The sequence below is a fragment of the Protopterus annectens genome, chromosome 10.part0, assembly GCF_019279795.1.
Source record: "Protopterus annectens isolate FY-2018-M chromosome 10.part0, PAN1.0, whole genome shotgun sequence".
In the NCBI taxonomy this organism is placed as follows: Eukaryota; Metazoa; Chordata; order Ceratodontiformes; family Protopteridae; genus Protopterus; species Protopterus annectens.
This window is the reverse complement of record NC_056744.1, coordinates 268,595,874-268,667,962: the sequence shown is the minus strand read 5'-3', so window position 1 is coordinate 268,667,962 and position 72,089 is coordinate 268,595,874.

Sequence of the window (72,089 nt, the reverse complement as noted above, 5' to 3'; positions counted from 1 at the left end):
ACTACATGCAGCCCTGCTTACTGTAGCTTTGTTTGCATGCATGTTTGCTTGCTGTTACCCTGGAACACTGATTCCACCTGCAATGCAGATTTACGGAGCTTCTGTGGATTCCTAGTGACATCTGCATAGCTTACTATATATACGTCCATGTCTCACTTGACAGAATGTCACTGTTTGTCCTGTTCAGATGTACGTTGCCTGTGACACATTGCATATGACTTACCTGGCATTTGACCACGTGAGCAGTCATATATGCCAGTGCTAACTAATCACAGGCACTACACCCTTACATACTCACCTTCTGTACCTTGTTCCCCATTGGCCCTATTTGCTGTTAATCACAAGGGCAATCACAATACTATGGTAGCATGTGCAAAGGTCACTTGTCAGTCACCTCTATGGTACAGTTGTAGAATATGTGAGTCATGTGGCAATGTCACAGCTGCCACATGTACACAGTCAACCCTCTCCCCTACACATGGACGTACAACACGTGTGAGATGCAACCACATAGCCAAACTGGGGACTAAGCACTCTGAACCCAGTACTGGCATAACCTGTCAGGTGGCATGAAATACTACAGTGACTACAATACCAGTCTGATGTAGACCTACACTGACAGCAATCCAAACACATGAACACACTGGGGCATTCTTGCAGCCTCAGAATAGCATCCTGCCTGAGCAGCAGACACCTCTGCAGCTGGCACACAGGCATACGTTAAGCCAGAACACAGCACGTGCAACACATAGCACACAAATCCTGTGTGCCAAACAGTCACAGCCTGTGCGGCTAGACAACACACCTGCTACAGTTGTGTTAGGTACCTTTATTGTCTGGTACAGTGAGGTCCCGCTCACCAGGCTGGACAAGGTGAAGGGCACAGTGAAATGCCCGTGGGGCACTATGGTCCACCACATAACACAAGCATACAGGTCAGTCAGAGGCATGGACACATATGACTCAGTCATTGTCCATGCCACTGTGGCTGACCTGTGATGTACCTCCCTGGACTACATAATAGGGAACATAGAAGGGCTCTCTGAGCATGTGGCACAGGCTGGTATGACCCTGACCTTGGCTGGCATCATACCCTCACCAAGAATGCTGAAGTATTACTGAATGCTGATGAATTACTGTAGCTGCAACACCCTAGCTGAAAGGTTCCTAGCATGTAGTCACTGCATTGCTATGGAACAACTTGTTACCACTCCCACAACAGGTGAAAACATACAGCACCTGTTCATCAACAACATGTAGACTATATGCCCCAGACCAGATGTGTATCCCTCACTGCTAGGATGATACCATATACAACTCATACTGTATATACACATACCACATGCAGCACCCGCTCAGAAAATCACAGTCATAATGTTATTCAGTGCAAATACCATGTATTCACATGTGGCAGGCATCAGACATGGGAACTATTGAAGGTCACAGGTATATATGTGTATTTGGCACACACATACATCATATGTGTGCATTGCCATTACTGGTTTAATCGATGTCGTGCATTATTGTGAACAATAACCCACACACATGGGCATTCTGTGTGACAAAAACACACGTGGCATTTGTGGAATTCAAAGCCATAACTAACTGTGCTATGACAGTAGTGAGAGACGCAGTAGCAGAGCGTGCTATTTGCATTACTGGGAGATTTGCCCTCTTCTGCTGTACTTGTAGGGTGCTGACATCATCTCTGTGTAGAGATTGGAATATGCAGCAGCTGGTGTGTTGTACTGGTTGCCAAAAGGATCAGTTCTCTCACGCATGTAATTGCACACATCCTACTTCCAGCCCCCCCCCCCACACACACAGCCATTTGCAGGATACAAACCCCTACCTAACTATGTTATGACACTAGTATGAGACGCAGTAGCCGAGCATGCTATTTGCATTACTGGGAGTTTCTCTTCTCCGGCTGTACTTATAGGGTGCTGACATCATCAGTGTTTAGAAAGGGGAATGTGCATCATGTAGTGTGCTCTCCTACTTGCCAAAAGGGACATTTCTCTCACACAGAATTGCACACACACACTAACCCCCCTCACCCAAACACTGAGCATTTGCAGGATTCAAACCCCTACCTAACTAGGTTATTACACTCAAGACGGCTGCATTAGCAAAGCACGCTTTTCACATTACTGGGAGGTTTCCCTTCTCCTGCTGTCCTTATAGGGTGCTGACATCATCAGTGTTTAGAAAGGGGAATGTGCATCCTGTAGTGTGTTCTCCTAGTTGCCAAAAGGGACATTTTTCTCACACAGAATTGCACACACACTAATCCCCCTTGTCCACACACACACACACAAGAAGCATTTGCAGGATTTAAACCCCTACCTAACTATGTTATTACACTCTAGATGGATGCATTAGTGGAGCACGCTATTCGCATTACTGGGAGGTTTCCCTTCTCCTGCTGTACTTATAGGGTGCTGACATCATCAGTGTTTAGAAAGGGGAATGTGCATCCTGTAGTGTGTTCTCCTAGTTGTCAAAAGGGACATTTCTCTCACACAGAATTGCACACACACTAACTGCGCTCACCCACACACACTGAGCATTTGCAGGATTCAAACCCCTACCTAACTATATTATGACATTTGAGGGAGATACATTAGCAGACTGCACTATCCGAATTACTGGGCATCTGTTCTGCACCTGCAGTATTTATAGGGTACTGACATCATTATTTATACAGAGGTATGTACATCTATTACTACCTGTCAGGTGGGGGATGGCATATATATGCATTTGCAGCCACCTACTTCAGGGTCAGATATGCACATCAGCACCGGCAGGTTATGTTTTATGCCATGCTTTGTGACCACAGGACCAGTAACACACAACACAACCAGTTCAGACCACCCCTCTCACATCCAGGACACACACTTTGCTTCCCTGGGAACAGTGCCAAGATATGAAGGTGTTCACATACACCATTCCAGTTGTTAACGTCAGGTACAGGTATATTGTGTGTGGGAACTACTCAGGCCTCTACAACATTACCCTACATCCACTACAATCTGTGAGTCCATGTGCTATGGCAGGACCACTCACCACAGCCACAAGGGGGAATGCATATTGCACCTGACCATCTGCAACATGGGTACTCACTGTTCCACACCAGAGGTAGACCACCATTGTTGATATCTGACCATACCCACCTTTCCCTGGAGATCAATATCCCATCCCCACCCCCATTCAAGGTTGTCACTGCAAACAAAGTGTATTTATCAAAAGCAGACTTTGCAATTGTGAAGACTGGGGTGGAAGACGTCAAAGGACCCATGCTGGGGGAGTATACAGGCCACTCTACATAATCCTTGACAATTGCATTCTATGAGCATGTGGAAGGTTTGCATTGATCATGCTATCCCAAATATACCCATGACTCCTCCACAACAGGACACCTGTCAGGTGTACACCAGCCATATATGAGATGTCCAACAGATGGAGTGAGCTAATACATTGCAGAGCAGTAGCCCACAGAGGGAGGACATCTCTGAACAGTACTGGCATGACACTTCAATCCCTCATAATCATCACGACAAAGTGTTGACAGTGAAATTGTCCAGACACTGCAGATAAGGCTCCCCTCAGTCTGTAATTGACGCCCACTTACTGTTAGAGGTCCTCACCAACCCTCTTTCAGCACACACCAGCCACATGGATGTGGCATAGCAAATTCAACCCCTGGGATCTCCACTGTGTCCCTGCTTAAAGGAGGCACAGCACACTAACCTCAAACGGTGCCTTATGTGACCTACTTTACAGTGGCACAGTAGCCAACTGTACTGGGGAGGCAGATGCCAAGCACACTCTGGCTAAGCTTTCATTCCCTAGGGCAAACAGCCTAGTATTGACCTCTACACCCATATGTTTAATTGTCAGATGCACAATATTTGTTGCTGATAGACTGTTTGCAGGTCTTTATTGCCATAGCATTCCCTGTTTCTATGAACAACTTGTGTATCTGTGGAAGATGTTTGAATATGAGAGGGATCCACTATATCACTTATGTCTCTGTAGTCATTTAACTGTGTGCACTGGGCAGATTGCTGTAATGTGGTTGGTTCCTGGAATAACACATACAAATACCAGATATGTGTGGCCAACTGCTAAACTGAGATATGGTCTAAGTGTGTGACCATGCCCAGTTCAGGCTTTCCATGGCATGTTGTCTGACATATGTCTCATTTATCAAAGTGTGCGAGCTTGCCCAGTGTGAGCTTTCCATATGTTGAACTCTGCAGTCCACCACATTTGTGGATGAGTGTGAACTTCAACAATATCTCACGTTTATGGTTGTGTGTTGGGTGTCATGTTGTGTACTTACTGGCCAACTGCTTTGTGCCTGAACACAACAGGGATTATACTGTGCCTGCAGGGTTTGCATGGGATACTTTGCATACAGTTGTCAACATCCTTTCATACTGACCTAACACTGTAGTACCATATAGTGTACTGGTTCAGTACTTTCACTGTGGTGGACAGTATCCTGGGCTTTAGTCCTATCACTGCTTTAAATTTTCATAGTGAGCACAACAGACTGGTTAGGGGCCAGTTGTGCACATATGACCATGTTGCATTATGTTCAGATATGGACTACTTAAACCAGGCTTGTCGAACATTGGTAGTGTATTCCACAACATAGGTGGACATTGGCAAACACTAGCGATGTGCCCTAGGCCATTTCTAATGCTAGTCAGAGAGTGTGTTTGTCTTTCAACACACATTGTAACTGGAGTTTGCCATGACATATGTCATGGTTAATATACTGTGTCTCCGTCTACCCATGACATAACAGTGATACCCAGGGTAAACCTACCATCTCCCATCCACTCATCAAGATTCGTCTTGAGGAGAGTCGATGAGTGACTCTCAGGCTAACCTGTACTGGGAGTTTACTCAAGAGTGGGGGTGGCTTCTGTGTTATGGATGATTCAGTACAGCTTGTCCTATGTATGTCAGTGCTGGGGTTCAGGTCTCTCATGTGCATAGCTCACTGCCATTCAGATTGTACAAGGTGCAACATGTTCATTGATTCCAGCTTGGACATGGCTTTATACATCAGTCACAGCTTGCCTCTGGGCGGGCAGTATGGCAGTGTGTGGAGCTGCAGTTTGTTTAATCAGGCAACACATGGCATCTGTTAAAGCTCTTTGATACTCCTGGTGAGGTACTTTTGGGATCTTTCCAGTTAATGGAGGTGTCTGCTGAGGTACATCCCACAGGGGCCATTGTAGTCAATTGTGACTCTGATGAAGGATGACTGCAGAGCCACAATGACCTCCCCTGATCTAGATTTGACTATCTTCATGATTAGGTGGGTATATGGTATGTTTCCGTAACCACTACAGCCACATGCTTGTCCAATGCAAGATATCTATCAACTTGTGTCCCCAGGTCTCTTATTACATCTTAAGTACTTAATGGGTTAACACCTATGTGGTAATTGGTGGGCACTTGCTGTATATCCACAGGGGTTGACTATACACTTTTCTGCAATTAGCTTGCTGACATGGCTATGGCACCAGTTGTCTGTTTCTATGTGGCCCTTTTGTGGGATGCTTGTGTCAGGTGGAGGGTCAGATATGGTGGCCAGTTTGTAGTCCTCTGCAGACTTGTTCAGACACAGTCCTTCCATGTTGGTCTGTACCTATGGGACATATATACCAAACAAGGGAGGTCCCAGGACCGAGCCTTGTGGGATGCCAGTTGTATCTGGTTTGTAGTCTGACATGGCTGCAGCATTTCTGACCATGTCAGTTCTGTCCTTGGTCTGGTTTGCAACCCCTCTACTGACATAGGGGTTTATATTTAAGCTGGTGAGCTTATCTATAATGAACACGTGGGGTATTGTAAGGAATCCTTTTGCAAGGTCCAGTTAGGCTGTGTGGACCACATTCCCCTCATCAATGACCTTAATGACTGTTTCAAATGAGTGAAACATGTTTAAAGGGCAGGATCTGCACTTAAGAAAGCCACACTGGGTAGGGTCCAGTGTCAGTAGGTCCCCAATATCTTTATGTCTGAGGTACATGCTGATCCTTTCCATAGCTTTGCAGACCAAACTTGTCAGGATTCTGGGGTGGTAGTTTGCAGTATCCATTCAGGCAACACCTTTGTGGAGAAGGACCACTTTTGTTGTACACTGCTCTTTGGGTACATATCCTGTGGTAAGGCTGACATTGAGCAGTAGTGTTATTTGGCATTCCATTCTTCTTGGAGTCCATGTTGGACTCAGCCCAGGACACCATCTCGTACCATTGATGCTGTGTGTTTTGCTTTGTAGATGCTGGCTGTTACCTCAGCATCTGCAATGTCAGGGGGCCAAAACTCTGCTGGGATAGATATTTGGCATTTTTTTTTTGGGGGGGGGTTGCACTGCACTTGTCAAGTTGGATGTTGGCAATATGTGTGTGTGTTTGGTATGTTGTTTGTAATATTTGAGTGATTCAGAGCATATCTGTGAATTCCCAACAAGGTTCCAACCATCAGTTAAGAAAGCCTTGTGATTATCCTTAGTGTCCTGTACAATTTGTATCTTCATAGGTTCATAGGTTCATACTAGGCTATCTGCCCTAGGGCATTTATAAGCCTAGCCAGAGTGTGTGTGGCTTTCGCCACCCCTTGCTATGTGAATATTATGGCCAGTTAGGTTTACTTTACTGTGCCTCTGTCTGGACGTGACACAGTGAAGACCCCCAGTGTACATCTACGATCACCCATCCACTTGGCAAGATTCCTGTTGAAGAGAGTTAGTGAGGGGCTCTGCCTAACATGTAGTGGGATTCCGTTCCAGGGTGTAGGGAGCCTCTGGGTTATGTATCTGTCCCTCCAGCACATCCTATTTCATTATGTGTTGAGGTTGACATCACTCACAACTCCGATGGATTTGGGTTTTCTGGGGTGGAGCATGTCCATTAATCCTGTGTTGGACATGGCCTTGTACAACAGGCATACAACGTCTCTGCGTAGGCAGTATGTGACTGCATACAGCTGGGGTGTCTACAGCCAGGCAGCATATGACATATATTTGAGACCCTTTATCCTCTTGGTGAGGTACCTTTGAGGTCTTTCTAACTGCTGCAGGTGTCGGGTAAGGTACATCCCAAATGAGGCATTGTACTAAATGATGGGCCTGATAAGAGAACAGTATAGGGGCACAATGACCTCTGTTGATGTAGATGTGAATCCTTTCATGATAAGGTGGCCAATATAGACGGTCTTCCTAGCCACGTTGGCAATGTGAGTGTCACATGACAGGTTACTGTCCACTTGTGTCCCTAGGTCCCTGATTACTCCTTCCATACATAATGGATTACCACCTATGTGGTAATTTGTGAGTACCTTGTTTGGTATTTGGTGAGACATTCATACTGTCCAGTGTCTTCAGGAAGGCTGAGTGGAGTTCCTGTGTGTGAGAGTGTGGTCTGTAGCATGCTACAGACTGTACAGCAGTTTTGCCTACGTTTAGTTGCACATGGGTGGTCTCCAATGCTTCGTGCATTGTCAGTTACCTGGACATGTGGGTATCTGTGCTGAATATGGATACACCCCCTCCTTTTATGTTTTGGTCCAGGTTTTGGGGCCATAACGCATGATATGAGTTATAACCTGGAAGTGCTGGTGTGCTGTCAGGAGCCTTGCTGCAGGTTTCTGTCACTGCACGGACATCGATGTTCTCCATACTAGGGAGGGCCTCGGGAGCATGCATGTTGAGGTTTACACGTCTGGCATTGGGCAGCATTACCCTTATGTTTCTTTCCACTTATGTTTTCTAGGGAGGTGGGTTAGTCTTTTCAGCCTTGCCTACAAAAGGATCTATGGAGGTGGCAAGAGCCTTATCCAATATCCAGACACCCAGGGGTAACAGGTGCAAGCCATCCCTGGCACAGCAGCGTGGCTTGTCAAGCATGACATCCCAAGCAGACAGACATTGGATCCCCTTGGAATGACACCAGTAATTGTGCCACTTGTTAAAGCTGATCATTCTGTGTTTGTACTGTGGCATCATTCTTGGTGAGGGTAGGATGCTGCACAAGGTCAGTGTCATACCGGCCTGGACTACATAATCAGAGAGCTCATCTATGTCTCTTTTCATGTAGTCCAGGGAGGTACATCTCAGGTCATTCACGCCAGCATGGACAATGACTGCATCATATTTCTACTTGCTTTGGGGTGACCTGCGTACTTGTGTTATGTGGCATATTGTAGCAGTCTACAGGCAGCTTACTGTACCCTTTCCCTTGTTCAGTCTGGTGAGCAGGACAGCAGTGTGTCTTACTATGGAGTCACCTATTACAACTGTATCAGGCATATTGTTTCTCCTTCTGGCCTGTGAATGTTTGGCGCACCAGCTTTGTGTACTATGTGTTGCATGTGCTATGTTTGGAGGTAGTGGTTGCTTGGGTTTCTGCTTTGGAGGCCTCTGTTGATGTGGTGTGTTTGTAATTAGAGCCTCTGGGAATGTTTTTCTGTGTTTATGTCTTTGGTTTGCAGTTGAGATAGGTCTATGTGAGACTGGGTTTGTTGTGTGTGTGGTTACCTTCGCCTCCTGACTAGTTTTGACAGTACTGAGTTGAGAGAGCTCAGCCTCCAGTTTGGATAAATGGTTGCATCTCTCACATATATTTGTATTTCTTGGGGGCAGGTGAGGGTTGTCTGTGTACATGGGGCAGGTGTAACATTGCCTCAAGATTCACAGATTCAACTTGTTGTAGCTGGCCTTAGTGGATTGTATGAGTGGACATATTTTATTGCCATACTACTGATCAGAGATTACTTCCCTTTTTAGGTTTGCTCTATCATGTAGTAGCTTCCTCATTCTCTTGCATGGTTTGGTAATGGCTGGGGTCCACCATGCCAGATGCCTGCGTGTATGGCATTGCGTCTTGGTTTTATTTGGGATTGCATAATCCATGCATTCCTGGCAGTGTTCATGGAATGCCTGTATAACAGGTTCTGAGGTGTGGCCCATATTTTGCACCTGCACAGGGCCTTTAATAGATTCCACATCATTTTGGAGGAGTGCAACATTTGCTTTACACATGTTTTTCACTGTGGTTTTCTGGCCAGGGACTGTGGTCAGGATGTGCATATCCAGTGTGATTACTCTATGGTCTGATCTTACCAGTGAGGGATACACTTCTCATCTTGCCATCCAGTACCCATGTTGCTGATTATCACATCCAGTATGCTTACCCCTCTTGTGGGAGTGGTACATTGTTCCTGAGCATTTTGGTTTATGGATTCTAGGAACCTTTGTCCTAGGGTGTTGGAGCTAGAATAATGCTCCCAGTCTATGTTTGGGTATTTTCAGTCACCCAATATATACCACATTATATTGGGTATTTTCAGTCACCCAATATAATGTGGTTTGGAGGGCTTGATATATTCATGTATTCCAACATAGGCCAAGTGCAGTTCCTGGTGTTAGGACAGTAGTCTGTAGCAGGCTATAAACTGGGAGGCACTTTTAGCCACTGTTACTTGACCATGGCTAGTCCATGCTGCTTCTTGTTGTGGTACCAACATGGGGGTGTGGTTATCCTTGACATTTAGTCACCCTCCTTTTGTAGCTTGTTCCATGTTTTGAGGCTGTACAGCACAGTATGAGGTGTAACCTGGTAGTGTTAGGGTGCTGTTGTGAGCCTTGACCCAGTTTTCTGTTACAGGACAGATATCAACATTCTCCATACTGGGGGAGTTTAGTCTGCATGCATCTTGCTGTTTAGACTTCTGGCATTGGGTAGCATTACATCTAGGTTCTTATCCCTTGTGATACCTATGGAGGTGGGCTTGTGTTTTGAGCCTTACCTATTCAAGGCATGCTGTGGATAACAACAGCCTTTGCCAGTATCCATAAGGCCAGGACTGATAGGTGCACGCCAGCCCTAGCAGGTGGAGCATCATGTCATGCTCAGCATGTCATCCCAGACTGGCACACATTGGATCCCCTTTGACTAACAGCAATACTTCAGCCAATTATTGCAACTGATCATCTCATCTTCATATTGTGGCATCATGCTTGGTGAGGGTAGGATGTTAGTCAGGGTCATCAAGTTTGCATATACTACATGGTGTTACATTGCTTAACACATGGCAATCATGCCTCATGTGGTGCTGCAGGGCTGCCTCTGTCGGATGCACATACTGCACTCCCTGTACATGTTTGAGAGCAGGTTATGTAATTTTAGGCATCCCTGTTATTATATGAGTGAGTCAGAGCGGGGTATCATTCCCAGGGTTCCTACTGAGCCAGTGTATGTACTATGCGTTGCCTCTTTGCCAAGGCCAGGGCATACTGGGCACGCCTCCTTCTGCCTACTGGGGCAGGCTCAGGTTGTTCCTCCTCCGAGTCACGCTCTGCCTGTGATGGCCTTGGCAATGGTGGGGGGCTGTGTGGCCCGGCCCTATGCTGGTCCTGCTGCAGCTGTTTTCGCAGGATCATATTATGTAGCATGACACATACCATGACAATTTGGGTACATGTAGTTAGTGAGTACTGCAAGGCTCCAGCAGATGTGTCCATACACTGGAACCATGATTTGAGCAGCCCAAACACACGCTCTATTACATTTCATGTTTGTGCATGTGCCTCATTATGGCGTTCCTGTTCAGGTGTGTGTGCATTTCTGATGGGTGTCATCAGCCACGGCTCCAGTGCATATCCAGCATCCCCTACTAAGTGACCATGCGGGATGTCCCCATTGGCAAATGTCTGGTACAGCTGCGTCAAATGCCAGATATGGGAATCATGGTAGCTTCCAGGGCAGCCAGCACACACATTCATTATTATGCCCTGGGCATCACACACGACCTGGCAGTTGATGGAGGGGAAGCCCTTGCAGTTAATGTAGGCCCTATCCCGCTCACCGGCTGGTGCTTTGATGCGTATGTGCGTGCAGTCTATTGCACCCACTACCTCAGGGTATTCCGCTATTTGCTGGAAGAGACGCATATTGCTGGCCAATTCCTCATGGGCATTGGGGAAATATACATGATCACCGACATGTGCTGACATGGCATCCAGGAACTGGTGCAATACCCTGGAGGCTGATGCCTGAGATATCCCCATCATATCACCAGTTGGTCTCTGGAAGGTACCTGTTGCTAGTATTCTTAGGCCAATACATACCTTGGTTTCCACTGGGATGGGTCCCTCTCTGTTGGTTCTGTGTGTGAGGCATGGCCTGCACAGCTCAACAATTTGCTGCAGGAGGTCTCTGTCCACTCTATAGTGCTCTACTATCTCCAGCTCATGTAACCCGTGGTAGGTGACCCCGGGCCTGTACACGCTTCTCCGTCTTCTCACTGTTGGTTGTCTGGCAGCATTTGCATTGTCACCACCCACAGCAAGTCGCCTATGTCTCCTTATGACAGCTATGGCAGCCCCTAGCATTTCTGCTCTGAGTGAAGCTTTTTCAGTTTTCACTTCTAATAGCTTACTCCTGTCTTGCAGTGTCTCTTGAGAGAAACATCCTTCACAGCTGTTTGCAGAGTTTGAAGTGCTGGGCTGGGCTTCTATTCTGCCTGTGTAATTGCCTGCTTCTAATTGTTTTCACCTGCTAGCTCCAGCAGTATTCCCTGCTAGCTTCCTACTAATTCTGTTGCTTCCTTTTTCCTTTCTGTTTCCTCAGGGGGGAGCAATGCGCATACCAGCGGAAACACGCTCACAGTGGCTTACACTCACGCACACATGCTTACACGGTTTAAAATTTACTTATTCGGGTTAAAACACGCGCACACCAGTGCAAACAGTCTTACAAGTCTGCCAACAGGCTCCCACATTCTTAGTCTGCCTTACACGCGCGCACACTGCCCTACTCGCACCTCATGGCGCACACACGTGCGCATGCACACCCAGCAAGAAACTTTGGTGTTGGCAACAGTGTACACCTTCCATTTCTTGACTTTCCCATGCTTATCTTGTGGCACTCCTCTTTCCATAATATGTGTCTGACATCTGTCACGTAACACTAATCTCCAATGAACTGCATTTCTTTCTGCCATTCCCCCCTGTGATGTCACCTATCTCCTACTCTGTTCCTCCCCCTTATGTAACTCTTACACTACTCGGAATGTGCTCATTTGCTATGTGATAGTGGGAATCAGTATCCTAATACTCATTTAAATCAGATTTCCAACTAATGCTTAGTTACATGTCTTAGACTCAGCTTCCCCCCTTAGCAACCACTAAACGGTGGCCATGTTGTTTTTGGTCTGCTGGTCCCTGCATTGTAAATCCATGTATTGCATATAACCCACATTTGTGGCTTTATAACCTTCATTTTTATGTTTTATATAGCGCAGCCCATTTGCGTGGGGCTGCTCTGCATTTAAACATTTATTTTTCATATTTGCATCGGGGTACCTTGCCAATGGCATGCTGCCTGACACATATGCACCCTTTATTTGGAGCTGACATGGCTCCTTTGTGTTATTTGCAGAAACGTACTCATTTGTCAACTGAGTACATTTCTGCAGCTAACACGACTCTTACATGGGCTGGTTTTAGTTTCGTGGATCGCTAATCTAACTCATTTGCATGCCTTTTGGCTGCAAGTGAGGTGATTAGCATATCCACACCCAGTCCATGTAAGAGAGGTTTTAGCTGGTCTCTTACATGGAATTTTGGGCTGTTCCTGGATCGCGAGGGCTGCATGGAGTCTTACACTACTCTTAGACTCCGTGCAAGCCTTCGTGAATCCTGCCCATAGTAAAGGTGCTGGCATTTACATTCAACAAAAAGTTCACCCCTTTATCACCTCAGGTCACTTCTGATGAAATTTCCCCTATGATTCCTTTGCCTGATATCACAAAAGAAGTCGTCACTGCACTCTCTAAAGCTAGAGACACAGCATCTATGAACCCTGATGGAATCCCAGGGTGCCTTGTAAATAGCTCAACCATGGTCTAGCACACCAATTCAGTTCTCTATTTAAGCACAGTGTCCAGGCAGGCTTTGCTCCAGTAGAGTGAAGGAAAGCAACAATTATCCCTTTGCACAGGGCTGGGTCATCAACAGACCCAGGAAACTGCTGACCCATACGTCTGACTAGACTGATATGCAAGGAGAATCATGAAGCTGAAAACCCCTTTTTTTAAACTTATTTTCCCCTGAAAGGCTAATGGTACAGTGGTTAAGGTGTATGCCTTTTAAGCACAAGGTGATGGGTTTGATTTTCACCACTGGCAAGAGCTTAACAGATTGAAAAGGTATATTTTCATTGCCCTGAGGAGTGAGACCAGATAGCGAAGTGGTTAAGATGTTCGCCTCACATGCACAAGGTACAAGGTTTGATCCTGACCTCCGGCCAATGCATTATCTCCAGCCATTGCATTATCTACTTGTGCTTCTGTGCGGGTCTTTCCCCTAAATCATGCTGAATGTTTCCATCTGAAATTCACCCATTAATGGAACCCATTTAAAAGGTGAGAATGAACAAGATAATACTCAGCACTCAATTACCCCAAGACAAGTAGAAGAAGAAACAGATTTAGACGAAGAAAAATGGCAGCACCTCAAAACAGCATGTGGGATGACTACAGAACAAACATGTGGCCAAGCAAGTGATAGAAATAAGGTACTTAAAAAGAGGTGAATGAGGAAGGAAAGGATGAGTGCAGGACTAAGTGGGACATGGAAAAGACAAACTTGGCCTCAAAGGAATACTGGATGGCTAAGAATGGAGTTCTACTTGCTTCTAGAAAATGACCTCAGTACTTGGCAAAAATAAACAATGAGGCTGCAAGACAAAGACAGAAAGACAAAGTTAGACATGCTTCTGATCACCAGGCCCACCAGGAAACAAGGGACATAGAAAAGCATGGCAACTTTACTGCCTTATGATGAGAAGGAGCATTGGTCAGGCTAGACTCATTTGTGCTATCTGACCGATGGCAAAGTCTCCCACCATACCATTGCTAGTTCCAGGATCCCCACTGAGTACAATGAGAAACACTCAGTATATCTGAAGGTACAGGGAGGGCATTCAGCCCAACAAAGGACTGATGGCAGATTTAGCAGGATCGGAATCATAAACAGACTATACAACAGAAGGCAGATATTTCTGTCTAAAACTAACCAGGAGAGTGCTCAATGGAAAACAATCCCACATTAGTATCAACAGTCAAATCAGGAAACTAGTCAAGTCTGCAAAAGCTAAATAGGAGACTAAAATAGCTTTCTATGCAAAGGATAACTGTAAAGTATTTTAGTTAGGTCAGAAATCTTAAGGGAAACACTCAAAAATGTGCTGAGCTGGCTGAAGAATACAGTGCTAATATTCACCTAAAAGACATAGGGCAGGATTCACAAAGCCTCCGTGTAAGAGTTACAAGGCTTACACAGAGGCTGCAGTTAAACGGTGTGACGTCAGCATGCCATGCATATTCATGAGGACATGCTGACTCACACCCAAGGCTAACAAGGTCCATGTAAGAAAGTTGGGGGCGTGTCCGTAGGGCGAGCCCTGCAAATGGACACTCCCCCAGAAGAGTAACAGTACCGAAAGTAAACCCCCACGACAGATAGGCCGCGTAAATGTCAATAAACACAACACAGACTTTAAACATAAAATGGAAAAATGAACATGTTATATTTTTTTTTATAAGTTGTAAAGATGTTTGCCCCTAAGTGTGCTCATGTGCGCGGGCGTGCCTGTCGCTTAGCCACAGTTAGCAGTCAGTGGAAAAGCATATAAGATCTAAATATGCAAAGTAAGCCAAGAAGCAATAGCGTAGCAGTAGAGATGTTGGCTGAAGAGGAGTCAGTCATGGTTCGAGCCCCCACAACATAAATTTTTATTTTTAGTGAAATAAGCATGAAACAGGTCCCTGACATATATGTACATGTATAAAATTATTTTTATGTAAAATGTAATGAAATGGGCCATGTATTATGAAGAAATGTGTGATAATAAAAAAAAAAAACAAATGTCAGAAGTGCCTATAACTGAGCTACACTCTAACAAGCTGAGTATATCTGCTCGTAGGTGAGCAGTGGTTTAACAGGTGTAAAATGAGTGCCCATAGGTGAGCAGTGGTTTAACAGGTGTAAAATGAGTGCCCTTAGGTGAGCAGTGGTTTAACAGGTGTAAAATGAGTGCCCGTGGTTGAGCAGAGTTCTAACACGCTGAAACTGTGTGCCCGCAGCTGAGCTGAGCGTAATATGCATGCTGACAGCCAAATGACACGTAAACCAGCGTAACCCATTTCCGCAGAGCTGCGCACCGCGCCAATAAAATAACCGGCGGGCAACGTTGATCAAGCTGTATCAAAACTGCCTTTACACAGGCACACCTTCTAGTCTGTGTAGACAGTCATAAAATATAAAAAGCAATGGCCAGGTTCAAACTCAGGATACCATGCACCATAGTCAAAGCACTGAACCACTAAGCCATGACAGTTGCACTTAGAAATGCAGTAATAGCATATATATAGGAATGAATGGAAAGAGAAGCATGACAAAGCAGGTTTTGTGAAGCTGATACATTTCCAAAATGGCCAATCACAGATAAGTGCGGGAAAAATGGCATATATAAGACCCATAGGCAGGAATACACAGCATAACTGATTGCGAAACCGATTTACAGTCAGGATGGCAGGTGTAGGAGAGGGTAGTTGCTTCCGAGCACAGAGGTGGGGTGTTGAGGAGTCCAAATATACTGTTTGGCTCCATGTCCATGATCATGAGGCCCAACTCATGCAGGGCCAGTTCCTGTGGGGAGCATATAGGGCTGAGGCATGGGACCGGTTGGCACATGATCTCACCAGTGCCACAGGAATACCAAGGACTGGTGAATAGGTCCGTCACCACTATGCGGACCTGAAGAGATGGAAGCAAGACCAACTGAACCGTTGGATCCAGGAGGCCCGGCAAATGCCCAACACCCCACTACTGAGTAAGTTACATGTAATTATTTATGTAGAAAGTTAACCTAGCTGATATTATGGAGATGTGTATTCAAATATTACTTCATTTATATTGCAGCTGCAGGTGTCCGTTCTGCGAATCATCGAGACTATGCCGATAGGCTTGTGCGGTTGCGCCACCAGGCAGGTTAATAATTCTCTCCCTTTAACTGTCAAAAGATATAAGTATGACAGCTTGCAAAAGAGTGCAGTGTAGTCAACTGTTAATATAAAGTGCAAGTAATAGTGTAAGAGAGATTCTGCTAGTACTGTGTGATTACATAAGTGTGATGCAGCCTGTAATCCAAAAATAAAAATGAAACAAGTCTGAAATAAAGATGTTCCACCTGTAATATAATAGTACATAACCTGCAGCAGGCTGAAAATTACAGCTACACAAGCTGAGTAAAACACATGTGTGAAATATATCCCCGTTTAAATTCTAAAACATGACACACGTGAGACTGTTGGAAAGGATTGTTATAACCAAGTAAAACATGTCAATAAAGCCTAGAATTAAGTACCATCCTGAATTGTAAAAATAAAACAAGTGAGAGTGTGAGAAAGAGGTATGAATCCACCAATAAAGTTGTAATACCTCCTGAATAAAGTATACTGCAGTCAGTACAGAATGAAATGAATGTGACAGGCACAACCAAACAGAGAAATGTGTGGAATAAAGTACTGAAGCTGGAATGTGTGTCCCACAATTTGGACATGTTGATCTCAGTTTGCAATATGCAGATAGTATGGTTGTATGAAATACCATACATCCACAGTTGTCTAGAGCCATATAAAGCAAATGTAGCAGGATGCTGTAGCTGAACAGAGCCAGATATGAATGTGTATGAATACAAATGAAATGTATATTGATGTAGCAGTAACACTCCTATCACCAACATGCATAAGTTTACAAATAGGAAACTGTAGTCAGACCTGTAGTGTATATATATATATATATATATATATATATATATATATATATATATATATATATATATACATATATATATAGATATATATATATATATATATATATATATGCAGCTAGTAGAAATGTACAGCATATGTATAGGTATTTGAAGTTGTTAATGAAATATTTCTTCACCCTACCCTATAACCACAAATAATCCATTCCATGTGAAATGGGTATGTGTATTCACAATTAACTCCCCTGGACAATTGTCCTGTTGGTTCATACATATTTGCATGTACGTTGATGCATGTGCTGTGTTCATACATCCAAAGCTGATGGCCTGTTGCCATCAATCAACCCTGCATGTTGTTACATTGTGTACTGTTGTTCAAATTATGCATGTGTTATGCTTGCTGTTCAATTGCTTGAATTTATGGGTGTTTGGTTAATGGGAATACTAATGCATGCTGTTACAAGTAATTGTGAATGGTATTGCACGTTACTAACCCAAACTGTCATTAAATAATGCAAAACATAAAATGACAAGGAAGGCGGGTTCCAGTGGACCCACCTCTCCCTCCTCAGCTGGCGAGTGCAACTGGCAGTAATGCCCAGGCTGGACCCTCCTCCGGTGGCCCTGTGCCACCTGCAGGTGGAAGCGCTGCAGGGGATGGGGCTCATCCCCCCTCTGCAAGCATGGCCGGAGGAGAACATCCACTCACCCTCCGTAGTGTCCGGACTGTGGTGCGTAGGGAGATCAGGCACGCTGTGCTTGAGCCCCTACACCAGCATGAGGCATGGGTGGCACAACTCACGGGCGTGCCTGCTGCCTGTCCTACACAGCCCCCAGCACAGCCCCATCCTGGGCAGTGAAGGCACAGTGGCAACTGCCCATGGGTGGGGATCTCAGTTCCACTATTGCCATCTGTGGGCTCATGGGCTCAAGATATCCAAACATCCGTCCCTGTCAATTGTGTAACCCCCCCCATGTGTGTCATACACCACCCCTGTATGCATCTTGTTTGTCTTGTCTGTTAACCTCCCCTACCTACCACCCCAGCTATACCGACTTCCTGTACCTGACATACCACTCTCACCTGGAAAAAAAAGGGGCACTCTGTACCCACAAAAAAATTATGCCCCATACATAGCTGCCCATTTTGCACACGTCTGCTGAACATATAAACTGGCAATTACAATTGGCTGTACAACAAATATTGTTGTCCTCACACGTCTCTCAGGGGTTGAAGGTTTCAAATGTCACACCAAATTTCAAACATATGCACAGCTGTTGCTGACGAAGAAATGGGCAGCTATGGGCCTTTCCTACATCCCTCCTGCAAAACCCGAGCTTGTTTTCCTACTGTCCTGCCCTCTTTGTGCCCCCTTTTTCACCACTTTCTTATCTCCCCATTTTCTTTTCTTTAAAAGAAAATAGCATGGGTGTGCATGAGAGTAAGCACTTTTAAGCAGTAGTAAGCGGGATTGCGCTTCTGTGCGCTTAGCTAAGCGTGTGTGCGTGAAGCTAAGTGACAGTGCGCATGCGTGACCTCCACGCAAACCAGCGCTAACCCACTTACAACTGCTTAAAAGTGCCTTAGTCACTCTGAATGACAAGGCCTGTAGTTTTCTCAGCAGCAAAATAAAATATCTCCATCAGTCTCGAACCCAGGACCTTGGAAATACTAGTCTGCATGACTTACCACTAAGCCATGACTGCTACACAAGAACATTCTGCTGAAAGAAATATATCATAAAATAGTAGGAATTAATATGTAAAGGGAATATAGCAAGTCTAGTGCACCAAGCATGTCCTGTATATTTACTGCCAAATCTAGTGGATTTGTAAAATAGTACTGTGTGATGAGAAACAGCCATGTTAGTTGGTAGCTAGTAGGTAATAATGTCACAGTAGCATCTGGCAAGCCACACAGATACTCAGAGTGGGATAAACACTGCCATAGTTGAATAGTTAAAAGCCCAGACATAGCAACTGTGACTGAGTTACAGGGGTGTCCCTGATGTGAAAACAAATGTCAACTGTGCCCCACTGACACCCTGTGAAATGTACTAACAGTAGGCAGAAAGGTGTAACTACACATGCAATGGTAACTGAACTACTGAAAGTATGCACCACTTGCACGTCACAAATGGTGTAGTAATACATATGCTCGAAATAACCCACAGTCACAACTGTAGAATATCAGAATATTTCATTGGAGTATCCCACTGATATGTACCATTCCATGAGGCTGATAAAAGATGCCCCTGAGAGTATCTGAGGCCTGCTCAGCAGCATGATCAAATACTCTTGTAAGTGTCAAGGCACACACCATGGCCAGACCACACTGCATGCAGTAACACCCTACCACAACAAACACATAGGGAATTGCTGCCCAAACAGATATAGCAAGCATTACAAGCTGTGAATGTAAATGGAAAATAGGAAAGCCATAGCAACACATTACAGGAAAGACACCTAGCAGGCATACAAAGAGTGAATGTAAAGGGCAAATATTGAAGCCATAGCAACAGATTGCAAGAGCCACTGCTATATACCAGTTACACCACAATCCCCACAGGAAAGCACACACACCCATATACACAGTATTTCTAGTCATAGGTGTCAGTTTACATACACACGGAGAAGAGGACACTGGAGGAAGGAATACTCAGCTTACAGAACAACATGCATTGCAGTGTCTACAACACAGCCTGGAATATGAGAGACATACCAACCCTTACACTCACAGAACAGTGTCCACAGCAAACCAGCATGGTCCCCACCCTGATAATCTGAAAGGGCTACGCCTACCTAACAGACCTTTTTATAGCACTGTCCTGAAATCACAGTGAGAACTGCAATCACTATACAACAGGCTGCAATTAGTAAATGCTGGCTAACAACTGGTGCAGAGGCCATCACATGGACATGTGCAGATACTTACAAAAGCATCCTGTACTCCCAGTCCACACATGCAATACTTTCATTGCACCCTCTGGAGGTAGAGACAGAGAGAGAGAGAGAGAGAGAGAGAGAAAGAGAAAGAAAGAAAGAAAAAAATTAAAAAAAACAGTAACCACAAAACAAAGAGGTTGACAGCAGGCCAAGTAACTGCAAGCCTACGCAAACAGTTGTAACAAACACAGGTAATGTAAAGTACTAGTATAATAGTCTACATACTGCGAACCCTCCAGATGTGTTATTGGTCTGTATCTATGTATATGAAGATGTGCATAGGGCTGGGGACATACTGCAACTGTCACTGAAGGCTCTACATACATATGTATGTGAAGGTAGTTATGTGCACATAGCAGTGTAGGTTGTAGTGCAATGTACAAGTAGGTTGTACAGTAATGGATGTTCATCAGTACATTACTGTGTGTATACATATGTGGAACTAAAAAGGAGTGTATATATATATATATATATATATATATATATATATATATATATATATATATATATATATATATATATATATATATATATATATATATATATATATATATATATCATGTGTATACGTATGTAAATCGAGATATGTATGTCTATATATATATATAATATGCATATGTGTATACATAGATAGAGAGGGATGTAGAAATACATAGACATATATAGTTTCACAGTGTCATAGTTTAGTACTGGGCTATCTGCACACAGTGTACAGAATAGATTTAGAAAATTGTGCCTCTGTATAGTAGTGACACAGGGAAGACCCCCTTACATAATAGCATTAGTTTACTGTGCCTCTGTCTAGTAGTGACACAGAGATGACCCCTGGTGTAAACCTGGGATCTCCCATCCACTCGTCAAGAATTCACACGAAGAGAGTCAGTGAGGGTCTCAGCTTAACATGAACTGGGATCCTGTTCCACAGTATGGTAAGCCTCTGAGTTATGGATCTGACCCTACAGCATGTCCTATTCATATTTGTGCTGAGGTTTAAATCTGTAGCTCTTGTGGTTCTGATGAATTTGGATTTTACGAGGAGGAATATGTCCATCAATTCCTGATTGGACATGGTCTTGTACGTCAGGCACAGATCACCTCTAAGTAGGCAGTATGCTATGGAATAGAGCTGTAGTTTCTTATGTCTGGCAGCATATGACATTTGCTGGAGACCCTTGATCCTCCTGGTGAGGTACTTATGGGGTCCCCCTAGCTGTTGCAAGTGCCAGGTGAGATACATACCAAATGGGGCATAGTACACAGTCATGGGCCTGATAAGGGAGGAGTATAGGGGTACAATGACCTCCTTTGACCTGGATGTGAATCCCTTCATGATAAGGTGGGCAAGGTAGGAAGTCTATCCAACCACTTTGGCAACATGGGTGTCAAATGAGAGGTCAGTATCGATTTGTGTCCCCAGGTCTCTGATTACTTTGTCTGTACTCAGTGTGTTACTGTCTATGTGATAATATGTGGGTACCTTGTCTTTCCCAAAGGGTATGACTATACAGTATTTATCATGCAGTTTAAGGCCATGACTCCAGCACCAGTTGTCAGTTTCAGTGAGGCCTTTCTGTAGGATGTATGTGTCAGCTGGTGTATCGACTATGGCACCTAGTATGCAGTCATCTTTGAACACTGTCAGCTAATACCCTCCCATGTTTGCATCCACATCTGAGAAATAAATGCCGAACATGAGAGGTCCCAGGACAGAGCCCTGTGGGACACCACCTTTGACTGGCTCTGAGTCTGACATGGCACCAGTGATTTTGACTTTAGGGTTTCTATCCGTTAGCCAGTTTGCAACCCAACTTGTGACATATGGATTTACATTTCAGCTGTTGAGCATGTCTATGATGCCAGAGTGGGGTATTGTGTCGAAAGCTTTAGCCAAGTCCAGGTAGGCTGTATGGACTGCTGTGCCCTCGTCAATGGCTCTAGTGACTGTTTTGAAAAGGTCAACCAGGTTCAAAAGGCATGATCTGCCCTCTACAAAGCTGAACTGGATGGGATCAAGTGTCTGTAAGTCCCCAATGTCTCTGTGTATGAGTTCCATAATGATTCTTTCCATAGCGTTGCAGACCAGGCTGGTTAAGCTTATGGGGCGGTAGTTACCAGGGTCTGTAGAGGTGCCTCCTTTGTGGTGTGGGACTACTGTTGCTCTATGCCAGTGTCCAGGTACATATGCTGTAGTAAGGCTATGGTTAAATAGCATTATATGTGCAGGTTTAGCTCCTCTTGGAGTTCACATAGCATGCAACCTGCAATACCGTTGGGTCCCATTCATGCTGTATTTATAGCTTTGCTGAGGGCGGTTCTCAGCTGGACAGTTGAGATGACAGGGAGGTTACAGTCAGCTGGGATAAGTAATTCCTCATTTGGGGGTGAGGGAGGGGAGAAATCTGCACTGAACCTGTCTGCCAGAATGTTGGCAATATCTGTGTTTTCAGTGTAGTTTTTGTCACTGTGAACTACCTCTGAACATATCTGAGGGTTTCCACCCAGGTGTCTAACATAGTAGATGAAGGCCTTGTGGTCATCTGTAGTGTCCATAGAGATTTTCCTCTCAATGTTGGCCTTGCATGTTTGTATGAGAGAATGTAGCCTTCTACTAGTGCTGATCAGAGATGCCTTATCTTTATGGAATTCTGCTCTGTCATGCAGTAGCCACCTTCTTTTGTTATACAATTTGTTCATGGCTGGGGTCCACCAGACAGGACGCCTGCCCTTGGTGGAGAGGGTCTTGGTTTTATTTGGGATTGCATGATCCATGCATTCTTGGAGATGTCCGTAGAAAGCATTTGTGAAGGAGTCTGCATTGTGGGATGTGGTTTCCACTGGCCCACTGGGCTTAAAGGATACCAACTCAGTTTTAAGAAGTGTAAAGTCAGCATTTGAGAGGTTTCTCACTGTAGTCTTTTGTGTTGTGGGGGAGGAGGGATATGTATATCCAGGGTGCCTAGTTAGTGGTCAGATGTGACAAATGAGGGATATACTTCCAGTGTGTAGCACATTGTCCCCATGTTTGTGATGATCAGGCCTAGTATATTATCTCTCCTTGTGGGAGATGTGACTAGCTGTTGCATTGCGTTTGACGTAGTGAATTCCGGGAACCTTTGGGCTAGGGTGTTTGGGCTAGAATAATGCACCCAGTGTATGTTAGGGTAGTTGAAGTCTCCCAATATAATAGTGTGTGGTGGGACATTCATATCCTCCAATGTCTTCAGGAAGGCTGACTGTGGTTCCTGAGATTGGGAGGGTGGTCTGTAACATGCTACTAGTTGTACAGCAGGTTTGCCTATGGTTATTTGCACCTGGATGGTCTCTGATGCTTCATGCGTTGCCACTAACCTGGAGGTGTGGCTGTCCTTCATGAATATGGACACTCCTCCTCCCTTTTTGTTTTGGCCCGAGTTTTGGGGCCAAAAAGCATGATACGAGGTAGCCTGGTACCACTGGTGTGCTCTCAGGAACCTTGAACCAGGTTTCACTTTCTGCACAGACATCGAGATTGATAGAATATGTATGTACAGATATATGTAATACACACATACATATATAGATATATGTAGATACATATACATATACAGACAGATCTGACTGACAACAGATATGTCTGTATATGACTATCTCTCTCTCTCTGTCCCACCCCCTCTCACTCTCACTCTCCCTCTGTCTCTCTCTCTCTTCCCCTCTCTCCCCACATCTATATGTATATATTTATATCTATATATACATATTATATATATATATATATATATACAAACATATATATACAGATATATAAATATATATATATATATATATATATATATATATATATATATATATATATATACATATTTATATACTGAGTGAGGCACGTGTGCAGATGTATTGCAACAGGTGCCTGGTGACAAAGGCATGGAGTGAACACCAGTGTGGATACTGGAGTACCATACCCCATTCCAAAACACTGACATCAGTAACCACCACATATGTGCATGCCTGCCCACCACTGCATGTGTCAGGGGGGAACAGGGGCAACAAGTGTACAATAGGCTCCCCATTGATATACACAGTGGCACACTAGTCCTGTAATACCTGTACATGGAATGTGTCAGCGGACATGGTGTGTCTGCTATGGACATGTAGGTCATTATATCCCTCTACACCCCACAATGTCCTACACGGTATGTACCTCCCATGACAGCTATGGATATGGAGGAGGACACCGATATACGCAAGTAACTGTCTCAATGCATTCAAACACATTACCTATGCAGAGTGACTGACAAGACCACAGAGCACACAAAGACTACCTACATAGAGGTTATCACTGCTGGATATACATAGTTCGGTCACACCCATGACAGCTGTCCAACAACCATGGTAACACCTCCAACATCCACAACACAAATTACCTATGTCTGTCGTCCTTGTCACTGCAGTATAGAGCACATGGTGGAGGTACAGGTCCCTACCCACAGAAACGACATACTCTGGAGTAAACCACACAGAATTAAGAAGCAAGGCTCCCCATGAGTAGATGTCAGACATACCCCTGCTGAATGTTATGCAGATAGGTAATATGCCATATGAGTCACCCTGTGTAACTGTTTGTAAGGAGCAGGTGCAATCATAACACATGTGTCACAAGGGGCAGGGTAGCATAACAGTATGCTGCTGTAGGCCCAGGGCCAAAAGCATACTACCTACCTAAGACACAATGCACACCCATGAACACATTGCAAACCAAATATGTGAGGTGGAATGAGTGTGCCAGTGACTGGATGCATGTTATGTACTGGTGTGATTGCTTACAATGACTGTCTGTCTGTCATGGTAGTGTGTGTCCTTGGTGTGAGGCCAGAGACAGATGTGTGAGGTATTGCGATCAACACATACTACATTGCCATATGTTGTGCTGTGTTACCCTGTATGTCACTGTGGTGTAGGTAGGGTTATGGCAAGTAAGATTAGTGTGCATTACCAGTGAAATATGTAACGTGCAGTGCATGCAGTGCATGGGTTGATAATGTTCCCCATACAGTACCTTGATACAAACCCCAAGTGTGAGGTTGTGCATTGGACCTGAACCAGTGTGCTGACTGCTGCGGTATACTAGTCTGTCGTGTGGAGTGTGCCAGGTACTGTTGCACAGTTGTCGGATGAGCACTGATATCTGGTCATTTACATGTGTATCCCCCAATAGACAGACAGATGCTATATATGGTGGTTAAGTTATATTACTACAGTTGAGTATTATGTGTATTATGTGTGCCATAGTTTGCTGACAGATATTGCTGACATATTTTCCTTCTCTTTTTCAGGGCTATGGTTCACCAGCAAAACCCTGTGTACTCCGCTGCGGAGGAGGAAGAGATACACCAGAGCCTGGTGCGGGATTTCACAATACTCTTTTCCCACACCAGCCAGAACCAGCAGGAGAGGGCTGCACTGTGGCAAGACCTGGTCCGTCGGGTAAATGACATAGGCACACATAACCAAACATATGAGCAGGTACAATATCACTGCAGTGATTTAATTAGAAATGTCCGTCAGCGTGCGTCGGATATCCACAGGCAGCAGCTTGCCACAGGTGGTGGGGTGGCTAGACATCCCCCCACCACCAGACTGGAGGGACTACTCCTAAGTGTTGTGGCTCCAGCCCAACAGCAACAGCAGCAGCATACATGTGTAATGATGGAGGCTGGAGCCACCCAGCAGCAGGACACGGAGCGTGTAGGTAACATGCCATGTGTATAGTTGACCATTCTATATACTGTTAGGTTATGCATGTGTGAGGTGTGTCCTCGGTTTGTAGCTGTAATCTTGGTTATTATTGTGCAAGAGTGATAGTCTCAATATCAGCAGTAGACCTGTGGAAGCTAACTGTTGCACTACTGAACTGTATCATACTCACAGTATCAATGGCACAGTTGTGCCCACTGACAATAAATGTCTGCAGGTCCCTCTGGTGTAACAGCAAGGCAGCCTATCCATGCTGGTGAGTGTGTAATAACATTACCTTCAATACTCTTGATACTAATAGTAATAATAGGCTAAAGCAGTAGTGCTATGTGTGTGATTGCAGGTGTGTTTGTGTCTGTGTGTTGATATCTCATATACTGAGGAGTGTGCATGTGTGCATGTGCCCATGTGTGCATGTGTGCATGTGTGCATGTGTGCATGTATGCATGTGTGCATGTGCCCATGTGTGCATGTGTGCATGTGCCCATGTGCCCATGTGCGCATGTGTGCATGTGTGCATGTGCCCATGTGTGCATGTGTGCATGTGCCTATGTGCCCATGTGAGCATGTGTGTATTAGTGGTGACATTGTGTACACATTGTAAACTGTGTTTCCTGTCTTACTTCCACAGGTTCTGGTGATGCTCTGGTGTTGTGCAGCAGGGAACCTGCATCAGCTGCTGTGGATAGCGATAATGATACCTGTGTAATGGCACAGGGAGGTGTGCCAGAGTCCGTCATTGGTCAGCCAATTGACAGTACACAGCTGTCAACCCCATCAATGCGCACAGTCATCCTGCCAATACATCCCTTGTCACCAATGTCCCTAGGTGATGGACAGGATACAGTGGTCATTGACCAGGGTAATGTGGTATCATTGGCACATGCATCCCCACACAGCAGCCATGGCCAGGATGCTGACATGGTACCACACAGGCAAACGTCCAGGGGTTCTCGTGGGACCATCCGTGGGTGCACCGTTCCTGTCAGACGTGCCCACAGAGGTCTTTCAACCTCAGCTATGTTTCAGGCTGTAATGCAGCCACAGTCACATATGGAATGGTACACCAGACAGGGTCTGAGGGAGCTGAGAGCATGTCGCACAGCTATGAGTGACAGTATGCGTGATGTCGCGGCTGCCATCCGTAACTTCACTGAGGTCATTGACAGACATTGGGGGGACACATTAGATCTGTTCCACAACTACATGTCCATAAGCCAGGGCAATGGTGGACGGTTAAGGCATCGACATGGCCATATGCCAGCAACAGCAGCAGCTGGCAGCCATTGCAGACGACAACAGGCCCATAGCAATGCTGGGTCTGTGCTGTCATCAGACCGCAACAGGAGACCACGTGCACGTGGCTCTGGACAGTCCCAACAGGGACCTGTCTCCAGTCACCAACCACCTGCTTCTGATGACAGCACCCAGTCTGGCTTAGTACCTGATATGCTCCGTGGCACCTCTGCCAGGGACAGGTACCGTGTCCGTGGCCACAGACAGTGATCTGTATGACCTTGCAGGTACAGTCTGTGGCTGTCCACAAACACCTGTATATGGCAGCCATGAGGTGGGACTGTGTGCATGCATACACACATGCAAATTGATAACACCTAGGGCTACCGCATACACGCACACACTGCATCAACATTGCTTCATCTTGTACTGCTGTCCCTCACCAACACACACACACAGACATGTCAATTGGTTGTATCAGTGGCAGACTCAGGTATACCAAGTACACACCCTGTGCATATGATGAAACTGTGCCACCTCCTGCAATCTGTAACATCAGTGCAGGAACAGGTTAACATGGTTCTGATGCACAGGGTGACTACATAGAAGTGTTGTAATAGTATAATGTTGACAACAGTACAGTGTAATGATATCATTGTGGGTATATCCCAGCATGCCTGATGCAGTTACAGTATGAATGTCATTGTATTGTTTTGTCCACCCATAGTAATTACCATAGTGTACTGTCTGCACATCTTTGCATACTGGTGGTGAGGCTGTCAAGAGATGGCCACCTACATAGGTAGCACAGGGGATACAAAATTGTACATATTGATACTCAATGATGGTCATGTCAACTGCGAGTTGCATGCTGTCCACACTTGACTCTGCAATGAGGATGTTTGAGGAAGTTGATATCTGTGCAGTAATACACAACAGGTTCAAGACTCACAAGAGCACACTAGCACTACAAGATCACACCTCATACCATGCATGACAACACCAAAACACAGACCTAACTATGACAGGAGGGAGAGTATCCATACATGTCAAGGATACTGTGGTGCAGGTAGCATACATCATACTAAGTCTGGACCTGCTGAGTGAGCGCTCAGTGTCTGTTATTTGAAATGTGTATTATTCCAGGTATGAGCACTTGGGTATCAGGCCAGTTATTCAACATTATGAAGGTACATGGTCTATACACTTGTGGGGGGTGGGCTGGACCCAGCCCGTCTGACCTGTGAATGTCTGGGTACAGACTTATAGTGCCTGCATATATGCACTGTTACCTACTGGAAGTCCTACACCTTGTTTGTTGTAGCATAGTCTACATACAGGCCTATTGACTGTAGCTTTGTTTGTATGCACGTTTGATTGTTATGTTCCTGAAACACTGATTCCACCTGCAGTGCAGATTTACAGAGCCTCTGTGGATCCCTAATGACATCTGTATTGCTTACTGTACTGATGTCCATGTCTCACTTGACAGAACGTCACTGTTTGTCCTGTTTGCATGTAGGTTGCCTGTAACACATTGTAAATGACTTACCTCGCATTTGCTCAAGACAGCATTCATATATGCCAGCACTAACAAATCAGGAGCACTACACCCTCACATACTCACCTTGAGTACCTTCTTCCCCATTGGCCCTATGTGTCATTACTTAGTATGGGATTCACAATGCTATGGTAGCATGTGCAAAGGTCACTTGTCAATCTACTCTCTGGTCCAGTTGGTGAATCTGTGAGTCATGTGGCAATGTTACAGCTGCCTCATGTACACAGACAACCGTCTCCCCTTCCCATACACTTACAACACATGTGAGAGATGCAACCACATAGCCAAACTGGGGGCTAAGCTCTCGTAGCTCAGTACTGGCATACCCTGTCAGGTGGAGTGGGATACTACAGTGAATACAGTACCAGTCTCAAATAGACCTGCCATGACCGCAATCCAAACACAGAAACACACAGGTACATTCTTGGACCCTCAGAATAGCATCCTGCCTGAGCAGCTGACACCTGCACAGCAGACACACAAGCAAACATTAAGCCAGAGCAGTGCACATGCAACACATAGCTCACAAAGCCTGTGTGCCAAACAGTCACAGGCCATACGGCTTGACAACACACCTGCTACAGTTGTAAGAGGTACCTCTATCATCAGGTACACTGAGGTCCTGCTCACCAGGCTGAACAAGGTGAAGGTCACGCTGAGATGCCCGTCGGGCACTATGATCCACTGCATAACACAAGCATACAGTTCACTCCAAGGCATGTACAAATATGACTCAGTCATTGTCTGTGCCAATGTGTATGACCTGTGATGCACCTCCCTGGACTACATGTTAGGGGACATAGAGGGGCTCTCTGTGCTTGTGGCACAGGCTGGTATGACCCTGACCTTGAGTAGCATCTTACCCTCACCAAGAATGCTGCCACAATATGTAGACAGGATGATCAGTTTCTAAAATTACCGTATGTTTCGGTGACATTCAAAGGGGATCCAGTGCCTGTCAGCGTGGGATTACATGCTAGACAAGCCACATTGCTTTTCTAGGGACAGCTTGCACCTCTCACCCATGGGCCATTGTATATTGGCAGAGGCTGTTGCTACACACATAGTGCCTTTGTATGCAAGGCTGATAGTACATAGCCACCTACACAGGTATCACATGGGATAGGACACTAATAGTAATGCTACTCAACAGCAGCAGTGTAAACCTCAAGATGCATGCAGTGGAAACTGTCCTTAGCATGGGGTACAGCAATATCCGTGCAGTAACAGACTGCTGGTACAAGGCTCCCAGGTGTACACCATCACTGCCAGGTCATACCTCATACATGCTTGTCGTCCCCTACACATGCACCAAACCAGAACAGGGGGGATGTATCCAAAGGCACCTCAGATACACAAAACCCCACGTTGGTGGCACAGCACAAAGCATCAGAGCCTATGCATGTGCAACTAACAATGGGTTAGACTGCCTTCAGGTTCATAGCCTGGCACACACCACCCTCCCATACCCAGGAAACTCACTTGGCCTTCCTGACAACACTGGGAATATGACGGTCTCTACAAACACCATTATATGGGTGGACTGCAACTACCCAAACATAGAGTGTGAGCATTACTCTAGCTCCAAGACCCTATCTGAAGGGTTCTTAGCATTCATTCCCTGCATTGCTATGGAACAACTTGTTACCACTCCCACAAGAGGTGACAACATGCTGCACCTGTTCATCACCAACATGTGGACTATATGCTCCAGACCAGTTGTGTATCACTCGCTGGTGGGATGACACCATCTACAACTCACACTGTATATTCACATACCACATGCAGCCCCTGCACAGAACACCACAGTCATACAGTTGTCTAATGCATATTCCATGTATTCACATGAGGCAGGCTTCGGACATGGGAACTATTGCAGTTCACAGGTACATATGTGTAGGTGGCACACACATACATCATGTGTGCATTGACATTACTGATATAATGTATGTCATGCAATATTGGGAACAACACCCCACACACATGGACAAACTGTGTGAGAAAAACACACACTGCATTTGTAGGATACAACCCCCTACCAAACTATGCTATGTCACTTGTGAGAGACGCAGTAGCAGAGTGTGTTATTTGCATTACTGGGAGGCTTGCTTTCTCCTGCTGTACTTATAGGGTGCTGACATCATCAGTGTTTAGACAGTGGAATATGCAGCATGTGTTGTGTTGTACTAGTTGCCAAAAGGAACATTTTTTTACATGTGGAATTGCACACACACTACTCCCCCACACACATACTGAGCACTTGCGAGATTCAAACCCCTACCTAACTATGTTATGACATTTGTGAGAGACGCAGTAGCAGAGAGCACTATTTGAATTAATGGGAGGCTTTCTTTCTCCTGCTGTACTTATAGCGTGCCGGCGTCATCAGTGTTTAGAAAGTGGAATATGCAACATGTGTTGTGTTGTACTAGTTGCCAAAAGGAACATTTCTCTTACACATGGAATTGCACACACATTACTCCTCCACACACATACTGAGCATTTTCAGGATTCAAACCCCTACCAAACTATTTTATGACACTTGTGAAAGACGCAGTAGTGGAGCGTGCTATTTGCATCACTGGGAGACTTGTTTTCTCCTGCTGTACTTATAGGGTGCTGACATCATCAGTGTTTAGACAGTGGAATATGCAGCATGTGTTGTGTTGTACTAGTTGCCAAAAGGAACATTTTTTTTACACGTGGAATTGCACACACACTACTCCCCCACGCACTTGCAGGATTCAAACCGCTACCTAACTATGTTATGACACTTGTGAGAGACGCAGTAGCAGAGCGCACTATTTGCATTACTGGGAGGCTTGCTTTCTCCTGCTGTACTTATAGGGTGCTGACATCATCAGTGTTTAAACAGTGGAATATGCAGCATGTGTTGTGTTGTACTAGTTGCCAAAAGGAACATTTCTCTTGCATGTGGAATTGCACACACTACTCCCCACACACTTGCAGGATTCAAACCGCTTCCTAACTATGTTATGACCTATTTGCATTACTGGGAGGCTTGCTTTCTCCTGCTGTACTTATAGGGTGCTGACATCATCAGTGTTTAAACAGTGGAATATGCAGCATGTGTTGTGTTGTACTAGTTGCCAAAAGGAACATTTCTCTTGCATGTGGAATTGCACGCACACTACTCCCCCACACACATACTGCGCACTTCCAGGATTCAAACCCCTACCTAACTATGTTATGATATTTGTGAGAGATGCAGTAGCAGAGCACACTATTCTAATTACAGGGTATCAGTTGTGCTCCTGACATATGAATAGTGTGCTGACATCATTATGTATGAAGAGGTATGTACATCTGTTACTATCCATCAGTACAGGGGAGAGCATATCTATGCATTAACTTTGCACAGGCACAGTGGCCTACCGTACTGCGGAGGCAGATGCCAAATACACTGTGGATAGCCTTCTGTATTCCCTAGGGACAACAGCCTAGTATTGCACTCTACAGCCATATGTTTACCTGTCAGATGCAAGTATCTGTTGCTCATATACTGTTTGTGGGTCTTTATTGCCATAGCTTTCCCTATCTCTATGAACAACTTGTGTACTGTGGAAGATGTTTGCATATGAGTGGGATCCAGTACTTTACTTATGTCTCTGTTGTAATTTCACTGTGTGCACTGGGCAGATTTCTGTATTGTGGGAGGTTCCTGTGTTAACACATACAAATGCCAGATACGTGTGTGCAACTGCTGAACTGTGACATGGCATAAGTGTGTGAGCATGCCCAGTTCACAGTTTCTATGGCTTCTTGACTGACACGTCTCATTTATCTAAGTGTGCGAGCATGCCCAGTGTGAACTTTCCTTATGTTGGGATCTGTGGTCCACCACATTTGTGTTTGTGTGTGGACGTCATCTATATTTCACATGTACAGTTGAGTGTTGGACATCAGGTTGTGTTCTTACTGGCCAAGTGCTTTGTGTCTGAACCTAACAGGAATCATGCTGTGCCTGCAGGGTCGGCATGGGATAGTTTGCATACAGTTGTCAACATCCTTTCCTACTGACCAAACAGTGTATTGTTGTATAGTGTACTGGTGCAGTACTTTCACTGTGGTGGACAGTATCATCGGTTTTAGTCCTATCTCTGCTTGTAATATTTATAGTAAGCACACCAGACTAGTTGAGGGCCAGTTGTGCAGATATGACCATGTTGCATTTTGTTCAGATATGGACAGTATAGTACATGATTGTCCGACATTGTTAATGTATTCCACAACTTGTGTGGACAGTGACAAACAATGGCCATGTGCCCTAGTCCATTTGTAATGCTAGTCAGAGAGTGTTTGTCCTTCAACACACATTTACTGGTGTTTGCCATGACATATGTCAAGGTTAGTGTGCTATGCCTCTGTCTACCCATGACATACAGGTGATATCCAGGGTACATCTACCATCTCCCATCCAGTCATCATGATTCCTCTGGATGACAGTCAATGAGGGACTCCCTGGATAACCTGTACTGGGAGTTTAGTCGTGAGTGGAGTGAGCTTCTGGGTTATGGACAAATCGGTACAGCATGTCCTGTTTATGTCTGTGCTGGGGTTCAGGCCTGTCAGCTGCATAGGTCACCAGCATTCAGATTTTACATGGTGCCAAATGTCCATTGATACCAGCTTGGTCATGGCTTTATACATCAGGCACAGTTCACCTCCAGCCAGGCGGTATGGCACTGTGTGGAACTGCAGTTTGATTAATCAGGCGACACATGACATCTGTTACAGCTCTGCAATCCTCCTGGTGGGGTATTTGTGGGGTCTTTCCAGTTGATGCAGGTGTCTGCTACAGTACATCCCTGAAGGGCCATTGTACACAATTGTGAGGCTGCTGATGGATGACTGGAGAGGCACATTGACCTACCCTGACCTAGCTGTGCTTACCTTCATGATTAGGTGGGTATATGGTATGTTTCTGTAACCACTACAGACACATGGTTGTCACATGTAGGATATCTATCACCTTGTGTCCCCAGGTCTCTTATTGCTCCTGATGTACCTACTGGGTTAACACCTATGTGGTAATTTCTGGCCATGTACTGTGTTTCCACAGGGGATGACTATACACTATTCTGCATTTAGCTTGTTGACATGGCTGTGACACCACTTGTCTGTTTCTATGTGTGCCTTTTGTAGGTTGCTTGTGTCAGCTGGAGGGTCCGATATGGTGGGCAGTTTGTAGTCCTCTGTGAACCTGTTCAGACAGAGTCCTTCCATGTTGGCCTGTACCTATGTGACATATATAGCATACAAGAGAGGTCCCCGGACCATGCCTTGTGGGATGCCAGTTGTACCTGGTTTGCAGTCTGACATGGCTGCAGCATGTCTGACCAGGTCAGTTCTGTCCTTGAGCTGGTTTGCAACCCATCTACTTGGATAGGGGTTTATAGTTAGGCTGGTGAGCTTATCTGTACTGACCAACTAGGGTATTGTATGGAAGGGTTTAGCAAGGTCCAGATAGGCTGTGTGATCCACATTCCCCACATCAATGTCATTGGTGCGCATTTCACATGAGTCAGACATGTGTAAGTGGCAGGATCTGCCCTGTGACAGCCACACTGGGTAGGGTCCAATGTCTGTTGGTCCCCACTCTCGTTATTCCTGGGATCCATGATCATCCTCTCCATTACTTTGCCAACCTACATAGTCAGGGTTGAGGGGTGATAGTTTGCAGTATCCATTCAGGCACCACCTTTGTGGTGAGGGACCACTGTTGCTGTACACTGCTCTTTGGGTACATATCCTGTGGTAAGACTGATAGTGCGCAGTAGTGCTATTTGGTGTTCCATTCTTCTTACAGTACTTGTTGGACACAACCCAGGACACCATCTGGTACCATTGATGCTGTGTGGTGTGCTTTGTAGATGCTGGCTGTTACCTCAGCATCTGCAATGTCAGGGGGCCAGCACTCTGCTGGGATAGATATTTGGCAGTTAGGTGCTGGTGGGGAGTTTGCAAAGAATCTGTTAGGTAGGATGTTGGCAATGTGTGTGGGTTTGGTGTATTGTTTGTGATATTAGAGTACTGTAGAGCATATGTGTGGATTATCGCCATGGTTCCTACCATCAGGTAGGACAGCTGTGTGATAATCCCTTGTGTCCTGGACAATTTGTATCATCATAGGTTCATAAGTTCATACTAGGCTATCTGCCCTGGCCTTGTTTGAGTATAGACAGACTGTGTGTGAGTTTCAACACCCCTTGCAATGTGCATATTATGCCCATGTAGGGTTTACTTTACTAGATGTGACACAGGGATGACCCCCAGTGTACACCTACTATCTCTCATGCACTTCACCAGATTTCTCTTGTTGAGTATGAGTGTGGAGCTCAGCCTGCCATGGACTGGGATTCTGTTCCAGAGTGTAAGGAGCCTCTGGGTTATGGATCTGTCCCTCAGCACATCCTATTTATCTAAGTGTGGAGGTTCAGATATCTCACTGTGGTGTCTCTGCTGGATTTGGGGTTTCTGCAGTGAAGCATGTTCATTCATTCTGGATTGGACATGGCCTTGTACATCAGGCATACATCGCCACTGACTGGGCAGTAAGCTTGTGAATTGGGCTGTGGTTTCTTCAGCCAGGCTGCAGATGTCAAATGTTTGGACCCTTTATCCTGTTGGTGAGGTACATTTGGGGTCTTTCTGACTGCTGCAGGTGTAATGTAAGGTACATCCGAACTGCGGCATTGTTGTCACGTATGGGCCTGATAAGGGAAGAGTATGGGGGCACAGTGACCTCTCTTGATCTACATATGCATCCTTTCATATTAAGGCGGGCAATATAGCAGGTCTTCCTGGCCACCTTGGCAATGTGAGTGTGACATGACGGGTTACTGTCCACTTGTGTCCCTAGTTCTCTGATTACTTCTTCCATACATAATGGATTGCCACCTATGTCATACTTTGTGTGTGCCTTGTTTGGTATTTGTTGAGACATTCATACTCTGCAGTGTCTTCAGAAAGGCTGGCTGGGGTTCCTGGGTTTGTGAGTGTGGTCTGTTTTATGCTGCAAACAGGGACGCAGTTTGAGCCACTGTTACTTGCCCGTGGATAGTCCATGCTGCTTCTTGCTGTGGTACCAACCTGGGGGTGTGGTTACCCTTGACAATTACTGATAGCCACACTCCTATTGTAGTATGTTCCATATTTTGGAGCTGTAGAGCATGGTATGAGGCATAACCTGGTAGTATTAGGGTGCTCTTCTGGGCCTTGACCCAGGTTTCTCTTACAGACCAGATATTACCATTCTCCATGCTGTGGTGGGTTTGGTCTGCATGCACCTTGCAGGTTAGACTTCTGGCATTGGGTAGCATTACGTCCAGGTTGTTATGCCTTGTGCTGCCTATGGTGGTGGGTTTGTGTTTCCAGCCTTACCTATTCAAGGCACAGTGGGTGTGACAACAGCCTTTCCCAGTATCCACACAGCAAGGTGTGCTGGGTGCGTGCCATCCCTAGCAGGTGGGGCATCATGTCTTGCTCAGCATGTCATCACAGGCTGTCAGCCATTTGTTCCCCCTTCCTAACAGCAAGACTTCAGCCAATTATTGTACTTGATCTTCGTCTTCATTGTGTGGCATCATGCTTGGTGAGGGTGAGTTGTTAGGCAGGGTCTTCCTGTTTGCATATACTGGATGGTGTTACATTGCTTAACACATGGCAATCATGCCTCAGGTGGTACTGCAGGGCTGCCTCTGTTGGATGCACATACTACACTTCCTGTACGTTTGTGAGCAGGTTGTGTCATGATAGGCGTCCCAGTTACTATATGAGTGAGTCAGAAAGGGGTATTATTTCCAGGGTTCCTACTAAGCCAGTGTATGTGCTATGCGTTGCCTCTTTGCCAAGGCCAGGGCATACTGGGCACGCCTCCTTCTGCCTACTGGGGCAGGCTCAGGTTATTCCTCCTCCGAGTCATGCTCTGCCTATGATGACCTTGGCAATGGTGGGGGGCTGTTTGTCCCAGCCCTATGCTGGTCCTGCTGCAGCTGCTTTTGCAGAATCATATTATGTAGCATAGCACATACCATGACAATTTGGGTACATGTAATTGGTGAGTACTGCAAGGCTCCACCAGACGTGTCCAGGCACCGGAACCATGACTTGAGCAGCCCAAACACATGCTCTATTACATTACGTGTTTGTGCGTGTGCCTCATTATGGCGTTCTTGATCAGGTGTGTGTGCGTTTCTGATGGGTGCCATCAACCACGGCTCCAGTGCATATCCAGCATCCTCCACTAGGTGACCATGTGGGATGTCCCCATTGGCAAATGTCTGGTACAGCTGCGTCAAATGCCAGATATGGGAATCATGGTAGCTCCCAGGGCAGCCAGCACACACATTCATTATTATGCCCTGGGCATCACACACGACCTGGCAGTTGATGGAGGGGAAGCCTTTGCGGTTAATGTAGGCCCTACTCCGCTTACCGGCTGGTGCTTTGATGCATATGTGCGTGCAGTCTATTGCACCCACTACCTCAGGGTATTCCGCTATTTGATGGAAGAGACGCATATTGCTGGCCAATACCTCACGGGAGTTGGGGAAATATACATGATCACTGACATGTGCTGACATGTCATCCAGGAACTGGTGCAGTACCCTGGATGCTGATGCCTGTGATATCCCCATCATATCACCAGTTGGTCTCTGGAAGGTACATGTTGCTAGTATTCTTAGGCCAACACATACCTTGGTTTCCACTGGGATGGGTTCCCCTCTGTTGGTTCTGTGTGTGAGGAGTGGCCTGCACAGCTCAACAATTTGCTGCAGGAGGTCTCTGTCCACTCTATAGCTCTCCACTATCTCCAGCTCATGTAACCCCTGGTAGGTGACCCTGGGCCTGTATACTCTTCTCTGTCTCCTCACTGTGGGTTGTCTGGCAACATTTGCATTGTCAACACCCTCAGCAAGTCTCCTATGTCTCCTTATAACAGCTATGGCAGCCCCTAGCATGTTTGGTCTGAGTGCAGCTTTTTCAGTTTTCACTTCTACTAGCTTACTCCTGTCTTGCAGTGTCTCTTGAGAGAAACATACTGCAATGCTGTTTGCAGTGTTTTAAGTGCTGGGCTGGGCTAGTATTCTGCCTGTGTAATTGCCTGCTTCTAATTGTTTTCACCTGCTAGCTCTACCAGTATTCCCTGCTAGCTTCCTACTATTTCTTTTGCTTCCTTTTTCCTCTCTGTTTCCTCAGGGGGGAGCAGTGCGCACTCCAGCAAAAACATGCTCACAGTGGCTACCACATGCGCACACATGCTTACACGGACTAGAATCTGCTTATTCAGGTATAAATGCACGCACACCAGCGCAAACAGGTTTACAGATCTTTAAACAGGTTCCTACATGCTTACTCTACATTACACGTGCCCACTCTGTCTTACTCGCGCCTCCCAGCGTGCACACGCTCGCATGCACGCACAACCAGAAACTTTGGTGTTGGCCACAATGTACACCTTCCATTTCTTGACTTTCCCATGCTTATCTGTTGACACTCCTCCTTTTATGCTGTGTGATTGACATCTTTCACATACCACTTTGCTCCAATGAGCTTGATTTCTTACTGACATTCCCCCCTGTGATGTCACCTATCTCCTACTCTGTTACTCCCCCTTATCTAACTCTTACACTACACGGAATGTGCTCATTTTCTATGTGACAGTGTGATTCACTATCCTACCACTCATTTACATCGGATTGCCTACAAATGCTTAGTTACATGTCTTACACACAGCTTCCCGCCTTAGCAACCACTAGACAGTAGCCATGTTGTTTTCGGTCTGCTAGTCCCTGCATTGTAAATCCATGCATTACAAGAAACCCACATTTGTGGGTTTCAAACCTTTATTTTTATATCTTATTTAGCACAGCCCGTTTGAGCGGGGCTGGGCTGCGTTTAAACATCGCCGATCGCCAGAAAAAAAAAACTTATTTTATTGTATGTTTGCATCAGGTTACCGTGCCAATGGCCACATATTTGGCCATTGGCATGCTTCCTGCTAAATATGCACACTTTATTTGCAGCAATCATGGCTCCATTGTGTTATTTGAAATAACGTACTCAGTTGTCAAATGAGTACATTTCTGCACCCAACACGACTCTTACACGGGCTGGTTTCTATCTCATTTGCATGGCTTTCGGCTGCAAGTGAGGTAATTAGCATATCCACCACCTGCCCGTATAAGAGACATTTTAGCTGGTCTCTTATATGGGATTTTGGGCTGTTCCTGGATCATGATGGCTACATGGAGTCTTACACGACTCTTAGACTCCGTGCAAACCATCGTGAATCCTGCCCATAGTAAAGGTGCTGGCATTTACATTCAACAAAAAGTTCACCCCTTTGTCACCTCAGGTCACTTCTGATGAAATTTCCCCGATGATTCCTTTGCCTGATATCACAAAAAAAGTTGTCACTGCACTCTCTAAAGCTAGAGACACAGCATCTATGAACCCTGATGGAATCCCAGGGTGCCTTGTAAATAGCTCAACCATGGTCTAGCACAACAATTCAGTTCTCAATTTAAGCACAGTCTCCAGGCAGGCTTTGCTCCAGTAGAGTGAAGGAAAGCAACAATTATCCCTTTGCACAGGGCTGGGCCATCAACAGACCCAGGAAACTACTGACCCATACATATGACTAAACTGATATGCAAGGAGAATCATGAAGCTGAAAACCCCTTTTTTAAAACCCATCTGCCCCAGAAAGGCAAACGGTACAGTGGTTAAGGTATATGCCTTAAAAGCACAAGGTGCAGTGTTTGATTCCCACCGCTGGCAAGAGCTTAACAGATAGAAGATGTGTTTTTTTATTGCCCTGAGAGGGAGTGAGACCAGATAGTGAAGTGGTTAAGGTGTTCGCCTCCAAGGTACAAGGTTTGATCCGGACCTCCAGCCAATGTATTATCTCAGGCCATTGCATTATCTACTTGTGCTTCTGTGGGGGTCTTTCCCCCAAATCATGCTGAATGTTTCCATCTGAAATTCACCCATTAATGGAACCCATTTAAAAGGTGAGAATGAACAAGATAATACTCAGCGCTCAATTACCCCAAGACAAGTAGAGGAAAAAACAGACTTAGATGAAGAAAAATGGCAGCACCTCAACACAGCATGTGGCATGACTACAGAACAAACATGTGGCCAAGCAAGTGATAGAAATAAGGTACTTAAAAAGAGGCGACTGAGGAAGTAAAGGAAAGGATGAGTGCAGGACAAAGTGGGACAGGGAAAAGACAAACTAGGCCTCAAAGGAATACTGGATGGCTAAGAAAGAGGCTAAGAATGGAGTTCTACTTGCTTCTAGAAAATGACTTCAGTACATGGCAAAAAGAAACAATCAGGCAGAAAGACAAAGTTAGACATGCTTCTAATCACCAGGCCCACCAGGAAACAAGGGACATAGAAAAACATGGAAACTTTAATGCCTTATGATGAGAGTAGAGAAGGATCATTGGTCATGTCCAGCCTGACCGATGGCAAAGTCTCCCACCATACCATTGCTAGTTCCAGGATCCTCACTGAGTACAATGAGAAACACTCAGTATACCTGAAGGTACAGGGAGACTGATGGTGGATTTAGCAGGATCGGAATCATAAACAGACTATAGATCAGAAGGCAGATATTTCTGTCTAAAACTGACCAGGAGAGAGCTCAATGGAAAAAAAACCCACATTAGTATCAACAGTCAAATCAGGAAACTAGTCGAGACTGCAAAAGCTAAATAGGAGACTAAAATAGCTTTCTATGCAAAGGATAACTGTAAAGTATGTTTAGTTAGGTCAGAAATCTTAAGGGAAACACTCAAAAATGTGCTGAGCTGGATGAAGAAGACAGTGCTAATATTCATCTAAAAGACATAGTAAAGGTGCTGGAATTTTCATTCAACAAAAAGTTCACCCCTTTATCACCTCAGGTAACTTCTGATGAAATTTCCCCTATGATTCCTTTGCCTGATATCACAAAAGAAGTTGTCACTGCACTCTCTAAAGCTAGAGACATAGCATCTATGAACCCTGATGGAATCCTAGGGTGCCTTGTAAATAGCTCAACCATGGTCTAGCACACCAATTCAGCTCTCTATTTAAGCACAGTCTCCAGGCAGGCTTTGATCCAGTAGAGTGAAGGAAAGCAACAATTATCCCTTTGCACAGGGCTGGGTCATTAACAGACCCAGGAAATTACTGACCCAGACATCTGACTAGCCTGATATGCAAGGAGAATCATGAAGCTGAAAACCCCTTTTTTAAGCTCATTGTCTTCTGGCAGGCCAATGGTACAGTGGTTAAGGTGTATGCCTTTCAAGCACAAAGTGCAGGGTTTGATTCTCACCACTGGCAAGAGCTTAACAGATTGAAAAAGGGTACTTTTATTGCCCTGAGAGGGAGTGAGACCAGATAGCGAAGCGTTTAAGGTGTTCGCCTCCCACAAGGTAAAAGGTTTGATCCTGACCTCCGGCCATTGCATTATCTACTTGTGCTTCTGTGGGGGTCTTTCCACCAAATCATGCTGAATGTTTCCATATGAAATTCACCCATTAATGGAACCCATTTAAAAGGTGAGAATGAACAAGATAGTACTCAGCGCTCAATTAACCCAAGACAAGTAGAAGAAGAAACAGATTTAGACAAAGAAAAATGGCAGCAACTCAAAACAGCATGTGGGATGACTACAGAACAAACATTTGGCCAAGCAAGTGATAGAAATAAGGTACTTAGAAAGAGGTGACTGAGGAAGTAAAGGAAAGGATGAGTGCAGGACTAAGTGGGACATGGAAAAGACAAACTAGGCCTCGAAGGAATACTGGAAGCTACGAAGGAGGCTAAGAATGGAGTTCTACTTGCTTCTAGAAAATGACCTCAGTACTTGGCAAAAAGAAACAATCAGGCTGCAAGACAAAGACAGAAAGACAAAGTTAGACATGCTTCTGATCACCAGGCTCACCAAGAAACAAGTGACATAGAAAAACATGGAAACTTTACTGCCTTATGATGAGAGTAGAGAAGGAGCATTGGTCAGGCTAGACTCATTTGTGCTACTCCATGTCCAGCCAGACCAATGGCAAAGTTTCCCACCATACCATTGCTAGTTCCAGGATCCCCACTGAGTACAATGAGAAACACTCAGTATACCTGAAGGTACAGGGAGGGCATTCACAGGAGCGGCCTTAGGTCAACTGGTGCCCTAGGCAAAAGGGCTCCACGGTATCCCCCACCACACCATCCAGTGCCCCCCCATCCTGGTCTACCTGCACCATCCAATTACTGGAAAAGTGCCCCTGCTAGAGAGGCGCCCTAGGCAGCCGCCTAGTTGGCCTATGCCTAAGGCCGGCTATGGGCATTCAGCCCAACACAGGACTGATGGTGGATATAGCAGGATCGGAATCATAAACAGACTATACAACAGAAGGCAGATATTTCTGTCTAAAACTAACCAGGAGAGTGCTCAACGGAAACAAATCCCACATTAGTATCAACAGTCAAATCAGGAAACTAGTCAAGTCTGCAAAAGCTAAATAGGAGACTAAAATAGATTTCTATGCAAAGGATAACTGTAAACTATTTTTAATTAGGTCAGAAATCTTAAGGGAAACACTCAAAAATGTGCTGAGCTGGCTGAAGAAGACAGTGCTAATATTCACCTAAAAGACATAGGGCAGGATTCACGAAGCCTCTGTGTAAGAGTTACAAGGCTTACACGGAGGCTGCAGTTAAACAGTGTGATGTCAGCATGTCATGCATATGCATGAGGGCATGCTGAATCACACCTAAGGCTTACACGGTCCGTGGAAGACAGTAGGGGGCGTGTCCGTAGGCCGAGCCCTGCAAACGGACACACCCCCAGATGAGTAAAAGTGCCTAAAGTAAACCCCCATGACAGAGTCCATGGAAATGTGAATAAACACAACACAACACATGCCCCCACAGACTATGAACATAAAATTATATAAATGAACATGTTATATTTTTTTTAAATTGTAAAGATGTTTGCACGTGAGTGCGCTCGTTTGCACGGGTGTGCGCGTAGCTTAGCCACAGTTAGCAGTAAGTGGAAAAGCATATAAGAACTAAATATGCAAAGTAAGTCAAAAAGCAATAGTGTAGCAATAAAAACGTTGGCAGAAGAGCAGGCAGTCATGGTTCGAGCCCCCACAACATCAAGTTTAATTTTTAGTGAAATAAGCATGAAACAAGTTCCTGACATATATGTACACATATAAAATTATATTTTATGTAAAATGTAATGAAATGGGCCATTTATTTTGAAGAAATGTGAGATAACAAAATAATAAAAAAATGCCAGATTTTCCTATAGCTGAGCTACAGTTTAACAAGTTGAGTGCATCTGCCCGTAGGTGAGCAGTGGTTTAACAGGTGTAAAATGAGTGCCCAAAGGTGAGCAGTGGTTTAACAGGTGCAAAATGAGTGCCCGTAGGTGAGCAGTGGTTCAACAGGTGCAAAATGAGTGCCCGTAAGTGAGCAGTGGTTTAACACGCTGAAACTGTGTGCCCCTAGCTGTGTTGAGGCTAATATGTGTGCTGACAGCCAAATGACATGTAAACCAGCGTACCCTGTTTGCATGGAGCTGCGCGCCGCGCCAACAAGCTAACCAACGAGCAACATTGAGCAAGCTGTAACAAAACTGCTTTTACACAGACACACCTCCTAGCCTGTGTAGACAGTCATAAAATATAAAAAGCAGTGGCCAGGTTCAAAACCAGGATACCATGCACCATAGCCAAGGTACTGAACCACAAAGCCATGACAGCTGTACTTAGAAATGCAGTAATAGCAAATATATAGGAATGAATAGAAAGAGGAGCATGACAAAGCAGGTTTTGTGAAGCGGATACAATTCCAAAATGGCCAAACACAGATAAGTGCGGGAAAAACAGCATATATAAGCCTCATAGGTGGGAATACACAGCAGAACTGATTGTAGAACTAACTTGCAGCCAGAATGTCAGGAGTAGGTGAGGGTAGTTGCTTTCGAGCACAGGAGGTGGGGCATTGAGGAGTCCAAATATATGGTCTGGCTCCTTGTCCACAATCATGAGGCCCAAGTCATGCAGGGCCAGGTCCTGTGGGTAGCATATAGGGCTGAGGCGTGGGACCGGTTGGCTCATGATCTTACCAGTGCCACAGGGATTCCAATGACTGGTGAACAGGTCCATCACCACCATGCAGACCTGAAGAGACGGAAGCAGGACCAACTGAACCTTTGGATCCAGGAGGCCCAGCAAATGCCCAACACCCCACTACTGAGTAAGTTACTTCTAATTATGTATGTAAGAAATTAACCTAGCTGATATTATGGAGATGTGTATTCCAATATTACTTTATTTATATTATAGCTGCAGGTGTCCATTCTGTGAACCGCAGAGCCTATGGTGATAGGCTGGTGCGGTTGCACCACCAGGCAGGTCAGTAATCCTCTCCCTGTAAATGTAAATAAATATAAAAGTATGACAGTTAGCAAAAGAGTGCAGTGTAGTCACTAAGTAATAAAATGTGCAAGTAACAGTGTAAGAGTGTTTGCAAGTATTGCTTGATTACAAAAGTGTGTAGCAGTGTGTAATCCAAACAGAAAAATGAAAATGTCTGAAATAAAGTCTGAAATAAAGATGTCCCACTTGTAATATAATAGTACACAACCTGCAGCAGGCTGAAAAGTACAGCTGCAGAAGATGAGCAAAACACATGTGTGAAATATATCCCTGTTGAAATACTGAAACATGACAGAAGTGAGACTGTTGGAAAGGATTGTAATAACTACAGGTAAAACATGTCAATAAAGCCCAGAAGTAAGTACCATCCTGAATTGTAAAAATAAAACAAGTGAGAGAGTGTGAGAAAGAGTTATGAATCCCCCAATAAAGTAGTAATAACTCCTGAATAAAGTATACTGCAGTCAGTACAGAATGAAATGAATGTGACAAGCAGAACCAAACTGCAAAATGTGTTCAAAATGTTCCTGCAGCTGGAATGTGTATCCCAAAATCTGGATATGTTGCTCTCAGTCTGCAATATGCAGATAGTATGATTGTCTGAAATACCAAACATCCACAGTTGTCTATAGCTATATAAAGCAAATGTAGCAGGATGATGTAGCTGAACAGAGCCAGATATGAACGTGTATGAATAAAAATGAAAATGTATATTGATGTAGCAGTAACATTCCTATCACCAACTTGAAGTAGTTATCACATAGGAAACTGTAGGTAGAACTGTAGTGTGTGTATATATATATATATATATATATATATATATATATATATATATATATATATATATATATATATATATGCAGCTATTAGAAATGTACAGCATATGTATTGGTATTTGAAGGTGTTAATTATATTTTCTTCACCCTACCCTATAACCACATATAATCCATTCCATGTGAAATTGGTATGTGCAATCACAATTAACACCCCTGGACATTTGTCCTGTTGGGTCATACATGTTTGCATGTACATTGATGCATCTTCCCTGTTCATACATCCAAAAACCCAGCATGTTGTTGGACTGTGTATTGCTGTTCAAATTATGCATGTGTTATGCTCGCTGTTCAATGGTGTGAATATCTGGGTGTTTGGTTAATGGGAATACTAATGCATGCTGTTACAACTAATTGTGAATGGTATTGTATGTTACTAACCCAAACTGTCATGACATAATGCAAAACATAGGACGACAGGGAAGGCGGGTTCCAGCGGACCCACCTCTCCCACCTCAGCGGGCGAGTGCACCTGGCAGTAGTGCCCAGTCCGGACCCTCCTCCCGTGGCCCTGTGCCACCTGTGGGTGGAAGCGCTGCAGGGGATGGGGCTCATCCCCCCTCTGCAAGTGTGGCCAGAGTAGAACCACCACTCACCCTCCGTAGCGTCCAGACTGTGGTGCGTAGGGAGATCCAGGAAGCTGTTCTTGGGCCCCTACGCCAGCTTGATGCACAGGTGGCACAACTAACGGGCATGCCTGTTGCCCGGCCTACACAGCCCCAGCACAGCCCCGTCCTGGGCAGTGAAGGCACAGTGGCAACTGCCCATGGGTGGGGATATCAGTTCCACTGTTGCCATCTGTGGGCTCATGGGCTCTGGATATCCAAACATCCGTCCCCGTCAATTGTGTAACCCCCCCACACATGTCATACACCGCACCAGTATGCGTCTTGTTTGTCTTGTCAGTTGACCTACCCAACCTACCTCCCCAGCTATACCGACTTCCTTTACCTGGCATACCACTCTTACCTGAAAAAAAAAAAGGGGCACTCTGTACCCACAAAAATATTACGCCCCATACATAGCTGCCTATTTCGCACACATGTCTGCTGGACATGGAAAGTGTCAATTACAATTGGCTGTACAACAAGTATTATTGTTGTCTTTACACCTCTCTCAGGGGTGGAAGGTTTCAAATGTCATACCAAATTACAAACATATGCACAGCTGTTGCTGATGAAGAAATGGGCAGCTATAGGCCTTACCTACATCCCTCCTGCAAAACCCAAGCTTGTTTCCCTACTGTCTTACCCTCTTTGTGACCCCTTTTTCACCACTTTCCTGTCTCCCCATTTTCATTTCTTTCAAAGAAAATAGCACGGGTGTGTGCAAGAGTATGCACTTTTAAGCGGTTGTAAGCGGGTGTGCGCAGAGCTGACCGCCAATGCGAATGCGGGAGCTCCGCGCAAACCAGCGCTAACCTGGTTACAACTGCTTAAAAGTGCCTTAGTCACTCTGAATGACAGGTCCTGTAGTCTGTTCAAAAGCAAAATAAAATCCTACTGTTAGTCCTGAACCCAGCACCTTGGAAACACTAGTCTGCATGACTTAACACTAAGCCATGATTGTTATGTAAGAGCATTGTGCTACAATAAATATATCATGTAATAGTAGGAATGAATGTAAAGGGAATATAGGATGTGTAGTACACAAAGCATGTCATGTATATTTACTGTCAAATCTAGTGGATTTCTATAATAGTAGTGTGCAAACAGAAACAGCCATGCTAGTTGGTAGCTAGTAGGTAATAATGTCACTGTAGCACCTTGCAAGCCACACACATACTCACAGCAGGATAATCACTGCCCATACCCCACAACCTCTTACAGGAACACATCCAGACCAAGTAGTAAAATATGTGGAGCAAAATGCCAAAAAATAGGGACACATTCCAAATAATGTTAAAACAAACTTAGACAGTCCAGAGAGTAACAGGTTCTGCATTTTGTTGGATGTTTGGAAGGGTATGAAGTCTTAAACTTAAATTTTTGTCACTATATTCTGACTTGAGCCCAGAGTGATTTGCCAGAAAGAGCTGTTCATGAGATATTGACCAAAATATGAGGCAGAAATGTGGACAACCTGCAAATATCTGTACACTTGAGAGGTCTGATACTGCCATATTTGAATAGTTAAGAGACTAGACATAGCAACAGTGACTGAGTTCCAGGGATGCCCCACAGACTCCATGTGAAATGTACAAACAGTAGGGAGAAAGGTGTTACAACACATGCAATGGTAACTATGAAGTCCTGAAAGTATGCACCACTTGCACGGCAGAAATAGTGTAGTAATACATATGCTCATGCTATCCCACAGTCACAACTGCAGAATACCAGACAATTTAATGGGTGTACCCCACTGATATGTACCATTCCATGAGGCAGATAAGAGATGCACCTGAGAGTCTCTGGGGCCTGCTCAGCAGCATGCTCAAATACCCTAATAGATGTCAAGGCCCACACCATGGCCAGATCACACTGCATGCAGTAACACCCTAGCAGATATAGCAAGAATTCCAAGGTGTGAATGTACATGGAAAATAGGATAGCCACAGCAGCACACTACAGTCAAGACACCTAGCAGGCATACAAGTAGTGACTGTAAAGGGCAAATATTGAAGCCATAGCAACAAAGTGCAAGAGCCACTGCTATACACCAGTTACACCACATGTCCCACAGGAAAGCGCACACACCCACATTAACAGTAGTAGTAGTCTTAGGTGTCAGTGTGCATACACACTTAGTACAGGAAACTGGATAAATAAATGGAGAAATGTTAATCTACAACACAGCCGGAAATATGAGAGAGATACTAACCTTTACACTCACAGAACAGTGTCCACAGCATACCAGCATGGTCCCTGCCCTTAAAATCTGAAAGGGCTATGCCTATCTCACATACCTTTTTATAGCACTGTCCTGAAATCACAGTGAGAACTGCAATCAGTACACAACTGGCTGCATGCAATTAGCAAATGCTGGCTAAGAATTGGTGCAGAGGCCATCACATGGACATATGCAGATACCTACAAAAGCATGCTGTACTCCCAGTCCACACATGCAATACTTTCATTGCACCCTGTGGAGGTAGGGAGAGACAGAGAGAGAGAGAGAGACAGAGAAAAAAAATAAACATACACAAACAAAACTGGTCAGCAACAACCACCTGAAAGCTGACAACTGGCAAGTGGAGCAGCAGGACACAAAACCAGACGGCAACACAAACAGCTGTGACACACGCAGGTAATGTAAAGTAATACTATAAAAGTCTACATACTGTGAACCCTCCATATGTGTCATTGGTCTGTATCCATATGTATATGAAGATGTGCAAAGGGCAGGGGACATACAGCAACTATCAGTGAAGGCTGTACATACATTTGTATGTGAGAGCATCAATGTGCACATATCAATGTAGGTTGAATGTAGGTTGTAGTGCAATGTACAAAGTAGGTTTCACAGTTGTGTATGTTTAGCAGTATGTTAGTGTGTGTATACAGTTTTGTAAACAAACATGTTGATATACCTATCTATCATATGCATATGTATGTATGTCAATATATGTATATATATATATATATATAATGGGCATATATGTATACATACATAGAGAGAGATGTAGGAATACATAGACAGATGTAGATAGATAGAATATGTACAAACATATATATGTAATACACACATACAGATATAGATATATGTAGATACATATACATAGACAGACAGATCTGACTATCTGCAGGTATGACTGTACATGACAATCTCACACTCCCCCTGTTCCACCCCCTCTGTCACTCTCACCCCCTCTCTGTCACACCCCCCTCCATATCTATAGCAATATATGTACATCAATATATATATATGTGTATATGTATACAGACATATATATATATATATATATATATATATATATATATATATATATATATATATACATACATATATATATATATATATATATATATAGAGAGAGAGAGAGAGAGATTTATATATATTCTGAGTGAGGCACATGTGTACAGATGTATTGCAACAGGTGCCTGTTGACAAAGGCATGGAGTGAACACCAGTGTCAAAACTGGAGTACCATGCCCCATTTCAAATCACCTACACCAGTAACCACCAGATATGTGATTGGCTGCCCACCACTGCATGTGTCAGGGCTGAACAGGGTCATAAATGTGTACAATAGTCCCCCCAATGATATTCACAGTGGCACACTATTCCTGGAATACCTGCACATGGTATGTGTCACCAGACATGGTGTGTCAGCTACGGACATGTAGATCAGTGTACCCCTCCACACCACATAATGGCTGCCACAGTACGTACCTCACATGACGGCTACAGATATGGAGAAGGACACAGTGACATGTACAACACTGTGACAATGCACTCAAACACATTACCAATGCACAGTGACTGACAACACCACAGAGTACACACATACTACCCACATAGAGGTTACAACTCCTGGATTTACATACTGAAGACACACCCATGACTGATGTCCATCAACCATAGTAACACCTCACACCATCCACAACCTAAATGACTGCTGTGTGTCGTCCATGACACTGTAATAGAGAGCACATGTTGGAGGTACAGGTTCCTACCCACAGATAAGACATACCCTGCAATATACCACACAGCAATAAGAAGCAAGACTCCCAATGAGTACATGTCACACATACCCCTGCTGAATGTTAGTCAGATAGGTAATATGCCATATGAGTCACCCTGTGTAACTGTTTGACAGCAGCAGGTACCATTACATCACATGTGTCACAATGGTCAGGGTAGCAGAACAGTATGCTGCTGTAGTCCCAGGGGCAATAGCATATTGTACTGTATTGTATTGTAATGTATTGTATTGTGTTGTATTGTAGTGGTATGTAGACGTGCCTCCTTTGTGTAGTGGAACCACTGTTGCTGTGCGCCAGTGTACAGGTACATATTCTGTAGTCAGGCTAGTGTTACATAGCACTTCTATATGTGTGTTTAGCTCCTCTTGGAGTTCATGCAGCATGCAACTGGGGATACCATCAGGTCCCATTCATGTTGTGTATTGTGCTTTCCTGAGGGTGGCTCTCACCTGGATAACTGTGATGACAGGGAGGTTACAGTCAGCTGGGATAACTATGTCTTATTTTTTTGGGAGAGGGAGGTGGGAAACCTGCACTGAACCTGTCTGCCACAATGTTGCCAATATCTGTGGGTTCAGGGAATTATTTGTTGTTGTGTACTAACTATGAGCATAGTGGAGGGTTTCTGACCAGGTTGCTAACATAACTGAAGAAGGCCTTGTGGTTAGCTGTAGTGTCCCTGTTGATTTCCCTCTCAAAGTTGCCCATGGATGTTTGTATGTGAGAAAATAGCTCCTTACTAGTGCTGATCAGACATGCCTTCCCTTTATGTAATTATGCTCTGTCTTGCAGTAGCTTCCATCTTTTGTTATACAATCTGTCTATGGTTTGGGTCCACCAGACAGGATGCTGTCCCTTTGTGGAGAGTGTCTTGCACTTAAATGGGATTGCATGACCCATGCATTCTTGGAGATGTCCGTAGAAATAATTTGTGAAGGGGTCAGCATTGTGGGTTGTGTCTTCCACTGGCCCAGTGGGCTTAAAGGATACCTTGTCACTGTTACAAAGTGTAATGTTTGCATTTGAAATGTTATTCACTATAGTCGTTTCTGCTGGTGGTGGAGGTGGGATATGTATATCCAGGGCAATAAGTTTGTGGTCAGCTCACAGTAGTTGTTGATGTACCCCATACAGTACCTCGATACAAACCCCCAGAGTGAGGAGGTGCTTTGGACCTAAATCAGTGTTCTGACTGCTGGGGTTTGGTAGTATGTCATATGGAGTGTGGCAGGTACTGTTGCACAGTTGTTGGCTGAGCACTGATACCTGGCCATTTACATGTGTATCCACCAATAGACAGACAGATGCTATATATGTGAGATATGTTGTATCACAACAGTCGAGTAGCATGTGTAGTATGTGTGCCAAATTCTGCTGACATATTTAGCTGATATCCTGTTATTTCCTTTTACAGGACTATGGCTCACCAGCACAATCCATCTTACTCAGCAGCTGAGGATGAAGAGATACACCAGAGCCTGGTGCGGGATTATGCAATACTCTTTTCACGCACCAGCCAGAATCAGCAGGAGAGGGCTGCACTGTGGCAAGACCTGGTCCGTCGGGTAAATGACATAGGCATGCATAATAGGACATATGAGCAGGTACGACATCACTGCAGTGATTTAATCAGAAATGTCCATCAGCGTGTGTCGGATATCCACAGTCAACAGGTTGCCACAGGTGGTGGGGTGGCTACACATCCCCCACTCACCAGACTGGAGGGACTACTCATAAGTGTTGTGGCTCCAGCCTGCCAACAACAACAGCAGCAGCAGACATGCATTATGATGGAGGCTGGAGCCACGCAGCAGCAAGACTACGAACGTGCAGGTAATATGCCATATGTATAGTTGACTGTTGTGTACACTGGTAGTTAATGCATGTGTGAGGTGTGTCCTTGGTTTGTAGCTGTCATCATAGTATTTAATGTGCAAGTGTGATATTCTCAATATCAGCAGCTGACCTGTGAAAGGCGACTGTTGTACTACTGACCTGTATCATACTCAGTAACAATAGCACAGTTGTGCCCACTGACATTAATTTCCTCACTTCTGCAGGTCCCTCCGGTGTAACAGCAATGCAACCTATCCATGCTGGTGAGTGTGTATTAACAATACCTTTAATAGTCTTGATAGTAATAATAATATTAGGCTCACTGAGTAGTGCTCTGTGTATGCATGCAGGTGTGTCTGTGTCTGTGTGTTGATATCTTGCATACTGAGTAGTGTGCAACTGTGTGCAACTGTGTGCAACTGTGTGCAACTGTGTGCATGCGCAACTGTGTGCATGTGTGCATGTGTGCAACTGTGTGCATGTGTGCACCTGTGCATGTGTGCATCTGTGCCTGTGTGCACCTGCGCATGTGTGCATGTGTGCACGTGTGCTTCTGTGCACTTGTGCATGTGTGGTCCTGTGCATGTGTGGATGTTTGCATCACTGGTAATATTGTGTAGACACTGTAAACTGTGTTTCCTGTTTCCCTCCCACAGGTTCTGGTGCTGCTCGGGTGTCATGCAGCAGGGAACCTGCATCAGGTGCCATGGGTACTGATAATGATGACATCTGTGTAATGGCACAGGAAGGTATGCCAGGGTCCGTCATTGGTCAGCCAATTGACAGTACACAGCTGTCAACCCCATCAATGTGCACAGTTATCCTGCCAATACACCCTTTGTCACCAATGTCCCTAGGTGATGGACAGGATGCAGTGGGCATTGACCAGTGTAATGTGGTATCTGTGGCACATGCGTCCCCACACAGCAGCCATGGGCATGGCCCTGAGATGGTACCACACAGACAGATGTCCAAGGGTTCTCGTGGGAGCATCCGTGGGCATACTGCCCCTGTCAGACATGCCCACAGAGGTCTTACAACCTCAGCTATGTTTCGGCCTGTCATGCAGGCACAGTCACGTATGGAATGGTACACCAGACAGGGTCTGAGAAAGCTGACAGCATGTCGCACAGCCATGACTGACAGTATGCGTGACATTGCGGCTGCCATCCGTAATTTCACCGATGTCATAGACAGACATTGTGGGGACATATTAGACCAGTTCCACAGCTACATGTCCATGAGCCAGGGCGATGGTGGACGGTTGAGGAGTGGACGTGGGAGTATGCCAGCAACAGCAGCAGCTGGCAGTCGTTGCGGACGACAACAGGGCCGCGGCTGCCCCCATAGTGCCAGCAGCAGCCCCAGCAATGCTGGGTCTGTGCTGTCATCAGACCGCCCCAGGAGACCACGTGCACGTGGCTCTGGCCAGGCCCGACAGGGATCTGTGTCCAGTCAATGAACACCTGCTTGTGATGACAGTACCTAGTCTGAGTTGGTACTGGTTACAGTCCGTAGCACCCCTGCAAGGCACAGGTACCGTGTCCATGGCCAGAGACACTGATCTGTATGACCTGGCAGGTACAGTCTGTGGCTGTCCACAAACACCAGTATATGGCAGCCATGAGGTTGAACTGTGTGCATCCATACACACATGTGAATTGACAACACCTAGGACTACCGCATACACGCACACACTGCATCAACATTGCCCCACCTTGTACTGCTGTCCCTCACCAACACACATACACATACATGTCAATTGGTGGTATTGTTGGCTGACTCAGGCATACCAAGTTCACACCCTGTGCATATGATGAAACTGTGCCACCTCCTGCAATCTGTAACATCAGTGCAGGTACAGGTTAACATGTTGCTGATGCACAGGGTGACTACATAGATGTGTAGTAATAGTATCATGTTGTTAACAGTACTGTGTGCTGATATAATTGTGGGTATATCCCAGCATGCCTGCTACAGTAAGGGTATGAGTGTCATGTAGTGTTGTCTACACCCTTGGTAAGTACCATAGTGTATCATCTGCACATGTTGGCATACTGGTGGTAAGGATGTCAACAGAAGGCTACATACATAGGTAGCACAGGGGATAAGGTAATGGCAGTATTGATACACAATGATGGACATGTAAACTGCATGTGGCATGTTGCCCACACTGGACTCTGCAATGCGGATGTATGAGGATGTTGATATGTGTGCAGTACTACACGACTGGTACAGGACACACAGGAGTACCCTAGCACTGCAAGCTCACATGTCATACCATGCTAGACAGCCCCAACACACAAAACTAACTGCAACAGGAGGGAGAGTCCCCATACATGTCAGGGATACTGTGGTGGCAGGCCAGGTAGCATACATCCTACTAAGTATGGAACCACTGAGTGAAGGCTCAGTGTCTGTTATTTGACATGTGTATTACTGCAGGTATGAGCACCTGGGTTTCCATCCAGTTATTGTACATCCTGACGGTACATGGTCTGTACACTTGTGTGCACTGAGACTGGACCCTAGCCATCTGACCTGTGGATTTCCATGTACATGTGTATAGTGCCTGCATATTTGCACTGTTACCTAGTGGAAGTGGTACAGTTTGTTTGTTGTACAATGGACTACATGCAGCCTTGCTTACTGTAGCTTTGTTTGCATGCATGTTTGCTTGCAGTTACCCTGGAACACTGATCCCACCTGCAATGCACAGTTACAGAGCTTCTGTGGACTCCTAGTGACAGCTGCATAGCTTACTATATGTATGTCCATGTCTCACTTGACAGAACGTCACTGTTTGTCCTGTTCACATGTACATTGCCTGTGACACATTAAATATGACTTACCTGGCATTTGTCCATGTGAGCAGTCATATATGCCAGTGCTAACTAATCACAGACACTACACCCAAATAAAACCAAGACCTGATCCTCCAAAGGCAGACGTCCTGTCTGGTGGACTCCAGCCATAAACAAACTATACAATAGAAGTAGAAAGCTACTAAATGATAGAGCAAATTCCCAAAAAGGGAAGGCATCACTGATCAGTATAAGCAAACAACTACGGGCACTCATAAAATTGTCTAAGGCCAGCTTCGAGAGGAAATTGCACAGGACACTAAGGATAATCACAAGTCTTTCTTTAGTTATGTTAGGAACCTGGGTGGTAATTCCCAGATATGCTAAGAATTAGTCCGAAATGACAAAAGAAAACCTAACCCACAGACATTGCCAACATCCTAGCTGACAGGTTCAGCGCAAACGTCTCCCCCCCCACACCAAAAGGGCAAATATCTATCCCAGCAGAGTGCTGCCCCCCTGACATCTCAGATGCTCAGGTAAGAGCCGCCCTCTCCAAAGCAAAAAACACAGCATCAATAGGACCAGACAGTGTCCTGGGCTGTGTCCTACATGAACTCCAAGAAGTGCTAAACCCAAACATAAAACTACTGTTCGATCTCAGCCTTACTACAGGATATGTGCCCAAAGAGTGGAGTACAGCAACAGCGGTCCCTCTCCATAAAGGTGTTGCCCCAATGGATCCGGGAAACTATTGCCCCATAGGCCTGACTATCTTGATCTGCAAAGCTATGGAAAGGATCATCATGGACCTCATAAATAAAGATATTGGGGACCTACAGACACTGGGTCCTACCCAGTTCGGCTTTGTTAAGGGCAGATCCTGCCTCTTAAACCTGGTTGATTTCTTTGAAACAGTCACCAAGGCCATTAACAAGGGGAAGGTGGTCCACACAGCCTACCTGGACCTCGCAAAAGCCTTCGATACAATACCCCACGCGGGCATTATAGAGAAGCTCACCAGCTTAAATATCAACCCCTATGTCACTAGATGGATTGCAAACTGGCTCAAGGACAGAACCCACGTGGTTAGAATTGCTGGAGCCATATCAGACTCCAAAACAGTTACAAGTGGTGTCCCACAAGGCTCAGTCCTGGGACCTCTCTTGTTCGGTATATATTTCTCGGAGGTACAGGCCAACACAGAAGGACTGTGGCTGACCATGTTCGCAGATGACTGCAAACTGGGCGCCATAATCGACTCTCCAGCCGACACAAGCATCCTCCAAAAGGGCCTCATAGAAACAGACAACTGGTGCCAGAGCCATGACCTCAAGCTAAATGCCAAACAGTGTATAGCCATCCCCTTTGGCAAAAACAAAGTGCCCACAAATTATTACATAGGTGGTAATCCATTAAGTACAGAATAAGTAATTAGGGACCTGGGGACCCAAGTTGATAGCAATCTCTCATTTGACAACCACGTGGCCACAGTGGTTAGAAAATCAATTTATATAGCCCACCTCATCATGAAGGGATTCACATCTAGATCAGGGGAGGTCATTGTGTCTCTTTACTCATCCCTCAGCAGGCCCATAATTGAGTACAATGCCCCTGTTGGGATGTACCTTACCAGACACCTGCAGCAACTGGAAAGACCCCAAAAGTACCTCACCAAGAGGATCAAAGGGCTCAAACAGATGCCATATGCTGCCCGGTTAAAGAAACTCCAGCTCTACTCAGTGGCATACCACCTGTTCAGAGGCGATCTGTGCCTGACGTATAAAGCCATGTCCAACCTGGAATTAATGGACATGCTGCACCTCAGAATATCCAAATCCCATCGAGCTATGCGCTCGAGAGACTTGAACCTCAGCACTGAAATAAATAGGACATGCTGGAGGGACAGATTCATAACCCAGAGGACCCCTTTACTCTGGAATACAATCCCAGTCCAGGTTAGGCACAGTCCCTCATTGACTCTCTTCAAGAGGAATCTTAATGAGTGGATGGAAGATTGTAGGTTTACCCTGGGTATCACGTCTGTGTCACTGTTAGACAGAGGCACAGTATACTAACCTCGGAAAAGGGCATGGCAAATTAATTTAAAATGGGTGGCGAAAGCCAACCACATTCTAGCTAGGCTTATAAATGCCCTAGGGCAGATAGTCTAGTATGAACCTATGAATCTATGAACCTATATACCTTGTTCCCCATTGGCCCTATGTGCTGTTAATTACCATGGCAATCACAATACTATGGTAGCTTGTGCAAAGGTCACTTGTCAGTCACCTCTATGGTACAGTTGTGGTATATGTGGGTCATGTGGCAATGTCACAGCTGCCTCATGTACACAGTCAACCCTCTCCCCTGCACATGGATGTACAACACGTGTATGAGATGCAACCACATAGCCAAACTGGGGACTAAGCACTCCGAACCCAGTACTGGCATAACCTGTCAGGTGGCATGAAATACTACAGTGTCTACAATACCAGTCTGATGTAGACCTACACTGACAGCAATCCAAACATTTGAACACACTGGGCCATTCGTGGAGCCTCAGAACAGCATCCTGCCTGAGCAGCAGACACCTCTGTAGCTGGCATACAGGCATACATTAAGAACACAGCACATGCAACACATAGCACACAAATCCTGTGTGCCAAACAGTCACAGCCTGTACGGCTAGACAACACACCTGCTACAGTTGTGTTAGGTACCTTTATTGTCTGGTACAGTGAGGTCACGCTCACCAGGCTGGACAAGGTGAAGGTCACAGTGATATGCCCGTGGGGCACTATGGTTCAACACATGACACAAGCATACAGGTCAGTCAGAGGCATGGACACATATGACTCAGTCATTGTCCATGCCACTATGGCTGACCTGTGATGTACCTCCCTGTCTACATGATAGGGAACATGGAAGGGCTCTCTGAGCATGTGGTACAGGCTGGTATGATCATGGGAACTATTGAAGGTCACAGGTACATATGTGTATTTGGCACACACATACATCATCTGTGTCCATTGCCATTACTGGTTTAATCAATGTCATGCGTTATTGTGAACAACAACCCACACACATGGGCATTCTGTGTGGCAAAAACACACGTGGCATGTGTGGTATTCAAAGACATAACTAACTGTGCTATGACGGTAGTGAGAGACACAGTAGCAGAGCATGCTATTTGCATTACTGGGATATTTGGCCTCTTCCGCTGTACTTATAGGGTGCTCAGATCATCTCTGTGTAGAGATTGGTATATGCAGCAGCTGGTGTGTTGTACTGGTTGGCAAAATGGTCAGTTCTCTCACACATGTAATTGCACACACCCTACTTCCACCCCGCTCACCCACACACACACACACACATGCTGAGCATTTGCAGGATTCAAACCCCTACCTAACTATATTATGACACTTGAGGGAGATGCATTAGCAGAGCGCACTATCCGAATTACTGGGCATCGATTGTGCACCTGTAGTATTTATAGGGTGCTGACATCATTATTTCTACAGAGGTATGTACATCTAGTACTACCTGTCAGGTGGGGCATAGCATATATATGCATTTGCAGCCACCTACTTCAGGGTCAGTTATGCACATCGCACTGGCAGGTTGTGTTCTATACCATGCTTCATGACCACAGGACCTGTAACACACAACACAACCAGTTTGGACCACCCCTCCCACATCCAGGACACACACTTTGCTTCCCTGGGAACAGTGCCAAGATATGCAGATCTTCACATACACCATTCCAGTTGTTAACGTCAGGTACAGGTATGTTGTGTGTGGGAACTACTCAGGCCTCTACAACATTACCCTACAGCCACTACAATTTGTGAGCCCATGTGCTATGGCAGGACCACTCACCACAGCCACAAGGGGGAATACATATTGCACCCGACCATCTACAACATGGGTACTCACTGTTCCACACCAGAGATAGACCACCACTGTTGATATGTGGCCATACCCACCTTTCCCTGGACATCCATATCCCATCCCCCACTCCCAGGCAAGGTTGTCACTGCAAACAAAGTGTATTTATCAAAAGCAGACTTTACACTTGCGAAGACTGGGGTGGAAGACTTCAAAGGACCCATGCTGGGGGGGTATACAGGCCACTCTGCATACTCCTTGACAATTGCATTCTATGAGCATGTGGAAGGTTTGCATTGATCATGCTATCCCAAATATACCCATGACTGATCCACAACAGGACACCTGTCAGGAGTGCACCAGCCATATATGAGCTGTCCAACAGACAGAGTGAGATAATACATTGCAGAGCAGTAGCCCACAGAGGGAGGACATCTCTGAACAGTACTGGCACGACACTTCAATCCCTCATAATCATCACGACAAAGTGTTGACAGTGAAATTGTCCAGACAATGCAGATAAGGCTCCCCTCGGGCTGTTATTGATGCCCACGTACTGTTAGAGGTCCTCAGCACCCCTCTTCCAGCACACACAAACAACATGGATGTGGCTTAGCAAATTCAACCCCTGGGATCTCCACTGTGTCCCTGCTTGACAGAGGCACAGCACACTAGCCTCACATGGTGCCTTATGTGACCTACTTTACAGTGGCACAGTAGCCTACTGTACTGGGGAGGTAGACGCCAAGCACACTCTGGCTAAGCTGTCATTCCCTAGGGCAAACAGCCTAGTGTTGACCTCTACACCCATATGTTTAATTGTCAAATGCACAATATTTGTTGCTAATAGACTGTTTGCAGGTCTTTATTGCCATAGCATTCCCTGTTTCTATGAACAACTTGTGTATCTGTGGAAGATGTTTGAATATGGGAGGGGTCCACTATATCACGTATGTCTCTGTAGTCATTTAACTGTGTGCACTGGACAGATTGCTGTAATGTGGTTGGTTCCTGGAATTACACGTACAAATACCAGATATGTGTGGCCAAATGCTAAACTGAGATTTGGCCTAAGTGTGTGAGCATGCCCAGTTCAGGCTTCCCATGGCATGTTGTCTGACATACGTCTCATTTCTCAAAGTGTGCGGGCATGCCCAGTGTGAGCTTTCCATATGTTGAACTCTGCAGCCCACCACATTTGTGGATGAGTGTGAACTTCAACAATATCTCACGGTTATGATTGTGTGTTGTGTGTCATGTTATGTAGTTACTGTCCAACTGCTTTGTGTCTGAACACAACAGGGATTATACTCTGCCTGCAGGGTTTGCATGGGATACTTTGCATACAGTTGTCAACATCCTTTTATACTGACCTAACACTGTAGTACCGTATAGTGTACTGGTTCAGTACTTTCACTGCGGTGGACAGTATCTTGGCCCTTACTCCTATCACTGCTTTACATTTTCATAGTGAGCACAACAGCCTGGTTAGGGGCCAGTTGTGCACATCTGACCATGTTGCATTATGTTCAGATATGAACTACTTAAACCAGGCTTGTCCAACATTGGTAGTGTATTCCACAACATAGGTGTACATTGGCAAACACTAGCATTGTGCCCTAGGCCATTTCTAATGCTAGTCAGAGAGTGTGTTTGTCCTTCGACACACATTGTAGGTGGAGTTTGCCATGACATATGTCATGGTTAGTATACTGTGCCTCCGTCTACCCGTGACATAACAGTGATACCCAGGGTAAACCTACCATCTCCCATCCACTCATCAAGATTCCTCTTGAGGAGAGTCGATGAGTGACTCTCTGGCTAACCTGTACTGGGAGTTTACTCATGAGTGGGGGTGGCTTCTGTGTTATGGATCATTCAGTACAGCTTGTCCTATGTATGTCAGTGCTGGGGTTCAGGTCTCTCATGTGCATAGCTCACTGCCATTCAGATTGTACAAGGTGCAGCATGTTCATTGATTCCAGCTTGGACATGGCTTTGTACATCAGGCACAGCTTGCCTCTGGGTGGGCAGTATGGCAGTGTGTGGAGCTGCAGTTTGTTTAATCAGGCAACACATGGCATCTGTTTAAGCTCTTTGATACTCCTGGTGAGGTACTTTTGGGGACTTTACAGATGATGGAGGTGTCTGCTGAGGTACATCCCACAGGAGCTATTGTAGTCAGTTGTAACACTGATGAAGGATGACTGCAGAGCCACAATGACCTTCCCTTATCTAGATATGACAACCTTCATGGTAGCTGGGTATATGGTATGTTTCTGTAACCACTACAGCCACATGTTTGTCCAATGCAGGATATCCATCATCTTGTGTCCCCAGGTCTCTCATTACATGTTAAGTACTTAATTGGTTAACACCTATGTGGTAATTGGTGGGCACTTACTGTATATCCACAGGGGTTGACTATACACTTTTCTGCAATTATCTTGCTGACATGGCTATGGCAGCAGTTGTCTGTTTCTATGTGGCCCTTTTGTGGGATGCTTGTGTCAGCTGGAGGGTCAGATATGGTGGCCAGTTTGTAGTCCTCTGCAAACATGTTCAGACACAGTCCTTCCATGTTGGCCTGTACCTATGGGACATATATATACCAAACGAGGGAGGTCCCAGGACCAAGCCTTGTGGGATGCCAGTTATATCTGGTTTGTAGTCTGATATGGCTGCAGCATGTCTGACCATGTCAGTTCTGTCCTTGGTCTGGTTTGCAACCCCTCTACTGACATAGGGGTTTATATTTAAGCTGGTGAGCCTATCTATAATGAACACATGGGGTATTGTATGGAAGCCTTTGCAAGGTCCAGCTATGCTGTGTGGACCACATTGCCCTCATCAATGACCTTAATGACTGTTTCAAATGAGTCAAACATGTTTAAGGGGCAGCATCTGCACTTAAGAAGGCCACACTGGGTAGGGTCCGGTGTTAGTAGGTCTCCAATATCTTTATGTCTGCGGTACATGCTGATACTTTCCATAGCTGTGTAGACCAAGCTTGTCAGGATTCTGGGGTGGTAGTTTGCAGTATCCATTCAGGCAACACCTTTGTTGGGAAGGACCACTGTTGTTGTACACTGCTCTTTGGGTACATATCCTGTGGTAAGGCTGACACTGAGCAGTAGTATGATTTGGCATTCCATTCTTCTTGGAGTCCATGTTGGACTCAGCCCAGGACACCATCTCATACCATTACTGCTGTGTGTTTTGCCTTGCAGATGCTGGCTGTTACCTCAGCATCTGCAATGTCAGGGGGCCAGCAGTCTGCTGGGATAGATATTTTGCATTCGGGGGGGGGGGTGGTTTGCACTGCACCAGTCAGGTTGTATGTTGGCAATATGTGTGTGTGTTTGGTATGTTGTTTGTAATATTTGAGTGATTCAGAGCATATCCGTGAATTCCCAACAAGGTTCCTACCATCAGTTGAGACAGCCTTGTGATTATCCTTAGTGTCCTGTACAATTTGTATCTTCATAGGTTCATAGGTTCATACTAGGCTATCCACCCTAGGGCATGTATAAGCCTAGTCAGAGCGTGTGTGGCTTTCACCACCCCTTGCTATGTGAATATTATGGCCATTTATGATTTACTTTACTGTGCAATTGTCTGGACGTGACACAGTGAAGACCCCCAGTGTACATCTACGATCATCCATCCACTTGGCAGGATTCCTGTTGAAGAGTGTCAGTGAGGGGCTCTCCCTAACATGGAGTGGGATTCTGTCCCAGGGTGTAGGGAGCCTCTGGGTTATGTGTATCTGTCTCTCCAGCACATCCTATTTCATTATGTGTTGAGGATTACATCTCTCACAGCTCCAATGGCTTTGGGTTTTCTGGGGTGGAGCATGTCCATTACTCCTGTGTTGGACATGGCCTTGTACAACAGGCATACAACGCCTCTGTGTAGGCAGTATGTGACTGCATTCAGCTGGGGTGTCTACAGCCAGGCAGCATATGACATATATTTGAGACCCTTTATCCTCTTGGTGAGGTACCTTTGAGGTCTTTCTAACTGCTGCAGGTGTCAGGTAAGGTACATCCCAAATGAGGCATTGTACTAGATTATGGGTCTGATAAGAGAACAGTACAGGGGCACAATGACCTCTGTTGACGTAGATGTGAATCCTTTCATGGTACGGTGTCCAATATAGACAGTCTTCCTAGCCAGATTGGCAATGTGAGTGTCACATAACAGGTTACTGTCCACTTGTGTCCCTAGGTCCCTGATTACTCCTTCCATACATAATGGTTTACCACCTATGTGGTAATTTGTGAGTACCTTGTTTGGTATTTGGTGGGACATTCATACTGTCCAATGTCTTCAGGATGGCTAGGTGGGGATCATGTGTGTGAGAGTGTGGTCTGCAGCATGCTACAGACTGTACAGCAGTTTTGCCTACGGTAAGGTGCACAAGGGTGGTCTTCGATGCTTCATGCATTGTCAGTTACCTGGACGTATGGGTGTCTGTGCTGAATATGGATACTCCCCCTCCTTTTATGTTTTGGTCCAGGTTTTGGGGCCATAATGCATGATATGAGGTATAACCTGGTAGTGCTGGTGTGCTGTCAAGTGGCTTGCAGCAGGTTTCTGTCACTGCACAGACATCGATGTTTCCCATACTGGGGAGGGCCTCAGGAGCATGCATATTGCGGTTTACACGTCTGGCATTGGTCAGCATTACCCTTATGTTTCTTTCCACTTATGTTTTCTAGGGTGGTCGGTTAGTCTTTTCAGCCTTGCCTACATAAGGCTCTATGGAGGTGGCAAAAGCCTTATCCAATATCCAGACGCCCAGGGGTAACAGGTGCAAGCCATCCCTGGAACAGCAGCATGGCTTGTCAAGCATGACATCCCAAGCAGACAGACATTAGATCCTCTTGGAATGACAGCAGTAATTGTGCCACTTGTTAAAGCTGATCATTCTGTGTTTGTACTGTGGCATCATTCTTGGTGAGGGTAGGATGCTGCAAACGGTCAGTGTCATACCGGCCTGGAGTACATACTCAGAGAGCTCATCTATGTCTCTTTTCATGTAGTCCAGGGAGGTACATCTCAGTTCATTCACGCCAGCATGGACAATGACTGCATCATATTTCTACTTGCTTTGGGGTAACCTGCATACTTGTGTTATGTGGCATATTGTAGCAGCCTACAGGCAGCTTACTGTACCCTTTCCCTTATTCAGTCTGGTGAGCAGGACAGCAGTGTGTCTGACTATGGAGTCACCTATTACAACTGTATCAGGCATGTTGTTTTTCCTTCTGGCCTGTGACTGTTTGGCACACCAGCTTTGTGCACTATGTGTTGCATGTGCTATGTTTGGAGGTTGTGGTTGCTTGGGGGTCTGCTTTGGAGGCCTCTGTTAGTGTGGTGTGGTGTGTTTGTAATTAGGGCCTCTGGGAATGTTTTTCTGTGTTTATGTCTTTGGTTTGCAGTTGTGATAGGTCTCTTTGGGACTGGGTTTGTGGTGTGTGTGGTCACCTTCTCCTCCTGACTAGTTTTGACAGTACTGAGTTGAGGGAGCTCAGCCTCTGGTTTGGATAACTGGTTGCATCTCTCACATTTTACAGTGAGCTTATCGAAGGAAGGACACTCAGCAAACTTGGAGCTACAATATATAACATTAAGTATCCTGGTTTTTGTTTATTTTGTTCTTTATTTCTTTGTTGTTTATAGCACTTTGTGTACTGTGTATTTTTTCTAGCTAGTTTCACTGTGTGTGAGGTATTAACTGGAAATTGTCCACCCTTATTAAGCATCTGTTGGGTTGTTTGTTTATGATAACTTGTTGCAGTTAAACTCTTTTTTTCTAGTGGCTCCTTTAGCTGTTTAAAACTTTCATTTAAAGGCTCACTGCTGCTTTTCAGCTGGGAGTAACACTTCTGCAGTTTGTTATAAGTAGTGTGGATATTTGTAGCATTTCCATATTCAGGCTTGTATTTGGGCCTAGTGTTTGTGGAGGCTGTGTGTCTGAGTACATAATTCAGGGACATCTTGTTTTAGCCAAAGCCATTAGGCATTTCAGTGAGAGACTTGTTTGAGGTCATTGGCTGACTGAGGTCTCCTGGACTACAGCTTAGACTAAGCACCTCATTGGTTCTTTTGAGATTTCTTTCTTAAAAACTGTCTCAGGTTTCAACTTTCTGTTACCTAAGAAGCTCAGTTGTGAGTGTTCAGCCATTTACAGTGAGCTTATCGAAGGAAGGACACTCAGCAAACTCGGAGCTACAATATATAACATTAAGTATCCTGTTTTTTGTTTATTTTGTTCTTTATTTCTTTGTTGTTTATAGCACTTTGTGTACTGTGTATTTTTTTCTAGCTAGTTTCACTGTGTGTGAGGTATTAACTGGAAATTGTCCACCCTTATTAAGCATCTGTTGGGTTGTTTGTTTATGATAACTTGTTGCAGTTAAACTCTTTTTTTCTAGTGGCTCCTTTAGCTGTTTAAAACTTTCATTTAAAGGCTCACTGCTGCTTTTCAGCTGGGAGTAACACTTCTGCAGTTTGTTTCCCACCCTCCCTGTTGGTATAGTGTTTTTATAGTTGGTGGCTTTGCAGTTGCCCGCGCCTAGTGTAAATTTGATCTGGGACCCTCCTACCAGTCTAGCGTCATTACCTCATTCTACCCAGTACAGGAGAGCATTTGAGAAGGCCAATCAGCTTAGTTTCTGCTACTTCTCTCTTCCTTTCTCTCTTTCAAAAAAAAAAAAAAAAAAATATATACTGTATTTGTGTTTTTTCTTACTTTATTTTGCTCTTGCGTCATCTTAAAAGTACTCAATTGTATTTATTACTGCTTGGTGTAACTCATTGTAAGCCTTTTAGTTTAAGCACCTGGGCTTCAGACCAGTTTTACATTAGGAAGGTTTGTGGTCTGCACTGTAGTGGCAGAACAGGTAGCTTACATCCTTCTAAGTTGGGAACTGCTGATTGAGGGCTCAGTGTCTGTTATTCTAAAAGTGTATTAATTCTGGTTTAAGCACTTGGGCTTGAGGCCAGTTATTTTACATTAAGAGGGTTCGTGTTCTGCACTCTTGTGGGAGAGGCTGGACTCTGTCCTTCTGAGCTGGGAATTTCTGGTTAAAGCTTATAGTGCCTGCATATTTGAACTGCTTCTTACTGAAATTGGTACACCTCGTTTGGCATAGACTAGATCCAGACCTGCTGAATCTAGCTTTGTTTGTATAACTTGAGCACTAATCCAGGCATTTTTAAAGTATTCAGTTGTATTTATTACTGCTGGTAGTAACTGATTAAAGTGTAGCTATCATTTCTAAGTCTTTTGGATTAAGCACTTGGGCTTCAGACCAGTTGTTTTACATTAGGAAGGTTTGTGGCCTGCACTGTGGTGGCAGGACAGGCAGCTACATCCTTCTAGGTTAGGAACTGCTGATTGAGAGCTCAGTGTCTGTTATTCTAAAAGTGTATTAGTTCTGGTTTAAGCACTTGGGCTTCAGGCCAGTTATTTTACGTTAGGAAGGATTGCGGTCTGCACTCTTGTGGGAGGAGAGGCTGGACTCTGCCCTTCTGAGCTGAATAAGCGACTTTTTCTTGATACTAAGTATAATTTTTGTTGCTTTCCACATCTGAATACCTAGCGACTGTATTTCGCCTGCCTTTCTGTTACACTGAAGCTGTTTTTACTGCATTTAACTTAATATTGCACTTGGAATCCTTGTTTGTTACTATTTGACTGTATTTGTAGCAAATTCTTCTGTGTAAGCTGTAGTAGCTGATTCATAGCATTTATAAGTGTTTGCTGTACCTGTTTCTGCCTGTTTTGTGAAAAAAAAAGAAAAAAAAAAGAAAAAAATATCTCTTGTTTTTCCTGCTTTACTAGTTTAGTCCAGTTTCAGAGTTGCTGATTCCTGGGCTTTGGTTGTAGTTCCTGTGTACTGTTTCCTTGCCTTATTTGGGGGAGAGGAAGTTACCTTGCTTACCAGTGGGAGTGGGAAGCATTGAGCTGCCTTTTGTCCAGTTTTGTGAGGTTTCAGCCAGTAACTAGTAGTTTATTGGTCGTTTTGGGCCAGTTTCTAGCTTTTTCCAGCCCCCTGGTATAAAACGTGATAAACGTTAGCCTTGATTTAGAGCGGAGCTGCCACTGTTGCACACTAGGGCAGCCGCCGGTTAGGCAGGTTTAAACTATTCGGCTACCTAAAGTCCACTCTTCAAATTTTCCCTTAAAACTACCTTCCTCGAACTATACTACTGATCTAATCAGCTTATCCTATAACTAAAAGATCATCTCCACTTGACTCCAAGTAGACTATTCTCTATCTGTTAAACCTAGCACTTGCTCCTACAGTACTTATTACCTTGATACGGCACTCTTGTCATAGATAGTACCCAAAAAGGTAACCCCCATTTCGGTCACCCACGTCCCCTGAATCTTTTTAAAGTTTTTGTCTATCCTTCTAGCATGTCGAGGATCAGTTGCTAGTGTCCTCTCCTGCTCAGCTGGTGAACCTGGGAATACTGAGGCAATGTTACAATTGCCTCATGTACACAGACAACCCTCCTCCTCCCACAAAACACAAATACATCACGAGAGATGCAACTATAGGCCAAACTGGAGGCTGAGCTCTTCAACACAGGACTGGCAAGACCAGTCAGGAGGAGAAGGTTACCACACACACTATAGACCCAGTCTCACATAGCACCATTACAACCTCAAATCATACACATAAACACACAAAGACATACTGGAGGCTCTGATCAAAAATCTACCAAAACAGCAGAGGCCACCAAAGCAGACACCCAAACAACCACCACCTCAGAACACAACACCTGCAACACATAGACCTCACAGTCAGAGTGTCAAACAGTCACAGCCCTTAAGGCCAAACACAATGCCAGACACACTAGTCATTGGTGACTCCATAGTCAGACACACTGATGTCCCGCTCACCAGACTGAGTAAGGAGAAGGTCACAGTAAGCTGCCTGTCGGGCTAGAATCCGCCACATAACGCAAGCACTCAGGTCTCTCAACAGCAAGTACAAATATGACTCAGTCATTGTCCACGCTGGTGTAAACGACCTGAGACGTACCTCCTTGGACTACATGAAAAGAGACATTGAGGAGCTCTCTGACTATGTAGCCCAGGCATGACCCTGACCTTGAGCAGTATCCTACCTTCACCAAGAGTGATGCCACAATACAGAGATAAGATGATCAGCTTTAACAATTGGCTTAAACACTGGTGTCATTCAAAGGGGATCCAGTATCTGTCTGCCTGGGATGACATGCTGGACAAGCCACGCTGCTTCAAGGGATGGCTTGCACCTGTCACCCTGGGATTCGGATATTGGCAAAGGCTCTTGCCACCCCATAGTGCCTTTTTAGGCAAGGCTCAAATTCTAAACCTACCACCCTAGAACACAAAGAGGAAAAAACTAAGGGTAATGCTGCTCAATGCCAGAAGTCTCAATCTCAAAATGCAATTTCGAGGCCCTTCTCAGTATGGAGAACATCGATGTCTGTGCTGTGACAGAAACCTGGTTCAAGGCTCCTGAGAGCACCCCAGCGCTATCAGGTTTTACCTCATATCATGCGTTCCGCCCCAAAATCCGGACAATACCAAGAAAGGAGGGTATCCATATTCATTAAGGACACCCACACCTCAAGACTGGTGGCAACGCACGATGCATCGGAGACCATCCAGGTGCAATTAACCATAGGCAAGACTGCTCTGCAAATTGTAGCATGTTACAGGCCACCCTCACAAACTCAGGAACCTCACATGGCCTTCCTGAAAACACTAGAGGGATAAATGTATCACCAAACACCATCATACTAGGTGACTTCAATTACCCTAATATAGACTGGGAACACTACTCAAGCCCAAACACCCTAGCCCAAAAGTTCCTGGAATTCATAAACTCAAATGCCATGGAACAACTAGTCACCATCCCCACAAGAGGAGATAACATACTTGATCTCATCATCACGAACATGGGAGCACAATGTTCAACACCGGAAGTATACCCCTCACTGGTGAGATCAGATCACAAACTAATCTCGCTGGAGGTCCTCATCCCACCCCACCTGAAATAAAAGACCACAGTAAAGAACTTCTCAAAGCCGACTTCACACTTCTAAAGACTAGTGTGGTCTCCTTTAAGGCCCCCGAGCTGGTGGAAAACAGTACTCAAGCCGCTGAATCACTTACAGACGCCTTCTACCAGCACCTGCAGGACTGCATGGATAAGGCAATCCCAAACAAAACAAAGACTCTTAGTACCAAAGGCAAGCGTCCAGTCTGGTGGACCCCAGCCATAAACAAACTCTACAATAAAAGGAGGAAGCTACTACAAGATACAGCAAAATCCTTAAAAGGTAAGACACCCTTGATCACTATAAGTAAAAAACTAAGAGCTCTCATAAAATCATCCAAAGCAAATTTCGAGAGAAAAATAGCTAAAGACTCAACAGACAATCATTAGGCCTTCTTTAGCTATGTTAGACACCTGGGAGGCAACTCCCACATATGCTCAGAACTAGTTCAAAATGATGAAGATTACTGATCCTACAGACATTGCCAACATACTGGCTGACAGGTTCAGTGCAAACTTCTCCCCTCCCCAAAGGAGAGATATCTATACCAAACGATTGCAGCCCCCAAACATCTCCAGCGCCCAAGTGAGAACTGCTCTCCAAAGCAAAATACAGCATCCATGGGACCTGATGGTGTCCCCGGCTGTGTGCTCCACGAAACTCAATGAGGAATTAAACCCACAGCTAGGACAGCTGTTTAATCAAAGTCTTACCTCTGGATGTTACCCAGGGGTGGCGCTGCAACTGTGGTCCCACTTCACAAAGGCGGTGCCTCCACCGACCCTGAAATTACCGCCCATTAGCCTGACAAGCCTTATCTGCAAAGCCATGGAGAGGATCATAATGGACCTCATAAATAAAGACATAGGGAATTTGCAGACTTTGGATCCAACCCAGTTTGGCTTTGTCAAAGGCAGATCATGCCTTTTAAACTTGGTTGACTTCTTGAAACAGTCACCAAAGCCATTGTGACAGGAAAGGCAGTCCATACAGCCTACCTCGATCTGGCTAAGGCCTTGATACAATACCCCACTGGGTATCATTGAAAAACTCATCAGCTTAAATGTTAACCCATACATCACAAGATGGGTTGCAAACTGGCTGAGTGACAGAACCCACAGGGTCAGAGTTGCTGGCGCCATGTCAGACTCAAAACCTGTCACAAGTGGTGTCCCACAGGGCTCAGTCCTGGGCCCACTCTTGTTTGGCATCTACTTTTCGAAGTACAAGCAAACACAGGAGGGTTATGGCTGACAAAGTTTGCAGATGACTGCAAACTGGGCGCCATAGTAAAACACATCTGACACAGATATCCTTCAGAAGGGTCTCACAGAAACGGATAACTGGTGCCAGAGCCACGCCTGAAGTTAAATGCCAAAAATGCATAGTCATACCCTTTGGGAAAAACAAGGTTACCCCTAGCTACCAAATAGGTGGCAATCCACTGAGCACAGAAGAAGTTATCAGGGACCTGGGGACCCAGGTTGATAGTAGTCTGTCATTCGACACCCATGTAGCTAAAGTAGTTAGGAAGACTTTCTACATTGCCCACCTTATCATGAAGGGATTCTCATCTAGATCAAGGGAGGTCATAGTCTCCTTTACTCATCACTCATCAGACCAATGATTGAGTACAATGCCCCATTTGGGATGTATCTGACCCGACACCTGCAGCAGCTGGAGAGGCCACAAAAGTTCCTCACCAAAAGGATAAAGGGTCTCAAAATCTGTCCTATGCTGCCCGACTGAAAGAACTCCAGCTCTATTCAGTCACTTACATTGCTCAGAGGTGACCTTTGCCTAACATACAAGGCCATGTCAAACCCAGATTTGATGAATATGCTTCACCTCAAAAAATCTAGATCCATCAGAGCCACAAGGGCGGGAGACTTAAACCTCGACACGGCTAATAGGACGTGCTGGAGGGATAGATTCATTACCCAAAGACTCCTATGCTGTGGAACAAAATCCCGTACATGTGAGGCAGAGCACCTCGCTGGCCTTGTTCAAGAGAAATCTTGACCAATGGATGGGAGATCGCAGATATACCCCAGGGATTACCTCAGTGTCACTGCTCGACAGAGGCACAGCAAAATAATGGGTATAGTTCCCCATACTAAAGGGGTGGCGTAAGCCACAAAACGATGGGCTAGGCTTGTAAATGCCCTCGGGCAGATAGCCTAGTATAAACCTATGAACCTATGAACCTATGAACATATATTTGTATTTCTTGGGGGGAGTTGAGGGTTGTCTGTGTACTTGGGGCAGGTGTAACATTGCCTCAGGATTCACAGATTCAACTTGTTGTAGCTGGCCTTAGTGGATTGTATGTGTGGACATATTTTATTGTCATACTACTGATCAGTGATTGCTTCCCTTTTTATGTTTGCTCTATCATGTAGTAGCTTCCTCATTCTCTTGTATGGTTTGGTAATGGCTGGAGTCCAGCATGCCAGATGCCTGCGTGTATGGCATTGTGTCTTGTTGTTATTTGTGATTGCATAGTCCAAGCATTCCTGGCTGTGTTCATGGAATGCCTGTATAACAGGTTCTGAGGTGTGGCCCATATTTTGCACCTGCACAGGGCCTTTAATGGATTCCACATCAGTTTGGAGGAGTGCAACTTTTGCTTTACACATGTTTTTCACTGTGGTTTTCTGGCCAGGGACTGTGGTCAGGATGCGTATATCCAGCGTGATTACTCTATGGTCTGGTCTTACCAGTGAGGGATAAACTTCTCATCTTGCCATCCAATACCCATGTTGCTGATTATCACATCCAGTATGCTTATCCCTCTTGTGGGAGTGGTACGTTGTTCCTGGGCATTTTGGTTTATGGATTCTAGGAACTTTTCTCCTACAGTTTTGGAGCTAGTATAATGCTCCCAGTCTATGTCTGGGTATTTTCAGTCAACCAATATAATGTGGTTTGGGGGGCTTGATATATTCATGTATTCCAACATAGGCCAGGTGCAGTTCCTGGTGTTAGGACAGTAGTCTGTAGCAGGCTATAAACTGGGAAGCAGTTTTAGCCACTGTTACTTGACCATGGCTAGTCCATGCTGCTTCTTATTGTGGTACCAACATGGGGGTGTGGTTATCCTTGACAATTATTGCTAGTCACCCTCCTTTTGTAGCTTGTTCCATGTTTTGAGCCTGTACAGCACAATATGAGGTGTAACCTGGTAGTGTTAGGGGGCTGTTGCGAGCCTTGACCCAGTTTTCTGTTACAGGACAGATATCAACATTCTCCATACTGGGTGAGTTTACACTGCATGCATCTTGCTATTTAGACTTCTGGCATTGGGTAGCATTACATCTAGGTTCTTATCCCTTGTGATACCTATGGAGGTGGGTTTGTGTTTTGAGCCTTACCTATTCAGGGCACGCTGTGGGTAACAACAGCCTTTGCCATAAGGCCTGGACCGATAGGTGCACGCCACCCCTAGCAGGTGGAGCATCATGTCATGCTCAGCATGTCATCCCAGGCTGGCACACATTGCATCCCCTTTGACTAACTGCAATACATCAGCCAATTATTGCAATTGATCATCCCATCGTCATATTGTGGCATCATGCTTGGTGAGGGTAGGATGTTAGTCAGGGTCCTCAAGTGTGCATATACTACATGGTGTTACATTACTTAACACATGGCATTCATGCCTCAGGTGGTGCTGCAGGGCTGCCTCTGTCGGATGCACATATTACACTCCCTGTACATGTTTGAGAGCAGGTTATGTCATTTTAGGCATCCATGTTATTATATGAGTGAGTCAGAGAGGGGTATCATTCCCATGGTTCCTACTGAGCCAGTGTATGTGCTATGTGTTGCCTCTTTGCCAAGGCCAGGGCATACTGGGCATGCCTCCTTCTGCCTACTGGGGCAGGCTCAGGTTGTTCCTCCTCCGAGTCACGCTCTGCCTGTGATGGCCTTGGCAATGGTGGGGGGCTGTTTGGCCAGGCCCTATGCTGGTCCTGCTGCAGCTGATTTCGCAAGATCATGTTATGTAGCATAGCACATACCATGTCAATTTGGGTACATATAGTTGGTGAGTACTGCAAGGCTCCACCAGATGTGCCCAGACACTGGAACCGTGACTTGAGCAGCCCAAACACACGCTCTATTACATTACGTGTTTGTGCGTGTGCCTCATTATGGCGTTCCTGTTCAGGTGTGTGTGTGTTTCTGATGGGTGTCATC